Source organism: Rattus norvegicus (assembly GCF_036323735.1).
Source record: "Rattus norvegicus strain BN/NHsdMcwi chromosome Y unlocalized genomic scaffold, GRCr8 chrY_unlocalized_43, whole genome shotgun sequence".
In the NCBI taxonomy this organism is placed as follows: Eukaryota; Metazoa; Chordata; class Mammalia; order Rodentia; family Muridae; genus Rattus; species Rattus norvegicus.
In genome coordinates this window covers 3,045-66,926 of record NW_026947404.1, presented here as the reverse complement: position 1 = coordinate 66,926, position 63,882 = coordinate 3,045, and the positions used below count along the sequence as shown (strand labels likewise).

Below are 63,882 nucleotides of genomic sequence, written 5' to 3'. Positions count from 1 at the left end.
TTTCTCCACATCCTCGCCAGCATCTGCTGTCACCTGAGTTTTTGATCTTAGCCATTCTCACTGGTGTGAGGTGAAATCTCAGGGTTGTTTTGATTTGCATTTCCCTTATGACTAAAGATGTTGAACATTTCTTTAGGTGTTTCTCAGCCATTCGGCATTCCTCAGCTGTGAATTCTTTGTTTAGCTCTGAATCCCATTTTTTAGTAGGGTTATTTGTTTCCCTGCGGTCTAACTTCTTCAGTTCTTTGTATATTTTGGATATAAGGACTCTATCTGTTGTAGGATTGGTAAAGATCTTTTCCCAATCTGTTGGTTGCCGTTTTGTCCTAACCACAGTGTCCTTTGCCTTACAGAAGCTTTGCCGTTTTATTAGATCCTATTTGTCGATTCTTGATCTTAGAGCATAAGCCATTGGTGTTTTGTTCAGGAAATTTTTTCCAGTGCTCATGTGTTCCAGATGCTTCCCTATTTTTTCTTCTATTAGTTTGAGTGTGTCTGGTTTGATGTGGAGGTCCTTCATCCACTTGGGCTTAAGCTTTGTACAGGGTGATAAGGATGGTTCGATCTGCATTCTTCTACATGTTGCTCTCCAGTTGAACCAGCACCATTTGCTGAAAATGCTATCTTTTTCCATTGGATGGTTTTGGCTCCTTTGTCAAAAATCAAGTGACCATAGGTGTGTGGGTTCATTTCTGGGTCTTCAATTCTATTCCATTGGCCTATCTGTCTGTCTCTGTACCAATACCATGCAGTTTTTATCACTATTGCTCTGTAATACTGCTTGAGTTCAGGGATAGTGATTCCCCCTGAAGTCCTTTTATTGTTGAGAATAGCTTTAGCTATCCTGGGTTTTTTGTTATTCCAGATGAATTTGCAAATTGTTCTGTCTAACTCTTTGAAGAATTGGATTGGTATTTTGATGGGGATTGCATTGAATCTGTAGATTGCTTTTGGTAAAATGGCCATTTTTACTAAATTAATCCTGCCAATCCATGAGCATGGGAGATCTTTCCATCTTCTGAGGTCTTCTTCAATTTCTTTCTTCAGTGTCTTGAAGTTCTTATTGTACAGATCTTTTACTTGCTTGGTTAAAGTCACACCGAGGTACTTTATATTATTTGGGTCTATTATGAAGGGTGTCATTTCCCTAATTACTTTCTCGGCTTGTTTCTCTTTTGTATAGAGGAAGGCAACTGATTTATTTGAGTTAATTTTATAACCAGCCACTTTGCTGAAGTTGTTTATCAGCTTTAGTAGTTCTCTGGTGGAACTTTTGGGATCACTTAAATATACTATCATGTCATCTGCAAATAGTGATATTTTGACCTCTTCTTTTCCGATCTGTATCCCCTTGATCTCCTTTTGTTGTCTGATTGCTCTGGCTAGAACTTCAAGAATTATATTGAATAAGTAGGGAGAGAGTGGGCAGCCTTGTCTAGTCCCTGATTTTAATTGGATTGCTTCAAGTTTCTCTCCATTTAGTTTAATGTTAGCAACTGGTTTGCTGTATATGGCTTTTACTATGTTTAGGTATGGGCCTTGAATTCCTATTCTTTCCAGGACTTTTATCATGAAGGGGTGTTGAATTTTGTCAAATGCTTTCTCAGCATCTAATGAAATGATCATGTGTTTCTGTTCTTTCATTTTGTTTATATAATGGATCACATTGATGGTTTTCCGTATATTAAACCATCCCTGCATGCCTGGGATGAAGCCTACTTGATCATGGTGGATGATTGTTTTGATGTGCTCTTGAATTCGCTTTGCCAGAATTTTATTGAATATTTTTGCATCGATATTCATAAGGGAAATTGGTCTGAAGTTCTCTTTCTTTGTTGTGTCTTTGTGTGGTTTAGGTATAAGAGTAATTGTGGCTTCGTAGAAGGAATTCGGTAGTGCTCCATCTGTTTCAATTTTGTGCAATAGTTTGGATAATATTGGTATGAGGTCTTCTATGAAGGTTTGATAGAATTCTGCACTAAACCCATCTGGACCTGGGCTCTTTTTGGTTGGGAGACCTTTAATGACTGCTTCTATTCCCTTAGGAGTTATGGGGTTGTTTAACTGGTTTATCTGTTCCTGATTTAAGTTCGATACCTGGTATCTGTCTAGGAAATTGTCCATTTCCTGAAGATTTTCAAGTTTTGTTGAATATAGGTTTTTAATAGTAAGATCTCATGATTTTTTGAATTTCCTCTGAATCTGTAGTTATGTCTCCCTTTTCATTTCTGATTTTGTTAATTTGGACGCACTCTCTGTGTCCTCTTGTTAGTCTGGCTAAGGGTTTATCTATCTTGTTGATTTTCTCAAAGAACCAACTTTTGGTTCTGTTGATTCTTTCTATGGTCCTTTTTGTTTCTACTTGGTTGATTAAAGCTCTGAGTTTGATTATTTCCTGCCTTCTACTCCTCCTGGGTTTATTTGCTTCTTTTTGTTCTGCTTTTAGGTGTGCTGTAAAGCTGCTGACATATGCTCTTTCCTGTTTCTTTCTGCAGGCACTCAGCCCTATGAGTTTTCCTCTTCGCACAGCTTTCATTGTGTCCCATAAGTTTGGGTATGTTGTACCTTCATTTTCATTAAATTCTAAAAAGTTTTTAATTTCTTTCTTTATTTCTTCCTTGACCAGGTTATCATTGAGTAGAGCATTGTTCAATTTCCACGTATATGTGGGCATTCTTCCCTTATTGTTTTTGAACACCAGTTTTAGGCCGTGGTGGTCCGATAGCACGCATGGGATTATTTCTATCTTTCTGTACCTGTTGAGGCCCGTTTTTTGACCAATTATATGGTCAATTTTGGAGAAAGTACCATGAGGAGCTGAGAAGAAGGTATATCCTTTTGCTTTAGGATAGAATGTTCTATAAATATCCGTTAAGTCCATTTGGCTCATGACTTCTCTTAGTCTGTCGACATCACTGTTTAATTTCTGTTTACATGATCTGTCCATTGATAAGAGTGGGGTGTTGAAATCTCCCACTATTATTGTGTGAGGTGCAATGTGTGTTTTGAGCTTTAGTAAGGTTTCTTTTACGTATGTAGGTGCCCTTGTATTTGGGGCATAGATATTTAGGATTGAGAGTTCATCTTGGTGGATTTTTCCTTTGATGAATATGAAGTGTCCTTCCTTATCTTTTTTGATGACTTTTAGTTGGAAATTGATTTTATTTGATATTAGAATGGCTACTCCAGCTTGCTTCTTCTGACCATTTCCTTGGAAAGTTGTTTTCCAGCCTTTCACTATGAGGTAGTGTCTGTCTTTGTCTCTGAGGTGTGTTTCCTGTAGGCAGCAGAATGCAGGGTCCTCGTTGTGTATCCAGTTTGTTAATCTATGTCTTTTTATTGGGGAGCTGAGGCCATTGATATTGAGAGATATTAAGGAATAGTGATTATTGCTTCCCGTTATATTCATATTTGGATGAGAGGTTATGTTTGTGTGCTTTCATTCTCTTTGTGTTGTTGCCAAGACGATTAGTTTCTTGCTTCTTCTAGGGTATAGCTTGCCTCCTTATGTTGGGCTTTACCATTTATTATCCTTTGTAGTGCTGGATTTGTGGAAAGATATTGTGTAAATTTGGTTTTGTCATGGAATATCTTGGTTTCTCCATCAATGTTAATTGAGAGTTTTGCTGGATACAGTAACATGGGCTGGGATTTGTGTTCTCTTAGGGTATGTATAAAATCAGTCCAGGATCTTCTGGCCTTCATAGTTTCTGTCGAGAAGTCTGGTGTGATTCTGATAGGTCTCCCTTTATATGTTACTTGACCTTTTTCCCTTACTGCTTTTAATATTCTTTCTTTATTTTGTGCGTTTGGTGTTTTGACAATTATGTGACAGGAGGTGTTTCTTTTCTGGTCCAATCTATTTGGAGTTCTGTAGGCTTCCTTTATGTCTATGGGTATCTCTTTTTTTAGGTTAGGGAAGTTTTCTTCTATAATTTTGTTGAAGATATTTACTGGTCCTTTGAGCTGGGAGTCTTCACTCTCTTCTATACCTATTATCCTTAGGTTTGATCTTCTCATTGAGTCCTGGATTTCCTGTATGTTTTGGACCAGTAGCTTTTTCCGCTTTACATTATCTTTGACAGTTGAGGCAATGACTTCTATGGAATCTTCTGCTCCTGATATTCTCTCTTCCATCTCTTGTATTCTGTTGGTGAAGCTTGTATCTACAGCTCCTTGTCTCTTCTTTTGTTTTTCTATATCCAGGGTTGTTTCCATGTGTTCTTTCTTGATTGCTTCTATTTCCATTTTTAATTCCTTCAACTGTTTGATTGTGTTTTCCTGGAATTCTTTCAGGGATTTTTGTGTCTCCTCTCTATGGGCTTCTACTTGTTTATTTATGTTTTCCTGGAATTCTTTCAGGGATTTTTGTGTCTCCTCTCTATGGGCTTCTACTTGTTTATTTATGTTTTCCTGGAATTCTTTCAGGGATTTTTGCGATTCTTTCAGGCATTTTTGTGATTCCTCTCTGTAGGCTTCTACTTGTTCTCTAAGGGAGTTCTTCATGTCTTTCTTGAAGTCCTCCAGCATCATGATCATAAATGATTTTGGAACTAGATCTTGCTTTTCTGGTGTGTTTGGATATTCCATTTTTGTTTTGATGGGAGAATTGGGCTCCGATGGTGCCATGTAGTCTTGGTTTCTGTTGCTTGGGTTCCTGCGCTTGCCTCTCGCCATCAGATTATCTCTAGTGTTACTTTGTTCTGCTATTTCTGACAGTGGCTAGACTGTCCTATAAGCCTGTGTGTCAGGAGTGCTGTAGACCTGTTTTCCTCTCTTTCAGTCAGTTATGGGGACAGAGTGTTCTTCCTTCGGGCGTGTAGTTTTTCCTCTCTACAGGTCTTCAGCTGTTCCTGTGGGCCTGTGTCTTGAGTTCACCAGGCAGCTTTCTTGCAGCAGAAAATTTGGTCTTACCTGTGGTCCTGAGGCTCAAGTTCACTCATGGGGTGCTGCCCACGGGCTCTCTGCAGCGGCAGCAATCAGGAAGACCTGTGCCGCCCCTTCCGGGAGCTTCAGTGCACCAGGGTTCCAGATGGTCTTTGGCTTTTTCCTCTGGCGTCCGAGATGTGTGTGCAGGGAGCAGTCTCTTCTGGTTTCCCAGGCTTGTCTGCCTCTCTGAAGGTTTAGCTCTCCCTCCCACGGGATTTGGGTGCAGAAAACTGTTTATCCGGTCTGTTTCTTTCAGGTTCCGGCGGTGTCTCAGGCGCAGGGGTTCTGCCGCTCCTGGGCCCTCCCCCACGGGAGCCCAGAGGCCTTATACAGTTTCCTCTTGGGCCAGGGATGTGGGCAGGGGTGAGCAGTGTTGGTGGTCTCTTCCGCTCTGCAGCCTCAGGAGTGCCCACCTGACCAGGCGGTTGGGTCTCTCTCTCACCCGGTCTGGGAGCAGAGAGCTGCTGCTGGCCGGGATCCGCGGGTGTGGTTTTCCGTATATTAAACCGTCCCTGAATGCCTGGGATGAAGCCAACTTGATCATGGTGGATGATTGTTTTGATGTGCTCTTGGATTTGGTTTGCCAGAATTTTATTGAGTATTTTTGCATCGATATTCATAAGGGAAATTGGTCTGAAGTTCTCTTTCTTTGTTGGGTCTTTGTGTGGTTTAGGTATAAGAGTGATTGTGGCTTCACAGAAGGAATTCGGGAGTGATCCATCTGTTTCAATTTTGTGGAATAAATTGGATAATATTGGTATGAGGTCTTCTATGAAGGTTTGATAGAATTCTGCACTAAACCCATCTGGACCTGGGCTCTTTTTGGTTGGGAGACCTTTAACTTTATCTATTTCCTTAGGAGTTAGGGGTTGTTTAACTGGTTTATCTGTTCCTGATTTAACTTCCGTACCTGATATTTGTCTAGGAAATTGTCCATTTCCTGAAGATTTTCAAGTTTTGTTGAATATAGGCTTTTATAGTAAGATTTGATGATTTTTTGAATTTCCTCAGAATCTGTAGTTATGTCTCCCTTTTCATTTCTGATTTTGTTAATTTGGGCACACTCTCTGGGTCCTCTCATTAGTCTGGATAAGGGTTTATCTATCTTGTTGATTTTCTCAAAGAACCAACTTTTGGTTCTGTTGATTCTTTCTATGGTCCTTTTTGTTTCTACTTGGTTGATTTCAGCTCTGAGTTTGATGATTTCCTGCCTTATACTCCTTGTGGGTGTATTTGCTTCTTTTTGCTCTAGAGCTTTTAGGTGTGCTGTCAAGCTGCTGACATATGCTCTTTCCTGTTTCTTTCTGCAGGCACTCAGCGCTATGAGTTTTCCTCTTAGCACAGCTTTCATTGTGTCCCATAAGTTTGGGTATGTTGTACCTTCATTTTCATTAAATTCTAAAAAGTTTTTAATTTCTTTCTTTATTTCTTCCTTGACTAGGTTATCATTGAGTATAGCATTGTTCAATTTCCACGTATATGTGGGCATTCTTCCCTTATTGCTATTGAAGGCCAGTTTTAGGCCGTGGTGGTCTGATAGCACGCATGGGCTTATTTCAATCTTTCTTTACCTGTTGAGACCCGTTTTTTGACCAACTATATTGTCAATTTTGGAGAAAGTACCCTGAGGAGCTGAGAAGAAGTTATATCCTTTTTCTTTAGGATAGAATGTTCTATAATTATCTGTTAAGTCCATTTGGCTCATGACTTCTCTTAGTCTGTCTACGTCTCTGTGTAATTTCTGTTTCCATGATCTGTCTGTTGATGAGAGTGGGGTGTTGAAATCTCCCACTATTATTGTGTGAGGTGCAATGTGTGTTTTGAGCTTTAGTAAGGTTTCTTTTACGTATGTAGGTGCCCTTGTATTTGGGGCATAGATATTTAGGATTGAGAGTTCATCTTGGTGGATTTTTCCATTGATAAATATGAAGTGTCCTTCCTTATCTTTTTTGATGACTTTTAATTAAAAATTGATTTTATTTGATATTAGAATGGCTACTCCAGCTTGCTTCTTCTGACCATTTGCTTGGAAAGTTGTTTTCCAGCCTTTCACTCTGAGGTAGTTTCTGTCTTTGTCTCTGAGGTGTGTTTCCAGTAGGCAGCAGAATGCAGGGTCTTTGTTGGGTATCCAGTTTGTTAATCTATGTTTTTTTATTGGGGAGTTGAGGCCATTGATGTTGAGAGATATTAAGGAATAGTGATTATTGCTTCCTGTTATATTCATATTTGGATGTGAGGTTATGTTTGTGTGCTTTTCTTCTCTTTGTTTTGTTGCCAAGACGATTAGTTTCTTGCTTCTTCTAGGGTATAGCCTGCCTCCTTATGTTGGGCTTTACCCTTTATTATTCTTTCTAGTGCTGGATTTGGAGAAAGATATTGTGTAAATTTGGTTTTGTCATGGAATATCTTGGTTTCTCCATATATGTTAATTGAGAGTTTTGCAGGATACAGTAATCTGGGCTTGCACCTGTGTTCTCTTAGGGTCTGTATGACATCAGTCCAGGATCTTCTGGCCTTCATAGTTTCTGGCAAAAAGTCTGGTGTGATTCTGATAGGTCTGCCTTTATATGTTACTTGACCTTTTTCCCTTACTGCTTTTAATATTCTTTCTTTATTTTGTGCGTTTGGTGTTTTGAATATTATGTGACGGGAGGTGTTTCTTTTCTGGTCCAATCTATTTTGAGTTCTGTAGTCTTCTTGTATGCCTATGGGTATCTCGTTTTTTAGGTTAGGGAAGTTTTCTTCTATGATTTTGTTGAAGATATTTATTTGTCCTTTGAGCTGGGAGTCTTCACTCTCTTCTATACCTATTATCCTTAGGTTTGATCTTCTCATTGAGTCCTGGATTTCCTGTATGTTTTGGACCAGTAGCTTTTTCCGCTTTACATTATCTTTGACAGTTGAGTCATTGATTTCTATGGAATCTTCTGCTCCTGAGATTCTCTCTTCCATCTCTTGTATTCTGTTGGTGAAGCTTGTATCTACAGCTCCTTGTCTCTTCTTTTGATTTTCTATATCCAGGGTTGTTTCCATGTGTTCTTTCTTGATTGCTTCTATTTCCATTTTTAATTCCTTTAACTGTTTGATTGTGGTTTCCTGGAATTCTTTCAGGGATTTTTGCGATTTCTCTCTGTAGGCTTCTACTTGTTATCTAAGGGAGTTCTTCACGTCTTTCTTGAAGTCCTCTAGCATCATGATCAAATATGATTTTGAAACGAGATCTTGCTTTTCTGGTGTGTTTGGATATTCCATGTTTGTTTTGGTGGGAGGATTGGGCTCCGATAATGCCATGTAGTCTTGGTTTCTGTTGCTTGGGTTCCTGCGCTTGCCTCCCGCCACGAGATTATCTCTAGTGTTACTTTGTTCTGCTATTTCTGACAGTGGCTAGACTGTCCTATAAGCCTGTGTGTCAGGAGTGCTGTAGACCTGTTTTCCTGTTTTCTTTCAGCCAGTTATGGGGACAGAGTGTTCTGCTTTCGGGCGTGTAGTTTTTCCTCTCTACATGTCTTCAGCTGTTCCTGTGGGCCTGTGTCTGGAGTTCACCAGGCAGCTCACTTGCAGCATTAAAGTTGGTCTTACCTGTGGTCCCGAGGCTCAAGTTTGCTCGTGGGGCACTGCCTAAGACCTCTCCTAGGCGGCAACAAATGAGAAGATCTGCGCTGCTCTTTCTGTGAGCCTTCGTGCACCAGGGTTCCAGATGGTGTTTGGTGATTTCGTCTGGCGTCTGGATGTGCACAGAGTGCAGTTTCTTCTGGTTTCCCACGTGTGTCTGCCTCTCTGTAGTTGTAGCTCTTCCTCACACGGGATTTGGGTGCAGAGAACTGTTTATCCGGTTTGTTTCCTTCAGGTTCCGAAGGTGTCTCAGGCGCAGGGGTCCTGCCGCTCCTGGGCCCTCCCCTACAGGAACCCAGAGGCCTTATACAGTTTCCTCTTGGGCCAGGGATGTGGGCAGGGGTGGGTAGTGATGGTGGTCTCCTCCGCTCTGCAGCCGCAGGAGTGCCCACCTGACCAGGCGGTGAGGTCTCTCTCCCACAGGGTTTGTGTGTGTGTGTGTGTTTTTTTTTTGTTTATTTTTTTGTTTTTTATTATTAACTTGAGTATTTCTTATATACATTTCGAGTGTTATTCCCTTTCCCAGTTTCCGGGCAAACATCCCCCTCCCCCCTCCATTTCTTATCGGTGTTCCCCTCCCCACACTCCCCCCATTGTCCCCCTCCCCCCAACAGTCTAGTTCACTGGGGGTTCAGTCTTAGCAGGACCCAGAACTTACCCTTCCACTGGTGCTCTTACTAGGATATTCATTGCTACCTATGAGGTCAGAGTCCAGGGTCAGTCCATGTATAGTCTTTAGGTAGTGGCTTAGTCCCTGGAAGCTCTGGTTGCTTGGCATTGTTGTACATATGGGGTCTCGAGCCCCTTCAAGCTCTTCCACTTCTTTCTCTGATTCCTTAAACGGGGGTCCTGTTCTCAGTTCAGTGGTTTGCTGCTGGCATTCGCCTCTGTATTTGCTGTATTCTGGCTGTGTCTCTCAGGAGCGATCTACATCCGGCTCCTGTCGGTCTGCACTTCTTTGCTTCACCCATCTTGTCTAATTGGATGGCTATATATGCATGGGCCACATGGGGGCAGACTCTGAATGGGTGTTCCTTCAGTCTCTCTTTTAATCTTTGCCTCTCTCTTCCCTGCCAAGTGTATTCTAGTTCCCCTTTTAAAGAAGGAGTGAACCATTCACATTTTGTTCATCTGTCTTGAGTTTCATTTGTTCTAGGCATTTAGGGTAATTCAAGCATTTGGGCTAATAGCCACTTATCAGTGAGTGCATACCATGTATGTCTTTCTGTGATTGTGTTAGCTCACTCAGGATGATATTTTCCAGTTCCAGCCATTTGCCTACGAATTTCATAAAGTCGTTTTTGATAGCTGAGTAATATTCCATTGTGTAGATGTACCACATTTTCTGTATCCATTCCTCTGTTGAAGGTCATCTGGGTTCTTTCCAGCTTCTGGCTATTATAAATAAGGCTGCAATGAACATAGTGGAGCACGTGTCTTTTTTATATGTTGGGGCATCTTTTGGGTATATGCCCAAGAGAGGTATAGCTGGATCCTCAGGCAGTTCAATATCCAATTTTCTGAGGATCCTCCAGACTGATTTCGAGAATGGTTGTAGCAGTTTGCAATCCCACCAACAATGGAGGAGTGTTCCTCTTTCTCCACATCCTCGCCAGCATCTGCTGTCACCTGAGTTTTTGATCTTAGCCATTCTCACTGGTGTGAGGTGAAATCTCAGGGTTGTTTTGATTTGGATTACCCTTATAACTAAAGATGTTGAACATTTCTTTAGGTGTTTCTCAGCCATTCGGCATTCCTCAGCTGTGAATTCTTTGTTTTGCTCTGAACCCCATTTTTAATAGGGTTATTTGTCTCCCTGCCGTCTAACTTCATGAGTTCTTTGTATATTTTGGATATAAGGCCTCTATCTGTTGTAGGATTGGTAAAGATCTTTTCCCAATCTGTTGGTTGCCGATTTGTCCTAACCACAGTGTCCTTTGCCTTACAGAAGCTTTGCAGTTTTATGAGATCCCATTTGTCGATTCTTGATCTTAGAGCATAAGCCACTGGTGTTTTGTCCAGGAATTTTTTTCCAGTGCCCATGTGTTCCAGATGCTTCCCTATTTTTTTTTCTTTTAGTTTGAGTGTATCTGGTTTGAAGTGGAGGTCCTTGATCCACTTGGAGTTATCCTTTGTCCAGGGTGATAAAGATGGATAGATATGCATTCTTCTACATGTTGACCTCCAGGTGAACCAGCACCATTTGCTGAAAATGCTATCTTTTTTGCATTTGATGGTTTTGTCTCATTTTTCAAAAATCAAGTGCCCAGAGGTGTGTAGGTTCATTTCTGGGTCATCAATTCTGTTCCATTGGTCTATTTTTCTGTCTCTGTACCAATACCATGCAGTTTTTATCACTATTACTCTGTAATACTGCTTGAGTTCAGGGATCGTGATTCCCCCTGAAGTCCTTTTATTGTTGAGAATAGTTTTAGCTATCCTGGGTTTTTTTGTTATTCCAGATGAATTTGCAAATTGTTCTGTCTAACTCTTTGAAGAATTGGATTGGAATTTTGATGGGGATTGCATTGAATCTGTAGATTGCTTTTGGTAGAATGGCCATTTTTACTATATTAATCCTGCCAATCCATGAGCATGGAAGATCTTTCCATCTTCTGAGGTCTTCTTCAATTTCTTTCTTCAGAGTCTTGAAGTTCTTATTGTACAGATCTTTTACTTGCTTGGTTAAAGTCACACCGAGGTACCTTATATTATTTGGGTCTATTATGAAGGGTGTCGTTTCCCTAATTTCTTTCTCAGCTTTTTTCTCTTTTGTGTAGAGGAAGGCTACTGATTTATTTGAGTAAATTTCATACCCAGCCACTTTGCTGAAGTTGTCTATCAGCTTTAGTAGTTCTCTGGTGGAAATTTTGGGATCACTTAAATATACTATCATATCTTCTGCAAATAGTTATATTTTGACTTCTTTTTTCCAAACTGTATCCCCTTGACCTCCTTTTGTTGTCTGATTGCTCTGGATAGAACTTTGAGAACTATATTGAATAAGTAGGGAGAGAGTGGGCAGCCTTGTCTAGTCCCTGATTTTAGTGGGATTGCTTCAAGTTTTTTCCATTTAGTATAATTTTTAGCAACTGGTTTGCTGTATATGACTTTTACCATGTTTAGGTATGGGCCTTGAATTCCTATTCTTTCCAGGACTTTTATCATGAAGGGGTGTTGAATTGTGTCAAATGCGTTCTCAGCACCTAATGAAATGATCATGTGGTTCTGTTCTTTCAGTTTCTTTATATAATGATCACGTCGATGGTTTTCCGTATATTAAACCATCCCTGCATGCCTGGGATGAAGCCTACTTGATCATGGTGGATGATTGTTTTTATGTGCTCTTGGATTCCGTTTGCCAGTATTTTATTGAGTATTTTTGCGTCGATATTCATAAGGGAATTTGGTCTGAAGTTCTCTTTCTTTGTTGGGTCCTTGTGTGGTTTAGGTATGAGAGTAATTGTGGCTTCATAGAAAGAATTCGGTAGTGCTCCATCTTTTTCAATTTTGTGGAATAGTTTGGATAATAGTGATATGAGTCTTCTATGAAGGTCTAATAGAATTCTGCACTAAACCCGTCTGGACCTGGGTTCTTTTTGGTTGGAAGACCTTTAATGACTGCTTCTATTTCCATAGTAGTTATGGGGTTGTTTAACTAGTTTATCTGTTCCTGATTTACCTTCGTTACCTATATCTGTCTAGTAAATTGTCCATTTCCTGCAGATTTTCAAGTTTTGTTGAATATAGACTTTTATAGAAAGATCTTATGATTTTTTGAATTTCCTCTGAATCTGTAGTTATGTCTCCCTTTTCATTTCTGATTTTATTAATTTGGACACACACTCTGTGTCCTCTCATTCGTCTGGCTAAGGGTTTATCTATGTTGTTGATTTTCTCAAAGAATCAACTTTTTGTTCTTTTGATTCTTTCTATGGTCCTTTTTGTTTCTATTTGGTTGATTTCAGCTCTGACTTTTATTATTTCCTGCCTTCTACTCCTCCTGGTTGTATTTTGTTCTTTTTGTTCTAGAGTTTTAGGTGTGTTGTCAAGCAGGTGACATATGCTCTTTCCTCTTTCGTTCTGCAGGCACTTAGCACTATGAGTCATTCTACTCTTACTGAAGGATGTATTTATTAAATGCAATATTAGTTTTAAAAGAACTTAAAAGGAAAGTTTTGTTTTATTTTTTTAACTGTCCTATAGGAAATAAACTGTAGTTTGGTCATTTTGCTTATTAATGTACCAAGGAGTAATAATATAAGGATATAATTCTTTGACATAGAAATTTTGCATACACAATAGCCATCCCATCAAATTATTCTTGTTATATTTGATTTTGCATTCCATTGCAATTCAAAATAAGTATCTTATATTTTCTGGCGCTTTAGCAATAGGATATTCTCATTTCTCAAATAACATATTTTTACATTTTTATCTCAAAATATTTAGAAACAAATTAGGAAAAATAAATGTACTACAGAGTTTCCTTTATGCCTGTACTTAATATCAAAATATATCCTGTAAATTTTAGCTATTTTCGCAATTCCATTCACCATGATACATCAGATTTATTCTGGCTCTACATGTTTGACAGATTCAGCCGCACAAAAATGGTTGTCGTTATCACAGAACAGACAAAAATGTTGGCAACTAAGAAGGTTGCAATAAAAACCAGTCAATTAGAATTAAAGGGGTAAATAATGAAGAAGATCAATGCATGCTAGCTGGCAAACAGTACGGACCAACAAAACTGCACACGTATGAGCTTTAAATTTTAAGTAAAATATATTTTATGGAAATATGAACCCGTTCTAAAATGATAATCCTTATATCCTATTAGAATATCTAAAATATTTATATTATTCTTTTAGTGTATAAGGTTATTTTAAGTTTTATAGTGAGTCTTTTCTTAGAGGCACTTGTCTCTTTACATTCTTGTTTGCTTTATGATTAGAGAGTGGAGAGCCTGGATTCCATCCCTCCACTATACCACAGCACGTTTAACAATTTTTAAATGAATTCATTTCCTAATTTTATACTAAGTGTGAAAGTCATACACACAGATAGTACTGCTTCATATAAAGAATTATATTCATAATATTGCATTCAATCAATTAATAACTTTATATTTTCACAGTTTAAAAGGATGTTTGTATGTGTCTGAAAATACATGGAAGATACCTGTATCCCAACACTGACCCAATACTCTCTATTGCTGTCTTATCCCATAAAAACCTTTTTGAGAGTATATCAAGCTATGTTGAAAAATATGCCAATGATTCTTCAACCAATAAATCTAATAAAAACAGCTGTCTATTTTTCTTTCCAATGATTCTGTGTGTTCATATAAGAAAATGGAACTATTATTTCAATTGCATTTCTTTAAAAACATGAAATACTACAGTCTGCTGACCCTTGCCTTTCATATATAACAAAGATTCTTGAATCTTTTAAGTTAAACCAGCATCTAGAAGCTCTCTCATTTCTTTGAGGTAAGCCTCCTGCTCCTTTCTCACTCATTTCCTTCTTTTCTTATTGGAAATTGTTTGTATTTACATTTCAAATGTTATACCCTTTCCTGTTTCCCCTCTCTCCCATCGACCCTTTCCATGTTTCTGTGAGTTTTCTACGATTACTGCCTGCCCACTCACACCTCAACACTCTGGCATTCCCTACACTAGAGAAACCAGACTTCATAGGACCAAGTCCTTTCATCCTATTCATTCCAGAAAATGCCATGCTCTTCTATATATGAGGCTGAAGCCATGGATACCTCCATGTGTACTCTTTGATTGGTATTTAATCCCTCACTTCCTTCTTCATTCACTGGACAAAAGCTTATTATGATTCACTGCTGTCAGTGCTGTCCTTGCAGTAGGGAAAACAATGGTCAGTGATCCTGGACCTCAGTAAGCTGAATGTTCAGACAAATGCATGAACACATGTAACCAGAGCTTGGTTCCCACTAAAAAAAAGCATGCAAATATTTTCCAAATGTTGTGTAATGAACACTTGCCGTGGGGTTCAATGCTGTTTCAAAATACTATTGCCAGTATTACTTGGTGGCCATCTCCATGAGTGAGTGGGTCATCATTTATTTGAGATTATTTATTTAGTGTTGACTATTGAGAGCCTCAGACAAATTTCTTCCAGCAGATCTTTACACACACGCATGGTTCTTTATTTGTTTTTTGTTTTCTTTGGTTTGGTTTTGTATCAATATATATAGAGCACAAAACTTAGCACTCTATCATTTTTGTACAGTACTCAGCATCTCTGGTGTGTGCCTGTCACACCCTCTCTGACCCAGATCTTTTTGAATTTATGGAGCTGAGATGCCATGCATTTTACACATAGTAACCATCTTCCTTCTCTCTCCTCCCAGACCCCAAATCTCCTGCTTCTTACCACTGTTGATAAATACTTTATATACACTGATATATGCAGGACCAGAAAATACCTGTTTTTTTTGCTATTAACTTGGCATCCTCAGGCTCCTTCCATGCAGCATATGTCAAATGCCTGAGTGATATTACACCCCAAGGAGAGCCTAAAGCTGATAACTCTACAAACTAAAACTTTATTTTTTTCCAAATATCACTATTTGTTGATGACTCTTAAAATCTTTAACCTCCCTCTAGCCCTCCAGGCACTAGCGGTAAAAGAAAGGATGGGGGCATTGTGGAGTGGGGGTGGTGTCCCTCTTTAGAAAGGTTCATTGGAGCAACTCCCATCTGTGTTCTCTGGAAACCAGAATTTCAGTTCTCAAGTTGGAATAGGCAGCTTGTTCCATTAGCATACATTTCATGAATACACTAGTAGTTCTGGTCTGTAGACTTGTCATAACAAACAGGAAAGAGCAGCAGTGGCACAATCTAGTATAACAGCCAGGCTTCTGTCAGTAACCTGGACAGAGAGACATTCTATGTTGTGGTTCTCTCAGGGAATTGAAGATCAACAGAGACTCAAGATGCAAAACATTGTTCCTGCTGCTTTATTTGTTTGTCATAGTCTGTATTGCCAGATTTCCCTTGGAAATATATAAGGTGTTTGAAACGTTTGCTGCTACAAATATATTACTGTTGCTGAGTAATCCTGTACAACATTTTCTCCTCAGAGGGATAGAGACTATTCCAATCCTTTAGAGCTATTGCCGCTAATGGTGAAATGGGTAATCCAATATGTGATCAGAGGAGATGCTTTGACCATGTTTCCAAAATAAGAAGTTTAAAAACCTGTGAGCTTTAATGGTACTGCAAACTCTTAAAACCACCTCAATAGCAGTTACTTATTCTTACCCTTGTATGTAATAAAATAAAGTTAGTTAAAAAAGGTGAAAACAAGGTGTTTTTGAATGTGTAAGCCTGATGGTGCCTTTGATCAAAATGATAATTATCAAAACTATGATTTCAAGCAAGTTTATAAACTAATGTTTGCAAGATGTGAAGCTCCTATTTTATTATTCCTATTATGTTTGGCTAAAGGCACATGGCATCTAGTTGTAGGGATAAGGAATCACTTATTTTTGGAGAAAGTGTATGAGTGAGTTAGAGAAGTAAAGGACATCATTTCAATCCCCAAGTACATAGAAGTCGGATTGGTAGAACCATCATCATGTTAAACAAGCAGAAATGAGTACTAAGACAGAGCCATTTAGCAATAACATCATTTTTCTCTTATTTGGCTAAACCATATACATCATGCCTAGGGAAATTCTTTTAAAGCAAGGATTTTGCTTTTTAAAAGCATGTATGTATGTATGTATGCATGCATGCATGTATGTATGTATGTATGTATGTATGTATGTGTATGTCTATATGTGTATGAGTACATAAGGACATATGTTTATATATTGTACATATATTTATATTTGTATATGTATATATGTATATATTTGTATATATGTGTATGTGGCCACATGTATATGTGTGTGTGTGTGTGTGTGTGTGTATATATATATATGTTTATAAATGTGTGTACAAATATATATATATGTGTCTGTACGTGTATATATGTAACATACAAATGCACTCTATTTTCTAATTTTATGAAACAATTCTGATGTATACATTAGTACTCAAGAATTTTAAAAGCTGCTTTATAAATTTTGATTCAGGTTAAATTTCAGTTCAGAAAACAGATTCAATAAAGATAATTAATATTTATGCTATCAAATTTCTCAACTATTTCATAAAAACACAAATATTTACTTTAGTTATGTGACTGTATACGTTTTAGCATGAAACATAACTAATTAGCTTTTCCAGCATGTGATATAATTAGAGGATAATACTAGACCTATGTGAGGGAGAAAATATATCAAAGTACTGCAATATGTGATAGATCAGAGTGATAGATAGATACATACATACATACATACATTCATACATACATACATACATACATACATGCATATTTACACTGATTAAAGATAACAGATGATATTGTCTACTTTCCTGTCCATCACCGCTAACCTCTACCCCTCACCTTTTATAGTGATTGTCCCCTCCACATTGATATCCCCTTACTTAATGTCCCAGACAAATAAATATCCTAACTTTTAAAATTGGTTAGAGTGCTAAACCAAGAATTCTCAACTGAGGTACCTCAATAGCTGAGAAAAACATCAAGAAATGTTCAGCATCCATACTTATCTGAAAAAGGCAAATCAAAATGAACCAGAGATTCTACATTACACCAATCTCAATGACTAAGATAAAAAACTGATGCAGTAGCAGAGTAAGCTAGGATGTAGACAAATGGAACACTCCCTCACTGCTGGTGTTATTAGTACCTGTAGAGCCACTTTGGATAGCAATATGGACGTTCAGAGAAAATTGCAAATAGCTTTACCTGAAGACCCAGCTTTACCACTCACTTCAACACATATACTCAACCTTGATCCACATACAAAAAGGACATGAGGTTGAACAGGTTCACAACAGCCTTACTTACAATAGTCGAATGCTGGGTGCAAGCGTGATTTACCTCAACTCCACTGAGGAATAAATAGAGAAAGTGTGCTATATTTAAACAAAGGAACACTACTAAGGTATTAAAAATGAGGACACCAAGAACTTTGTAGGCAAAGGGATGGTGCTGGAAATTAGTGAAGTAACAGAGATCAAAAAGGACATAACATGGGATGAACTTAGTGACAAATGGATGTTAGCCATAAAGCTCAGAACTCCCATTATTGAGAGCATTTATCACATGAAAGGTAACATGTTAGGAGGCCAGATTGCGAATCCTTGCAAACAACTTAGAAGGGAGAACAAAATAATCATGGAAGGCAGAGGGACGGAGGGACTTATTTAGAGGTAGAGAATGATGGACAAAGTGGGGGGAGTTGCAACAATGAAAAGAGACAGGAGAGAATTCCAGAGGAAAAGTGTAATAAATGACAATAAACATCAGTGGTTGGTGGTGAACTTGGGTTTCCCCAGGAAAGTCCCAGGTGCCAGGGATGCAAGAGGTTCTGATAAACCTAATGGGATGATGGTAGTTGAAATACCAAGCAGCAAAGAGATAGAACCATTAGAGACTGCCTCCTGTAGCTAGACGTGCCCACCAGTGAAGGAATGGTGCTTCCCACACAATTCAAAATCTTTATCCTATATACATCCAAGGTCTAAAAAAAGACAAATACAAAAACAGAGCAAAAACTGAAGGAAAGGCCCTTCAGAAACACACCACCATAAGAAACATTTCTTCCACAGACTCTAAATCCTGGCCCTATTCCTGATTTCAAATGTGCTTACAGATAAGACCCTAATATGTTTGCCCTCTGAGGGGCTCTGCCATCACCTGACTGTGACAGATGCAGAAACACCTAAGCATTTGAGAGCACCTGACAGCCACAAAAGAAGAGTTAGGGGAATGCCTTAAGTATCTGGAGGGGATTGCAACCCAATTTGAAGAATAACAGTATCAACTAAATATAACCTTCAGAGCCTCAGGAAATTTTCCACATCCTAGAGTATGCTTTGCCCAGTCGAAGACTTCTGCTACACAAATAGCAGAGTATATGGTGAAGACAACTGCCTCATCTGCCATATGTGTGAAGGGAGGCAATTGGTCCTGTGGAGACTTCATATCCCAGAGAAGGGGGATGTTAGAGGACTAAAGCGGAAGTGCGCATGTAGATGGGGAGCACCATATTAGAAAAATGAGGAACAGAATAGCTTAGGGGATTCAAGAAAGAAAGACCAGTTTGGGAAATGACATTTGAAATGTAAGCAAATAAATAGATTATTTTACATATATAATGTATATAATTAATATTTTTTAACAGCAGAGATATTCCCATCTGTCTCCTTAAGGACTGTATATTGCATTATCTGTACTATAGCTTTATTGATAGTTGAAATCCATAAGTACTGTGAGTTTCTTATTATTGAAATTTCACATAGAAACACCCAATCAATGTTTTATCTTCTGTCCTTATAGCTTTAAATCTTTAGTTTGACAAAAAACATAATTAAATAAAAAAATAGTTTTTATTTCTGTTGCATATGGTTTTCATTCAATGCCTCAAACGTCTCCCAATTTAACTGTACATCTCTGCATTCCCTCCATTGTCATACTCTTCCCACTCTTTTCACATTTGACATTCCTGTACCTGACAGTGTTCCTCTGCAATCCATAAGTACATTTGTACATCACAAAGTGAGGATAGTCTGGACCACATCCCTTGACTTTTACACTAAACTAATCAAACTGATACAGTGTGGAGAATTAATATTCAGATTACAGTGAAAATATATCCCATTTTTCTCTTAGGTCCGGATTATCTCATCTATGATGACTTTCACATGATCCATTCATTATCCTGAAAATTACATGCTTTCCTTTTCCAATCTGTAAAAGCACCACATTTTCTTTATGCATTCATTTGTTAAAAAACAACGTGAATATTTCTAAATATTCAAGAGTCTCTATACTAGCATGAATCAACACTTGGATATATTTTCCTCGCGTTATATCTTTAGGTGCATACATTTCCATGTTCCTGAAGAAACATCATACTGATTTCCAAAGTTGCTGTTGAAGTTTGCATTCCCACCAGAAGAATATCATTGTTCCCCTCTCCCCATAACACAGCAAACATAAGTTGACTCATGTGTTATAAAACTAAAATTTCTGAAAGGGAGGAAAAAAATATCAGAATAATTTTGTTTTGCATTTCTGTATTGTATAAGGATGATAAATATTTCACTTTCGATTCTTAGTCACTTGAGTTTCTTCACTTTTGAATATTTTGCTTAGACATGTAGCCAAATTTAATTATGTTTTCTTGATATATAGTGTTTTAGTTTTTTCTATTATTATTATTTATAGAAGCCCGTTTTTGAACATGTACATGGAAATAATGCTTACTATTTTTGAAAATAGCCACTTTAAACTTATTAAGATCAAATTACATAATGCACATATTCAACTCACAGAATTGGCAGATCTGTTTTAACCAAGCGAAATCATAAGGTCGCTTCATGAAGTATCCCTATATAATAAAATATTTTCTATGTACATAATGTTGAGGAATAGAGTTCATATATTTTATTCTTTGAGAATTTTCGCCAATGAATTTTGATGATAATCTTTCAATTTATTTTACCCACTCACTCTATTTCTTTGAATCCTAAATTTGTATATCTTCTACATTAAAGTACTGTTTAATAACTCTATATAAACCCTTACAAATAATTTTTTATGTACAGCAGTTTTTAGGCCTTTTCACTGCATTCGTGACTGTTGACTGGCTTGAAGCTTTGCAGGAAACCACAGCTGCTATGTGACATGAGGGCAGCACCTCTTGTATCAAGAAGACGCTTTATGTCTGATCCCATCCACAATTTTGGGGACCTATAGTCTCTTTGCATCTTGTTTCAGGATGGCTTTTTAGCCTTGGGGAAGGGGTATAGCATGTATATCCAACTCATCATGGCTGAAATCAATAAAATGTAGACAAATGTAGACAATATAATGAATGAAAGGAAGGGGTCACTTTTGGAAAGTATTAACAGGATCGTCATAACCTTTGGCCATGTTAGGTAATGAAAGGTTTGAATTAATAAAATAAAAGAGAAAATCGGAAACATGGAGAAAACACAGATTATTTATATTTACAGTCCAAAATCTAGAATTTTTTAAAAGCATTCGGATTTACTGTGGGGAGCGGGTATAGCGGCAATCCCAAAATGGAGCCCGGGACTGCTGCCACGTCTCATGAATAACACCTGAAATTAAGCCATTCCCCATCGTGAGAGCTGCGCAGGCGCACCATGACGATATATCAGGCCATGTGACGTGGACCTATGAATGGAGGTCACGCAGACTGGACGGTTGAGGTGGTTGAGGGAGGATATAAGGGAGTGGGCTCGGGGGCTGGATGGAGGCATTGTTCCTGCTTGCAGACAAAAGGGTTCCTGAAAAAACTGCTTTGAGAAGAATGTGTGGTGTCTCTCCTTTCCTGCTGGTCGGGGTTGGAAGTGACAGTAAATACTAGATGTATTTATATACCAATATTAAATCAGCTCATTTTGCATAATTTAAAAAGCTCTATACTAAACAATTACAAAGAATCAGGTTTTTAATTTCTCCCACCTGAAATATCATAGGACCACATGTATTCAGTTGAAAAGAAATGAATATACATTTAAATAGCATTTAAAGTGTCTAAGACTATTCAATAAAGTAGACAAAAGGATTGAATACATTAAAATTGTATTTTGAATCTGGTATTATCTAACAATGACAGACAAAATAAGGAGAGAGAGAATGAGACATGGGGACAATGAGGCAAAAGGGAAGGTAATGAGAGAGGGAGAAAGAGTTACAAACGACTGACACAAAGAGAGGAAGAGAGAGAATTACACACTAATTTACACATATACACACATATTCTCAATAAAATACTTGTGAACAGATTCAAGTCAACATTAAAAATAATCTTCTACCAGATAAGCTTTCTTCAAATCCCAACATAAAAGTTTGATTCGTCCTGGGGAAGCTGTAGATATGGAGGATATAGTTCAACATAATAAAGGCAAGGTACAAGAAGCCCAGCACAAGCATCGTGCTAAAGAGAGAAAAATTCAAAGCAGTTCCACTACAAGCAGGAAGAAGACAAGAATATACACTGGTTTCACAACTATGTATTACAGTATGTGTAATTTTAGCTAGAGCAATATGACAACCGAAGAAGATCCAGGGAATACAAATGAAAAATGAAGAAATGAAAGTGTTCTCATTTGCAGATGTCATGATACCATTTTAAAAACTCTAAAAATATGTCAGTCTCTTAAGACTGAAAAATACAGTCATAATAGCAGAATATCATACGAACACACAACATTCCTTAGCCTCCTTTATGCCAATCCAAACCATACTGTGAGGAAATATGGGTGAAATTTCCCTCACAATACTCTGAAAATACAAAACAAAATATTGTGGACGAAAGTATTTAAAATGCAAAGAGCACTATGAATTAGCTAGATGTGATCCTGAATAGAGACAATTTTTCTTTAAAAGATTAAGTTTCTTAAAGCTGAAAATGCATTCATGAAATAGTAGAATTCAAAGTGAACACTCAAAACACGTTATCTTTTTGTTTTCCAATTTCAAACTATGGGCGAGTCATCAGGGAAATATTCCACTTAAACACTCTTAAAATATATATCAAATACCCTGAATTCGCATTGTTAGAAAGAACACAGTGAGTTAGAAGACATATGAAGTAACCATGATACATCCAGATTATACATAAGAACGTTCCAGCTGATGTTCTGAAGGACCTTAAAGCCTTGAATGAATCAAATCTTTTATAGTTTTAAGGATAACTAGATAGTATAATAATGTCAATTTTTGATTAATTAATAAAGTTAATGCAATAAATATTGATTAGAATATTTTACTACTACAAATCACCCACTTTTATGAAAATCAAAAATTTGACTATACTATTTCTATGGGACATAAGATAACTTAAAACGACAAAGTGCTAACATGTTTAGGGAGATAATTTTAAAGAGAAAAATGTGGGAGGAAAAATATGAGATTAAAAAAGTAAGTTACATACACAGTGTGATTTTGTTGGCAGAGTGAATATGTCAAAAGTTTGGAGTGACTTGGATTTATTTATTAATTTAAAAGGGTAGGTTACATGCCAGCAGGAGGATGGACTATCAGATCAGATCTCAAGAAAATGCCAAATGTTCCAGTTAGTATGACTATGTTATAGTAAACATAAAAATGCCAGTGTGGGAAATTGAAGGTTTAATTCACCTCACAAGTTCCAGTTCATAATCAATGGAATCCAAGAAAAGAACACAAGGCAGCAGCATGAAAATAAAGAGGAACTCTGCTTACTAATCTGCTCAGCTACCTTTTCTCTGTAACCTCCTCAGCTTACTAGTGCTGTTACCATCCACAGTGGGCTAAGTCACCTTACATAAACTAACCATCAAGAAAATGCAAAATACTGATGCCCGCAAGCCATTCTTATGGAGTCAGTTGCTCAATAATGCATTATTTAGACAGTCACAATAAGCAATCACAGCAAGCCATAAAAGCAAAATAGAAAACTTAGCCAACGAAAGATAAGAGTACCCCTTCATGAATGGAATTTGAGGTCAAAGTGAAGTTCTATGTGAGGAAGAAATTAGAAGGAATTATGCCAGATATCACACTTTATTTAAAATAAAAAGTGAAAAAAAGACAAAGCCACAATTAAAATATTGTTATGTTTGACACTTTGAAACCTCTTCTGGATTGCAGGGTAGAGTCAGGACTTGGTTTTTGGCTGGCAGCTCAATTGATAGTCCAATATTTTGGTGGAGGATTTTGCATCAGAAGCCTTAGCTTTACCACAGAGGCTAGATCCAAGTTAAAAATCATAGTCAGTCAACAGTTTGCCACATCTTGTGCTCCAAAGAAAGGAGCAGTTCATTTAGTGATGATTTGGTGATGACTCTAATTCATTTCAGAGTCATAGATATTGCCAGCATATAGAAAACCACAAGACCCATTGTCAAACACCAATATTCTCTGCATTGCCCACAGTCACCATAGTAATATCAGTGTTGAGCTCTACAGTATGATTTTTTTTCTCTTTCCTGATGTTGCAGCTTATAAACCTTGTTTCTTTGACCCACAGAGAACTTTCAAATAAAATAATGACAAACTTTTGCATTGAAAGCTATTGGTGACTTGTAGTTGTAGTTAAAAATGAGGACCTCAAGCAATCTTCACTCAGTCCTCTTCTTTTAGGATTGGGTTGATTAGCTATTGCTTTTGCTTTTGGTTTCATTTTGGTGATTTTTTGTTTTATTTTGTTTTCTTTTTCTTTTTGTTCTTTTCTACATGCAGAGATCAAGAGTGGTTAGAAGAATTTCAAGTACAAATTCAGATGGCTGGAAAGAGACCAGTTTTTCTAACAGGTCCACATTGTTTGCTGTACTAGGGATTTTTCTCTTGCCTTTAATGTTGCCCATTTCCACTTTTTGGATCCTTTTATCCTGGCATAATTAATACTACATATATATTATAATTATTTAAATTTCAACTCTGAATCTAAGTGCTCTATCTCCCTCCCAAAACCAGAGACATGGATTGAGTCTTGTTTGCTATCGTTTTGATTCTTAGATCGGGAATCATCCTGCGAACACTGAAGGTCCTGTTCCCAAATTGATTCTGTATAGTTCAATAAAGATGCTCTTGGCCAATCAGTTGTGTGGATTTCTACCAACAGGCTAGTAGACACAAGGATGGAGAAAGGATTTAGGGTGGAGCAAGAGTTACCAGTCATGTGAGATCTAGTATGGAGTGGCCATTGGTGTAGCAGGCAGGATGTTAGAAACACAGTAAGATGAGTGCATATTTGGGGTGCTGAGCTATGACTAATGTCAATTGACAAATTGAGTTAGGGCAGATTTAGAGGTGTTGAGAAGGGGGTAAAAAGGACAGCTTGCTATTTGGTAGAGGCTTAAAAAAACCTGACAATAGAGCTAAAGCACATCAAAAGTTCCTAAGCATATGTGGCTTTCAAGTGCATTGTAAGGGAACTTGAACAGCTCTGGTAGCTTGGAATTCCTGGAGCTTAAAGTGAGGCAGTAGGAACAACCTTCTGCAGAGTATTATGAGAGCAATCCATGACCATAAGGAGCATGTGCAAAGTCATCTTGACCATGAGAGTTAGACTGTCCCACATGTATCTTTTGATTATAACCATTTCTTCTTTGTGATCTTTTAGTGTTCCATTTGCTTAAAACTATTACTTAAAAGGGTAAAATGATTCTAAAGGCTACTCTTCATTGTCAACTATTCATTGGAGATTAATTAAACCCCAACGATAGAGGGAATATGTGAAGAATTTCTGCATAATATAAGGTCAATGTCAAATGAACTTCTTATATGTATCTTTGTGGTAAGATGTTTAAACTTTAACCTAGATCTTTATCAAGAAATATTCTTTCTATTATTTTTTCAGGCATCTGCAGATACATCCTTTTGAGGAATGAATTCTTCTTACTGGAGACTATAGAGGGGACCTGCATTTCAGTGATAATTAAACGTCACTTCAAGACACCAAAGCAAAATATCAAAGTGAGAATGGAATAAATTTATTAAGACAGTGTTTTGCAAACAACTTCTTTCACAAACATCTTTGGCAGGAGAATTCTGAAATTTTGCATTTCCTATTTGACTTTGCTGGTACTCTGACAGAATCAACTCTCAATTGTTTGGGACTTTACGGGGAATTAAACACTACAAACAGAGATGAATGCATCATATGCTCTGCCGTCTGTGTTAATATGGCTTCAGTGAAGAACAACTATGCTACAGCTATTCTTCTGTTTTTTCAAATATTATCCTCATACAAAGTGTGGAATCTAAGGGTTGCTGGATGGATAGGTCGAGAACACTGGCTGAGAGCTACAAATGCAGAAGTGGGATGGTACATGCTTGGGGCGTAAAAAGCCTGTGTGTAGATCATAAACAACTTCAAAATATTCATTGCTTTAATAATTACTTGGAAGTGGACTTCTGTAAAATGACTTCAGCAGACCAGCATGGTAGAGAAACAGTAACTGATTCCCTGGAGATTTAAATGCACTGGATTGTGAAACATGGACTTAGAGGTAGAGACAAGTCAGTGAATGAAGACTGGATTATCAATCCTCTGTTGTCTCTTAAGTTTCCCTGCCCCATGGTTTGAGGCCTACAGCAAAAGATTTTTTGGAATGAGGAATAGAATGAAAGCCAATTTGTTGAAAATCCCAGTCATAAGAAAATACAGACATCATCTGTGACAAACATCAAGTCTCAGCATGGCTTCAGCATGTCTGAATGTCTGCTGTCAGCATGGGCTTTTACTGCCATCCCTTTAATAAATGCAGAGCTCCAATCTGCTTCAGCCACATCATCATCTCTTCATTCTGTTGCAGGTAGATTAGATCACTGTGTCTGCCTATGCAGTCTTTCTCTACATATAAGGACCCAAGGAACAATTCTTACTCCAGGGAGCTGTTGAAAGTAATCTTGAATTGCATTGGTGTTGTTAGTAGATGTAATGTCTTCAAATCCCAGAAGACCATGTTTGCAAAGGAGTTGATTGAGGAAGTCTTGGGTATTTCAGTATTAGGGGCAGGTTGAATCGATGAACAGGACCGCCTTCCCAGACTAGATCTTGCAGTTCACATACACGTGAGCCATGCTGACAGGGTGCAGCTTCCAAGAAAAGAATGTTCAGTTGAAGATATTGGTCTGTTTGAGAATGGCAAACCCAATGTATTCTAAACCATGCATTCTATTTGAATTCCCGTAGAAAACATGGAAGAAAGAAGCCTTTACTTTTTCATTTTTGCACTCACAGTGATACCAAATCCTCATAGACATTAGAACCTGCATACTGAATATTTATCCATATGTCAATGACCAGATAAGACATCTTGCCTTTTGGACTAATAAACTAATGGATTCTAGGACTTTAAAAATAGTCAGTCATTGTTAAATTATGTGTTCCATAGTCTGTGATCATTGTGACTAGTCCGATTTCTCTGTACAGAGAGATTCATCCTTTACTGTCTGTTGGGGAACACCAACTACTGCACCAGATATCTAGAGAAGACCTTTTATGGCATTTTGTCTCTAGTAAGAGTTTCAGGTCAGTTACAAATTTCCAATGGCCACATTACCTTAGTCGGATTTTCATATGATGATTTGATACAGTCCTTCTTTTTTTCTATAGTTCTTGGCAACATAATTAAAATAGCAATTGTAACCTATTAAAGAAATGCACAGTAATCTATTTGCATGAATGCAGCAGAGAGGATTATAGGATAAATAAGAATTGGAAAGCAAGATATCCTTCCTTCCTAGGACCAAGACCAGGAAATCTTAACTACATAAAAATCTGAGACAAGTTGTCTGTAGTTTGTTCTTTTCTTCAATCATGGGGATCCTAGTGAAGGAGCTCAAGTCTGAAGAGTTGGCAAAAATTACCTTCATTTCTGATCCAGGTCAACTGCTGAATACCTCATTCATGGACCTGAAGAAACTCTGTATCCATCCTTCTATAATGTGTATATATCAATGTATCATTCATAGAATGGACACTTTACTGTTGGTTTGAAAGCAACAATTTGTCCCTGGAGAGACACAGATTTCTTCTTTCGCACATTATTTGACAGGCTGATGGTGGGTCTCATAAGTTCATTCCGGGATTTGCTTTACAATAATCATTCAGTTATCTGGAAGAAACACTTTTTAATGTAGTGAGATCTACTAGAACAATATCAACCATCATCTTCCATTCCCAGTTTAATGCTGAATCATTCTCCACTAATTGTCTGTGGTCTCTGATGACAGCAGCATCTCCACAGACTAGTCTGAATATTGCTCTTAGCACTGCATTTAGGATACATCAATGTGATTTCCTTACCACTTTCATTCCCAGGAGAGTTTTTCAATTCATTTCATCTGATGCGTCTAATCTACATTGTCAGCCAGGATGAGTTTTGAGAGTTTTTCTAAAAAAATAAAGAAAAAATGGAAGAAATGAAAGAAAGGAATCCGGCAAGTATATCTCACCAATTGACTCAGAAATCTAAAGTGTTAGTCAGTGGAAATACTAGTGGAAAGTCTGAGATCATGAAGTCTCAACTAGAAGCACTTCTCTCTCCAAGATATTAGTGTAAGAGAGAAACTGCACTATTGGTATCCAAAGCATGGAGAAGTTTACTCTGAGCAGAGGACACAATACTTGCCTTTTATTTCTTACTTAGGACCTTTTTATAATTGACAAAAAGAATAAATGCAATGAGCTCTCAGTAAAACATCTGTTACCTTCAAAATTCTTGGCATTTGGAATAAAGAAATGAATGATATAAAAACTCTGACTTCCAGGAGCCATAAGAACTGCGAAGTCCAGATGTTTCTGAGAGGCTCGCAGCTCTAGATTCCCATATGCAGAAGGCTCAGAACAAGTCTATCTCTTCAGTGATCCTACTCAACTCCTACAAGGACTCACTGAGCTTTCGGAAGTACCATGTATTTCATCCTTTTTTTATAACAAGACAGAAGACCACCTTCCTTCTTCCCATCTCTGATCTCATCATCCTCTTCCTTCTCACTCCACAATGACTGTTTACTCTCGATTAGAGTTAAATTAGTAAACACTAGAGGTACTGAAGGGATATCTGAAGGGAGTTGCAGTCACGACAACACTTGTGACATCACAGAAGAAGCTAGTCCTCTCCAGGTTTCAATAGATGTTTCAGGGAGGGCCTACTGATTATGTCATTGTGATGTGCCATGGCTTACCTGTTAAACATCTTTCCTTACATTGACCAGATTCAAGGGTGCCCATTCCACGTATGTCTCATGTGACACAGTAGAAACCTTTATGTACTCCATCTCTCTAAAGCTAGAGACTTCTCTTTGCTTTATTAGCAGTTACAAACTTGGGTTGGAGAAAGGTAGTCAGTGGCTTGGCATGGGTAGAAAAGATTTTGGAACATCTAGTGTAGAAGATTCTTCTAGATAATATTTTTATTCTCAGGTTCATTCCTGAGGTATAGAGTTCAATTTTCTTTGTTATCTATGTATCACAAAGGCCAGTATTTTCCCTACAGACCTTTAATTAAATGAATATTGTATATTACTTTCTTATTGTACTTTCCTTGACAGGGGACTTCATAAATATTCCTGAATGTGTACTGAAAAATTATTTTTTCCTATTCCATTATCTGCAACAAAGTGATTTTGGCAACAAAGTGTGCCCAGCTATAGAGTGAGCATAACAGTGTGAGTACTGTGTACTCACTTCAATTAATAAACTCCTATAAGCTTCTTTTATGTAAAAATTACCAGGCATCAGAAAAGCAAAGGGCAACATGGACTACAGAATTCGGTTCTCTAGTCCCATTTGATATCAAACCTGCACTACCTATCTTCCTGTGTTCCCATGGCCAGAATTAAGGGTTTTGGATGTTTTATCATTATTTGTCCTTAAGTAGCAACCTTAGATACAGGAGGATAGGCAGGGAGAAGAATGATATGTTTATCAGTCAAACCTCAAACTCAATATGTTCATAATACAGGAGGGAGTCTATTTGACATTGTCATTTCTGAATTCTACATTCTTGACCTAGTTTGGCAGATTCTATGTTAATATTCCAACGAACCACCTAGCTGTAGGAGCCACCAAAAGTGTATATATATATATATATATATATATATATATATATATATATACACACACACACACACACATCTGGCACCAAAATGATATAAAATTGATGAACCTAAGAACTGCAATTGGCCAGGAATCATATATAGACATTTCCTGAGAGACACTGCTAGAGTATGTGAAATACAGAGGTAAATGATAGTGGCAAACCCATGAACTGAAAATGGACTTCTTGTTGGTAAATGTTGAGAAAGGATTACAAGATCTGAATGGGGCTTTAATCCCCACAAGGACAATGCCAATACACGAAACCTTTCTGGTACTAAATCAATATTCAAAGACTGCTCATGGGCAGACCAATGTCTCCAACTGCAAATGTAGCAGAAGATGGCCTTCGTGACACCAATGAAAAAAGAGGCCCTTGGTCCTCCCTAGATTTGATTCCCAGTTCAATGGACTGTCAAGAGGCAGTAAGGGGGGTTATTGAAAAAGGGGAGGGGGACAGGTTAGGGCTCTTATGGACAGGAAACTGAGAAAGGAAATTACATTTGAAATGTAAATATAGAAGTATCCAATTAGAAACGCAATAAAAATTCCTAAAGAAATGATAGAGTTAAAAGAAAAGAAAACTGTCAATGAATCACACATATTGATACAGAAATCTAAAGGGTAACTGTCAGGGAATGGTAATCAGAGAAATACTAGTGGAAAGACTGAGATGATGATGTCTGAACTAGATGCACATCTCTGTCCCAGATATCTGCGTCAGAAACAAAGTGCACTATAGGAATCCAAATCAAGGAGGAGTTTACCTTGAGATGACATGACGATACAATACTTGTTGTCCCTCCTTCCTCAGGACTATTTTTCCTGGGGAAAAAGAATGAAAGCCATTAGCTCTCAGAAAAACAACTGTAAACTTCCGAATACCTGACTTTTGGAATAAAGAAATTAATGATAAACAACTTCTGACTTCCAGGAACCATAACAAGCAATGAAATCCAGATGCTACCGAGAGGCTCCCACCTCCTGAATCCCATATGGGGAAGGCTCAGATCAAGGCTATGTGTTCAGTGAACCCTCACAACCCCTACACAGCACTCCTTGTGCTTTCCCATGTACCACATATTTCTTCGTTTTTTAAACTAAAACTTCCTAGGCCAACTTCCTTCTCCCCATCTCTGATATCTACATCTTCTTTGATCTTCCTCACAAATAGCTGTTTACACTGAAATAAAGGCCAATTAATAAACCCTAGAGGTACTGAATGAATGTCTGAGAGGCAGTTGCAGTCTGGAAAACACTGTGACATCACAGGAGAAGCTAGGGCTCTCCAGTATACAAGAGATTTTTCAGGGCCAGCCTAATGATGATGTCACTGAGAACTGCCATGGCCTACCTGCTAAAGAGCTTTCTTTATATTGACCAGATTCTAAGGTGACCTTTCCAGGTGTGTCTCCTTTGACACAGTGGACACATTTATGTAGAACATCGCTCTAAAGCTAGACAGTTCTCTTTGCTTTATTAGTGGTTACATGCTCTAAATGGAGAAAGTTATTACGGGTTTCGCATGTGTAGAAAAGATCTAGGAATATGGGATGTAGGACAATCTTCTGGATTATAATTTTATTCCCAGTTCCATTCCTGTGACAAACAGTTCAATTTCCTAAGTTCTATCTGTTTCCCAAAGGCCATTGTTTCCCTACAGATATTTAATTGAGTGGATTTTGTATTTCATTTTCTAATTGTTCATTCCTTGATAGGGCAAATTATAGATATTCCTGAATATGTACTCAAAAATTCTGTTTTGCAATTCTAGTTTTTTGCAATGATTTTCGCAACAAAGCTGCTCAAGCTAAAGAGTGAATGTAATAGTGTAAATATTGTGTTCCTACTTCAAGTGATAAACTCCCAAATTTTTATTTTATGCAAAAATTACCTGACATCAGTAAATCAAAGGACAGCATGGACTCTAGCATGCGGTTCTGTAGTCCCATTAGGTATCATTTCTGGAATATCTACCTTCCTGTGTACCAAGGGTGAGACTTCAGGCTTTTGGATATTTTACCATGATTCTTTATTCAGGCCATACAAAAGATACAGGATGAGGGGAAGGGAGAGGAATGCCTTGAGGCCCAGTAAAAGCTCAACTTCAATAGGCGCATAAGAACAGGAGGGAGTATATTTGGTATTGGCATTTGTGGATTCTCCATTCTTGACCTAGGACCTCAGAATCCATGTTAAAATTTCAACTAACTTCATAGATGTATAAGCCATCAAATATATGTACATATATATAAAAATAGATATAGATAAATAGATAAAGATATATAGAGATAGAGAAGAGATAGAGCTAGAGACAGAGGCAAAGATAGATAAATATATGCATAGATAGATAGATAGATAGATAGATAGATAGATAGATGGATAGATAGATAAATAGATCAGACACCAAAACTTGATACGATTCAGATTAATAAATCTAAGAAGTGCATGCTGCCAGTAACAGGTTATAGATCTTCCCTGAGAGACACAATTAGAGCATGTCAGTTACCGAATTGAATGCTAGTGGCAAACCAGAGAATTGTAAACGGACCTCTTGTTGATAAATTTTCAGAAAGGATTACAAGAGCTGAAGAGGCTATCAACCCCATCAGAACAATGAACAAGAACTTTCTGGTACTATACAGATAATCAAAGACTGTACATGGACAGACCTATTGCTCCAACTGCATATGTAGCAGAGGATGGCATTGGTGGACACCAAAGGAAGGAGAGGACCTTGGTCCTCCCTAGGTTTGACTCCCAGTTCAAGGATATGTCAAGGGAGAGTAAGGGTGGTTTAAATGTCAAGGAATGGAAACATTTAGGTCTCTTATGGAGAGGAAACTGGGAAAGGAAATAACATTTAAATGTAGATATAGAAATATCCAAAAAATATTAAAATTAGCTTAAATTAAAAAAAATTATGAAAGAGATAAAAGTAAATAAAACTGCAAGGTAATCAGACATATTGATTCAGAAATCTAGAGGGACACTGTTAGGGAATGGTAGTCAGCATAACACTAGTGGAAAGACTGATATGATTAAGTCTGAACTAGAAGCATTTCTCCCTCCCAGATATCAGTGTCAGACACAAACTACAGTGTAGAAATCATGTACACGAAGGAGTTTACTCTGAGCTGAGGATACAATACTTGTCTTTCCCTTCCTCCTCAGGACATTTTCCTTCTGGAAGAAAAAATAGAAGCCATGTGCTCTCAAAAAAAAAAAAAAAAAAAAAAAAGCTGTACCCATCCCAACACCTGACTTTTGGAATAATGAAATTAATGATAAAAAAAAAACCTCTGACTTTCAGGAACCATAACAAGCAAGGAAATCCAGTTGCTACTAAGAGGCTCCCACTTCCTGAATCCCATATGTGGAAGGCTCATGTGTTCAGTGAACCCTCACAAACCCTACACGGCACTCACTGCACTTTCCTATGTACCACATATTTTTTTTTTCATTTTTTTCAAACTAAAACAGAAAGCCAACTTTCTTCTACTCATTTTTGTTATATACATCCTCTTTGTTCTCTTTCCCAAATGGCTGTTTGAACTGAAATAGAGGCCACTTAGTAATCCCTAGAGGTACTGCAGGAATATATGTGATGCAGTTTTTTGTGACATCACAAAATTAGGGCTCTCCAGGGTACAAGAAATTTTTCAGGGAGGGTCAAATGATGATGTCAGTGAGAACTGCCATGGCCTACCTCCTAAATAGCTTTCCTTACATTGACCAGATTCGAGTTTGCCTTTTCCAGGAATGTCTACTGTGACACATTGGTAACATTTATGTACTTCATCTCTCTACAGCTGGAAACTTCTCTTTGCTTCATCAGTGGTTACAGGCTCTACATGGAGAAACTCAGTTAGGGGCTTGTATTGAGTAGAAAAGATCTAGGAACATGGGATGTAGGAGATTCTTTTGGATAATAATTCTATTCCCAGTTCCATTCCTCTGACAAACAGATCAATTTCCTATTTTTTCCCTGTTTCCCACAGGCCATTTTTTCTTTACAGATGTTTAATTGAGTGAATATTGTATTTCATTTTCTAATTGTTCATTCCTTGAAAGGGGTCTTTATAGATATTCCTGAATGTGTACTCAAGTATTCTGTTTTCAAATTCCAGTTTTTTGGCAATGATTTTGGCAACAAACGTGGCTAAGCTATGAAGTGAATTTAACAGTGTAAATATTGTGTACCTACTTAAAATGATAAACTCCCAAATTTTTATTTTGTGCAAAGAAATAACTGCCTGAGTAAATCAAAGGACAGCGTGGACTATGTAGTCCCATTAGATATGATCTCTGTAATATCAACCTTGTCGTGTTCCAAGGGTGAGATTTCAGGGTTTTGGATGTTTTAAAATGATTCTTTCTTCACGCCAAAGATAAGATACAGGAGGATTGGCAGGGAGGGAAGAACTAGAGGTCCAATGAAACCTCAACTTCATTAGGGTCATAAGAATAGGAGCGAGTCTATTTGGCATTGCCGTTTGTGGATTCTACCTTCTTGACATACCTGCTCAGAATCCATGTTAAAATTGCACGTAATCTCATAGTTGTAGGAACCACCGATATATATATATAATCAGCCACCAAAACTAGATAACTAGATAAGATTGATGAACCTAAGAAGCACATTCTGTCAGGAACCAGATATAGATCTTCCCTAAGTGACACAAAAAGAGCATGTCAAATACAGAAGTGAATGTGTTGTTGCAAAAATATAAAAATAAAAAAGTTGTCTTATATCCCGCTATCTCTGGCACTGTAGTTTCCCAAGTCTCTGCTAGATATCTTGGTTGAATACATCACCACTCCTCAGCTGCCCAGTGTCTCTTATTGCCACACATGTTTTTACACTCAAAACCTCACATGAAAGAACACACAACACAATAATCTTTGACCCAATTGATAAGATATAGTAGCCCACATAAGCATACAAAGCCTGGTACGATCCATACCTTAGGGACAATAATAACAACCAGTAAATACACAGAGCAGTATCTTAAATTCACTGCCATGGCTTCTCACCCTCTCCTCTTCCTGTCTCTCCTTTTTCCTCTAGTCTCTTCTACTTCCTTCAAACTTCATTCCTGCCCATACTTCCTTCTCTTCCAATGATAGGCCTGCTTCTATCCTGTACCTGCCCCTCACCTGTACTTCACAAATTTAATGTGAAAGCTGTTCTGTAGAATTCACCTGAGTTCTGAGTACAGGACAAGGCAGCTGTCCTTGGAGCAGTGGATTAGCATCAAAATACAGATAACTTTAGTGTAAACAACGTTTCCCCCTTTTTGTCCAGTTAAACAGACTTTTCATTTATATATATCAATTGAGTAAGATTATTACTATTCTACAATTTATAAAGCATTTGATATACTCAAAACCCAGTCTGTCACTATATCAGTTAGAAAGAGCATTTAGTTCTTCATTCCAGCTTCAGAAAGGCTTAAAATCTATATTATGTCTTGGCTAGCTTGTATACTATCTGATAACTATCCAGTAAAATATGTATATTCAGAGTTATACAGCCTGATAAGCAATGAGGCTATAATCAGTCTCCTACCCCGTCAGAAATCTGAGAGTGACCAAATATCTATACACATAGGATGTCTTAGAGGGCTTCTAGAACTGAGAGGTTGTAGAGACAAATCTCCAATAGCACAATCCCCTGTTAGCAACATGTGAGCTTAAGTCTTCAGCCTTCTGACACAAGATCAACTGACAGCCTATTGAAAGGCGGACTTGGAAGGGCTGATTACCCTGTATTGGCAGGGTTTATCCCTCAAATCCTCTGCATAATTTGTCCTTTTCTGGATAGTATTAATCTGCATATGAAACAGGCATTTTTTTCCAGTGACTGCCTAGCCACAAAGTATTGCCTCATTTGGAGGTAGAGATGTTCAAATTCTTCATTAAATTTGCCAAAGGGGAACAGTTAGGAGAAGATATGACTCAACAAAAGATAAGTAATAACTTTAAATCTCAAATTTTGTGGATTTCTTACATTTTTGAAAAGCATCTATCTATCTAAGACAATCTGGACTGTTGTCTTTATATCTTAATTTTTTCTTGATAGTACTCTTACAAAGTCAGATGCATGACTTTAATATTTCAATCTTAACTCACAGGTTTAATCAACTCAGAAGTGTGTAATGACAAAAATAATAGAACTGGCTCTTGTAATTTTAAAATTTTTTCAAATTATTTCTATACCCAAACAAAGATAAGATTAAGCTTAGTTACCAAATACGATTATGACTGTAACTAAATCTAGCTTATTCCTCCCTGCTAAATTTCAACCAATTTTCAATTCTTTATAAAAACATCTTTAGAATAACCACTTCCAGCCCCACCCCACAAATTCCAGGTAATTGAGACAACGGATCCACCATAACTTCTTCAAGTTGTACATGGGCGTAGAGATATCCTTACGTGTAGGGGGTAGGAAAAATGAAACAAATGCGATAGCCGATATGTCCTGACTGGACCCAGCTGAAATTCACTGAAACCAGGATTCCAAGTAGGTACACTCTACAAAATACAACTCTCAGGAAAAAGGTTAAGAATCGATATATCTTTTGTTTGATTCTCCCGAATATATATTTGATAGCCGTCTACTGATATCAAACCTGATCAGTATGACTCTGTGAGGTTTCCAGAATCCTAATCACAATTTTTAAAAACACAAGGACAAAATCTTTCTTCCAAAATACTCTGTTTCTTAATCTGAAACCAGAGAAGCTTGTATCTTGCACTCTCTCCCAGAGTAATAATATAAGCATAAAACTCAAAGTCACACCCATCCTGAAGATTAAACATTTTTTAAAAAAGGAATTTATGTATAAAATGAGCCTGATATAACTCAGTACTTGGTGATATCAGGAAATAAACCCAAAGTTCCCATGGAGCCCATGTTAAGAGAATTTGAACTTGCTATTGTCGTAAATATCAAAAGTAACCACAAATCATCGCTAAGCGTCATCAACGAGCCATATAGTGGGATAATTCATAAAACTAATCAAATACCTTCTATCAATTCTAATATCAATAAGAAAACTTCAAACCAGGACTTTTGCCCAAAATATCTCAGTCTGTTAAGCTCTCTACCTGAAGCCACAGATTTTTCTTTATCGTTAATAACTTCTACAATATATGTCTGCATTCACTTTCCCTGTTGTTACAGATTTCATCAAAACTCTCTACTTGGTAGTGCCTAATTTTTCCCTAAGTTCTGAGCAGTAGATGAAAATCCCCACCTGATTCAGGTAATCTCTCTACTCTCTTCTTTCTTAAATAAAACTTAATCACTTGTTAAAAATACCTTAATAGAAGAAGTATCTTGTGTAACTAGGATTCCCACACAAAATTCCCCTGTGGAGCCCATGTTAAAAAGAAAATGTGTATCCTGAAAGACTTACTAAACAACTCTCATTAAAAAGCAGCTTTAATCTCTTAACTCTCTGAACTGCCATTACTTATCACACAGCAGGGGACCAACAGCCTGTCAGCCCTTGCTGCTTCCCCATTTTTGTTTTATATTCTGCTCTTAAGTTATCAAGAATTAATATGGCACAGGTGTCCTCTTACTTAGAAAATAAAAAGGTTCTCTCAACTTTTTGATTACTAGTGGATTCTTGCCCATCACCTTGTTTTGCCATCTGTTGTTGTAAAAAAAAAAAAAGAAAACTTGTCTTTTACCATGCTATCACTAGCACCGTAGTGTCCTAATATAATAGGTAGATATCTTGGTGAAAACACATCCCTACTCCCTGTCAGCCCAGTGTCCCTTGCCGCCACACACTTTCCTATACTCAATCCCTCACATAGAAAACACACATCACAAAAATTTTGACCCAATTGCTAAGATATAATTGCGCACTTAAATATACAAAGCCCTTTACCATCCATCCCTTAGGAACATTAATATTAACCTGTAAATACACAGACCATAATCGTAACCTCACCTGCCATGACTTCTCACCCTCTCCTCTTCCTATCTCCCCTTTTTCCTCCAGTCTCCTCCTCTTTCTTCAAACATCTCTATCACCCATTCTTCCTTCTCCTCCAATGACCTCCTTCTTTACATGGTAAAGAAAAGTTCTTTACATAGTACAAGTAAAGAAAACAAATTACTCCCAAAGCCTCCTTCTATCATGTACCTGCCCCACACCTGTACTTTACAAATTCAATGGGGAGGTGGTTTTGGTGAAGTCACCTGAGTTCTGAGTACATGAGTAGGCAGCTGTCCTTGGGGCAGTGGAATTAGCATCAAAATACAGATAACTTCAGGGCAAACCACAGCAAATAACTTTGATATCCTAGTGAAATCTTTCAAGCCAAGTAAAACTGCAAATGTGATAATCTAGTTTCTTCTCATGCTTGATGCTGAAAAGAGTGATAGTGTATGAGAAGAAATATTACATAGTACACGTAAAATAAACAAATTACTCCCAAGGCCAACAAGGCTCATAAGTAAGCAATTTGTTATAGAGTAACAAAGAGTAAGCAAAGTAGTTTTCTCATTCGGTTTCCATTCACTGTAGGCAGCATTTTGAATTTACAGAGAAATGGTTGATATTGTATCATTTATCTTTAAAAGTACTCTAATAAGAATCTTTTAAAAAGCACAAATCTAAATATGTGTATAAAAATGTCATATCTACTTTAAATGATCAGAATGCACACCTGTGATTGTCAATCCTTATTAAATCCTATCAGGAACTGAGGCTAAACCTGGGACAGAAATCAGTCCTCAACAGTCCAGCATGTGTGACAGTCACACCATTAGCCTGTGCCACCATTGTTCTTGATCCCTGGCCTTAAAAAGTCCCTGTCTTTTCGAACTTCAAATTGTTCCCTAATTTTTTTTTTACATCAGAGGCAGTAGTTAAAACATGTTAGCCAGCTTAACAAACAATTTTATTTTTCCAAATGCTTTTTAAGGGTGCTGGTCGTCACTAATTATTCTACATTTCCTTTGGTGATGGTGGAAGCACTGGTCTTCCACAGAGGAAATTCCTAAAAGACCTCGACCACTATTATTGCAAATGCCAATGATGTTGCTCCCTGAGTGGTGGTAAGCTCCAGGAGGATTTTTATGTACTTCTTAGAATTAGAGAGATATGAGGGGAACAACCGAGCGAAACGCTGCATGAAGTTCTCAGTACAGTTGGTCCTTGGGGCTATGACTCACCAAAGAGCAATGAGGCTGTTCTAAAGAGTGGGCCATACCCCAGGATTTTTAAAATGTTGTGCCATTCCTCCTTCACAGCACTTGGCAATACTCCATGTCAGAACCAAATTTGAACCATGCTTTTACCCTGGATAGAATTTCAAATACTATACTGAATAGGGAGAGTGGGCAGCCTTACCTTGTCCTTCACTTTAATGAATTGTTTTAAGTTTCTTTATATTTAGCTTGATGGTCATTACAGGTTTCCTCTCCCTTGCTTTTACTATGCTTCTCCATAGGACTTGTCTCCCTTATCACTCACACTCTTTTATCATGAAGCGGGGCTGGAATTGCTTTTTCTGCATCTAATGAGATTATCATGTAATTTTTTCCTTCAGTTTCACTTATAGTGGATTATACTGATGGATTTTCAGAATTTGAACCATCCCAACCTCCGACTAGAAATTAAAAATTACCCAGCATAACCTACGGAAGTACTCGCCTGCATACTCTAACAACCCCCCCCCCGAAAAAAACAAAAACAACATGCAAACAAAAAAAAATCATTCACCCTACAGAACAGATTTTATACTAACATACACACTCAAACATCCCACCCCAAAAAAAAACCAAAAAACAAAAAACCAAAATACATGCAAGCAAGAAAACCCTGCACCCACAACATCAAAATAGCATGAAGTTAATATCACTGGTCATTAATACCGTTAAGCATTAGTGGCCTCTATTCAACAACAAAAGTACAGAGGTTAAAATAATGGATGTAAAAACAGGATCTGTCATTCTGTTGCATTCAAGAAGCACACTCCAGCAATTGAGATAGACATAACCTTAGACTAAGGTGTTGGAACATGTTTTCCAAGAAATAAAACAAGAAACAAGATGGTGTAGCCATTCTAACATCCAGCAATCAGACTTCCAAACAAAAGTAATCAAAAGAGAAGGGGAAGGACACTTCATATTTATTAGAGGAAAAACCCACCAAAATGGCATCTCAATTCTGGATGTCTATATCCCAAAGACAAAAGTAGCAACATTGGTGAGAGAAATATTGCTGAAGCTCAAATATCACATCGAACCTCACACATTAATAGTGGGGGGCATCAATGTCCCATCTCACCAAGGGCAGGACATTGAGACAGAAACTAAAAATAAAACAATAAAAATAGAATATATAACTGCCAGGGGTTTCAATTAATCTGACCTCACTCATATCTACAGAATATTTCACATGAACACAAAAGTACACACTTTCTTTTCTGTACCTCATGGAACATTATCCTGAACTGATCATGTTCACCCTCAATAAACAAGTCACAACAGACACAGAAAGACTGTGCTAACCATTGGATCTTCTCAGATCACCATGGATTTAAACTGGACTTCAACAATAACAAAAAGTCTATAAACTCATGGATATTCAATAGCTTGCAACTGAAGAACCACAAGTTCAGAGAAGACTTGAAAAAAAAAAGTTCCTAGAATTCAATGATAATGATGGCATATTGTCTCCAAACTTAAGGTACATAAGGAAAGCAGTGTAAGAGGAACGTGCACATGCAGCACAGAGCAATTTTATAAAGAAACTGGAGAGACCCCATACTAGCAGCTTCCCAGCACACATGAAATCTCTAGAATAAAAAGAAGCAAACACATATTAAAGGAGGGGATAGAAAGAAATGATCAGACTCAGGGTGAGAGTGATCCACCAGAAACAAAAAGAATACTAATATTAACAAAAACAAGAGCTAGTTCCTTGGGAAAATCAACCAGACAGACAAACCCTTAAATAGATAATGTAATACGAGGTAAGACAGCATCCAAATAACAAAATCAGAAATGAACATGGAGACACATCGATAGACAAAGATGAAAGTCACAGAATCCTTAGGTCTCCCTTCAAAAACCTGCTTTCTACAAAATTAGAATCTCTGAATTAAATGGATGTTTGTGTAGATGGATAACACTGACCACAGGTAAACTAAGGTAAGATAAACTATGTAAATAGCTGTACAACCCCTAAAAAGACACAAACAGTAATTGAAAGTTTAACCACTGAAAAATTCTCAGGGCCAGTTTCATTGAGCGCAGACTTCTACCAGATTTTCAAAGAATTCTCAACCTACTCCAAAACACAGAAACAGAAGGAAAATCACCAAACAGATTCCACGACACCACTGTCGCCCTGACACCGAAATCACAAAATGATTCAACAAAGAAAGAATTTCAGACGAATTTTCTTTACAGACAATGGTGGAAAAAATACTAGGTAAAATGCTCAAAAACAAAATGAAAAGCATTTCAAACTGCCATTCAGTGCAATCATGTAAGCTTTCTCCTGAGGATGCAGGAGTGGATCAATCTATGAAAACCCATTAAAGTGATCCACCATATTAACAAACTTAACTGAAAAAAAAATTGTGCCCTCTGCACTTCAAATTAACGTGGGAGCTCCCCTTGGATTTAACTTTTTGATAGTTGCATATCATAATATATATTTTTTAATAAAATACATATATATTTTAAAAAAGTAACATATTAAATTGTTATATCCTAACATCATAATATATAACTAATATTAATATACTATATTAATATTAACATGTATTTATACATTAAATTATTATATTAATAAGGTAAATATAATTAATATTAATATATTATGTTACTATATTAAATTAATATATTGATATAATAATGTAACGGATATATTACATTAATATATCAAAAATAATATATTAATTATTAACATATTTAATAGATTTATTAATATTATTAATATTCACTATTACTCAATGGTGTGAAGGAGCAGAATTAAAGAAAGAAGGAAAAAATGCAAGACTATCTCTTAAATGCTGAAAATGCTTTTGACAAAATCCATCGTCGTTCCATATTTAAGGTCTCAGGGAGACCAGGGATGTCAGGCACATACCTAATGTAATAAAATACTAAAATAAATACAAAAAATATTACATAAAATGCAATATAGCAAGCCAACAGTTAATATCTAAATAAGGGGTAGGGAAGCAAAAGGCAATTTTACTAAATTGGAGAATGAGAACAGACTGCACACCTCGCAGCATCCTTTCAGTAAAGTCCTTAAATTCCCATCTAGAGCAATAAGACAACCAAAGGAGGTCAAGGGGATGATATCGCAAAAGGAGAACTCAGTGTATCACCATTCACACATCATATAATAGTGAACATATGTGATCCAAAAGTTTTACCAGAAATGACCTACATATGAAAAACACCTTCAGCCAAGTGGATGGATGAAAAATTAAATGAAAATAATATGCCATGCAAATGACAGAGAGGCTGAGAAGAAATTATGGAAGACATGCCAATCACAATGGATATATATATATATATATTATGAAATATAAATTAACTCTAACCTAGCACATCAGAAGCATATCTGGTGTGAACTCCAAGTCTCTGAAAAGAGACACTGAGGAAGGTAGCAGAAGACAGAAAGACCTCCCATACTCACAGACGGGTAGGATTAAGAGAGTTAAAGAGGTCATCTTAATTTTGGGTGTAGATTCAAAGTTCCTATCTTGCAGTCAGGATGACATGGTTGCCAAGGTGCATGCAGGAGAAGAGGCAATCTTGCAGTCACATGTGGAGTCAAAGATGACATCATCTTGCTGTTTGGGTGTCACATGGTTGCTCATTGTGCACATGTGACATCATTGGCTGTGGAAGCAGGGTCAACCTGAAACATCTCTGGCTTTCTACCATGCAGATGGTGTTACAATTTCTAAATCACATCAATCACCAAAAATAACCAGGGTAAAAACCTGTGACAGAGGGATGGCAGCCATTACTGGAGAAGGAAATGGCTTTGATGTCCCTAAGAAAAAACTGCTCATGCCATGGCCATTCAGGCAAAGCAAGCATAATGGGATGAGGAGATCTAGATTTAGAGACTGAATGTTTAATGTTTTCTTGGGAAATTTTAGCCTACTCACGACGGTTCACTGTTATCAGAAAATTTTTAAAGTGGAATAATATGCAGGTATGAGCAATAAGGACATTGTGAAGCTGCAGTTAACTAAGTGGAACAAGTTGAGAAACCTGAAACTCCTCTGGGTGAGATCATTGAAAACCTTGAGAAAAAGGAACACTGGGCATGGATCACTGAAGAAACAGATATCCACAGAAAATACAAGAGACATGACTGAGGAAGAAACAGCTGTATCTACTGGACTATGGAGCAATGGTTAGAGCCCCTACAAGGGGTGATCTCTATTAACAGAAAATTTGATTCAGAAATACTGTTGAGGAAAGCTTGTTGGAATTTCCAAACCCAATGACCCATAAAGAAAACACACAATTTGGTTATTATAATTATAATCTATAAACGTGTATTGGGTAGATCTAATGTTATCATAACTTATACTCCAACCATAAAACCCCTGCTACATGTGCATTCTTCAGGCCACATGGATTGTTTCCATTATTACTTCCTCCTCTTTTTCTTCAGTCTTCTCCCTTCACCTCTTACCCTCTTCTGCCTCTCTACCTAACCCCACTGTCATACCTCCGGTACCAACTTTCCCCTCCGGCTATCAGTAATAGGCTCTAGCATTTACTGACCGGTTAAAATGGGAAGAAGTTTCATATGTGATCACCAGTGTCCATGATAGAGGGCTAGTTGGTGGGGGGAGACCTCCTTTGAGGAAGCAAATAAATATCAGGATACAAATTGCATTTGCTTGGGAAGAGCAAATCTGTATAATGCTATCAATATCTGTCCAGTGGATTGTGAGAAAATGGGGAATATTCTTCCTAAAGACCCAGCTATACTACACCTGGTCTTATATCTGAAAAGACCTCTGCCATGCAGAGAGTACATGTGCTCCATCATGTTCCTAGTGGATTTCTTCATAATGAACAGAAAATAGAAATAAGCCAGATGCCCCTCAACCAAACAGTGGCTACAGATAATTTAGTTCATTTACACTATGAAATACTATACACACATGAAAAATAAGGACCCCAGCTCTGAAAAAAAGAAAAAAAAAAGAAAGAAAAATAAGGACATTGAGAAGCTGCGGTCAAGAAGATGGAGTGAGAAAGTATTGTCCTGAATGAAGTAATTGAGACCCAAAATAACATGTATATATTCACTTAAAAGAGGGTATTAGCCATTAAGTACAGAATTCACACACTAAGTTCTATGGAACCAAAGAGGATAAACAATAAGAAAGGGCCAAGAAAAATGTTTGAATTTCACTCAGAAGGAGGAACAAAGTAATGAGAAGAGGCAGTTGGAAGGAAAGGATTGGGTGACTGAGGGGATGGTAAGGTAAATAGGGTTTGAGAATCATTTCTTGGGAGAGATGAGCAAGAGGGACAGAGCGCCAAGAGAATAAACTGAAATCAGTGACTGTCCAGGGTTGGTACTATCTCTATGATTTGCCAGCAATCTGGGATGGGTGAGGATACCCTGGCGTCCATGAGGGTGACTTTAGCTGAGACTCGTAACAGTGGGGAGACGGACACCGAAATGGTCAATTTCTGTAGCCACAGAGGACCCAAGGTGGAAGGATAAGGAACCAAACACATCCCCAAAATTTTGACCCAGAAATTGCCCCCTCTATAAGAGACACACGGAGAGAGATGGAAGAGGAAATGAGGAAATGGCCAAAGGAAAAGTGGCCGGATGTGAGACTTATCCTATGGGCAGACGGCAAACACTGACATTATTAATGGTCCTTTCTTATGTTTGCAGACGGCAGTGTAGCATTATTGTCCTCTGCAAGGCTCCAACGAGCAGCCGACTGATACAGATGCACAGGCACAGGGCTTGATATCAGACAGTGCTCAGTGAGTCTCACTAAAGAGCTGAGGGAAGGACTGAGAGAGGTAGAGGAGCACAATGGTTCTCACATGAGTTCAGTAAACCCGTCGCCTGTCTGTGGATCCTGTTCTCCTACCCGGGCTGCGTTTTCAGGACCTAGTGGGAGACGATGAGTCTAGTCCTGCAGAGACTTTATGTGCCAGGAGACGGGGTGTACCCAGAGGGGTCCTCTACTCAATAAGAGTAGAAGGGGAGAGGATAGGAGGAAGAACTGTAAATGGTGGGTGCCTGGAGGAGTCTGGTGACAGGGCAGAATTCAGAATGTTACCTGGTGAATATATACAACCATTCTAACAAGGGGCCAAGGCATGACATCATGGGGGTGGGGCATGACATCATAGGGGTGGGGGAATGACATCATAGTGGTCGAGGCATGATATCCTGAAGCCAAAGAGAAAATAGATGAAACTAGAAAAAAAAAAAATCAGCCCAAGAGGGAAATGAGACCTAGAGACAAAAACATGGCAGGCGTTTACCTATGCATGGTATCGGCTGTGAGATAAATCATATTCCATCTACAATCCACAAATGCAGAGAGGACAAAGGAAAGGAGAAGGCACCTTGAGAAGAAAAGCATCGACCTATCTGAAAGGAAAAACTGGAACAGGTTCTGTGAGTGAGTGAGTGCGACTGAGGACAGGAGCAGAAGTTCAGAGGGGAAGATGGAGGGATAGCGGGGTGTAGAGAGAACCGGCCAGAAATAGAGGACATACGGGTTAATGCAGAAACTCGATGGAAGCACTGGTTAATTCATGATGTCTAGAGGGCCACGTTCCTGAGGATTTATTCTGACAGAGAATGCAGAACATGAACCTGCAATCCTTTGAAATCGAGCAAGTAGGACCTCAGGGTTGGGTATGGGGCACATTTAGTGGAGTCGATTTCTGAGTAGGTAAAATGGAGATCACTGAACAACAGACCGATGCTGGGTCAGAGATTATAAAGATATAGCAATAGAGGACTTCCTGGTACCTTAAGCCTGCAACTGATGTAAGTGCACACAAAAATCCCTTCCTGCTCTCCAAGGTTCGTTTAGCCCTTTTGACCCTGAGTAAATTATATGCACACAACCATAGCGTGTCCCTGAATACCTTCTAACAGAGCTGTGACACTGAAATCCTTGGAAGACACCAAAATTCACTTGCACGCAGACCAATATTCTGCTGACTAACTGTTTCCTGGGTCCACTTCATCCTTTCACACGTTTTATGCACCTGGACACTCTAGGTAGGAGACAAGAGATGAGTGTGTGTGTGTGTGTGTGTGTGTGTGTGTGTATGTGTGTGTGTGTGTACATAAGTGTGTTTGTGTGTGTGTGTGTGTCTGTCTGTGTCTGTGTGTGTATCTGTATATTGGTTATCGTCTCTGTGTCTGTGCTTCTGTATATGTGTGTGTGTCTGTGTGTTTGTGTCTGTGTATGTGTGTCTGTGTCTGTGTGTTTGTCTGTTACTGTCAGTCTCTCTGTGTGAATGTCTGTTTGTCTAACTGTCTATGTCTCTTTCTGTGTGTCTCTGTGTATCTGTGTGTGTGTACATACATATGTGTCTGTGTGTGTTTGTGTGTTTGTGTATATGTTGTGTGTGTTAGCCATGCATAAGCTAACCATCCTCACACAGAATATCTGGATTGCTTTTCTTTATAGAATGTTGGCGAATCTTTCTCTTGTCCTAAAAGACCACTCTGGTTCTCAACTCTCTCTGTGAAGCCATGACAGTTTGAGTGATTTTCATGTGAGAGGAGTCTGTCCTATTGAAAATTGCTTTCCTGGATACAATATCACTTAAAAAACACATCTCAACATTTATTTTCCTTATAACGTGATCCCTCGAGGGGATTTTTCCATCATCATCATCATCATCATCATCATCATCATCATCATCATCATCACTAATATTATTATTACAGGATTATTCCATTATATTGTTATCTGTGTTGTTACCAGTGTGCTAAAGTTCATTGATGGCAGAAAGAAAGATTTTGTTTCATGTGGGTCATGGACAGCCACGATTTTGTTCTTGGAACTGAAAGATTTATTTGCATGCTCCCATGAGTAAATACATGCAAGTACAGAAAGTTCCTTGGTCTTCTACATGAGAGTGACATCCTCACATAGTCCTCAGATCTACATGAGAAACAGAGAATTTAGATGGGCAATGAAAAGTAGGGTGATCAAAAACCAAGTTGGGGAGAAATAAGACAGTTTTCCACAATGTTTCAGGCTTTGGGGATTGGTAGACATTACATAACCATCTTATTATTCATAGCAGTAATAGTCAAAATTAATAAAGGCAGAAATTTTAACAACATATTTATGCTGGCTAATTTAAATTCCCATATTAAATCTGTGGAACATTATATATTCTCTTTCAGGTTCTTCTTGAAATTATTTGAAGAAGTGAAAACTGGTATGTGTTTATCTATTCACATTCATAAAGCATCACCGTTGCTCTAGTGATGAACAGACTGCACAACTGTCAAGAGACAGACTGACTTTCTTGCCAAAGAAAAAAATCTTCACCTTCATGGAGGCAGTTTCCTTCTTAGGTGCAGAAGTTTAAAATCCCCTGAGAATGCTTCCTACAGGTACCATTTCCTGTATATTGTAATATCCTAGAAAATGGGTTTCTTTTTGCATTTTATTTCAAGTGTTAAGATCTACAAACAAGTTTTGAGTGCATGTACTATTTGTAGATGTTGTCTTTTTTCTTTCCTATAGATGGATTCTGGTTTGTGGACTCTCAGGCATTTTCTGATCCATCTCTCACAGCAGGGGCTGCAAATGAGATGAGTCTTAATCAGGAATAAAGGAAAGAAGAAAGGTAAGGTAATAGATGATGCCTTTATGTATTTAACCCCTCTGAGTCTGAGATGGCTGTTGTCATCAACCTGTATATCTAAACTTTAACTTTGAAACAAAGTACACTCACATGAGTTTAAGCCTTTGTACTTTTCATTGTGTAAATATATGCAATAAAGAGAGCTTTCAAAGTAATAAAGTTGTGTGATGTGTGTTACTCATTTAACAGATGCCCTTGTATAACTTAAAAGAATATATAAATGGTTTTCCTTCATGTTGAAGGTAATGAAGACAGTGTCTCTTCTAACAGTATATGTAGTAATTTTGACAACTATTAAATTAAATATGTTCATATCTTGACAAAACATCAACCACAATTGCTTATGGGATACTTCCTATACTTTCTCAGTGTTTTTTCCTAAATATTGACTTTAAAATGCAGTTAGCAGAATTGATATTGAGGAGGATGGCGGGAGAGAGGAAACTGAATGAGAGGGGAGGTTGGGAAGGGAGTGGCCTTTGCAGGAATTAGGTATAGGGAAAGCAGGGAAATGAGAATGGAAGATAACCTCATACTAATACTGTCCAAACTCTTCCACAAAATTGAAACAGATGGAGCACAACCACATTCCTTATATGAATCCACAATTACTCTTATACCTAGCCCACACAAAGACTCAGCACAGAAAGAGGACTTCAGACCAATTTCCCTTAGGGATATTGATGAAAAAATTCTCAATAAAATTCTTGCAATCCGAATATTACAACACATCAAAAAAATCATCCATCATGATCAAGTAGATTGAACCAAGGGATGGAAGGATGGTTTAATATAGGAAAATTCATAAATGTAATCCATCATGTAAACAAACTCAAAGATAAGGAGAGCAAGGTCATTTCATTAGATGGTGAGAAAGCATTTGACAAAATTCAACAACCCATGTGAATAAAAGTCCTGGCAAAATCACGAACTGAAGGCTCATATCAAAATATAGTGTAAGAAATATACAGGAAACCTGTAACTAACATCAAACTAAATGGAAAGAAACTTGAAGCAATCCCACTAAAATCAGGGACTAGACAAGGCTGCCCACTCTCTCCCTACTCATTCAAAACAGGACTCCATGTTATAGTCAGAGAAACCAGACCACAAGGGGGTCAAACTGACACAAATTGGAAGGGAAGATATCAAAATATCACCATTTGCAGATGATATGATAGTATATACTTAAGTGACCCAAAAGTACCACCAGAGAACTTCTTAACCTGATAAATAACTTCATCAAAGTGTCAGGGTATAAAATTATAACTCAAACATACCAGTAGCCTTCCTCTCCTCAATGGATAAACAGGCTGAGAAAGAAAATATTGAAATCACACACTTCACAATAGTCCCAAATAATATAAAATATCTTGGTTTAAGTTTATTCAAGCAAGTGAATGATCTGTATGACAAAAGATCAAGTATCTGAAGAAAGAAATTGAATACTATCTCAGAAGATAGAAAGAGCTTACATGCTCATGGATAGACAGGATTAATATAGTAAAGATGACCATTTTGCCAATCAATTTAATTTTACACATTCAATGCAATTTTCCATCAAAATTCCTACTCACTTCTTTAATAGAGATAAAAAGAGAAATTTCCAAATTTATTTAGAATAAGAAAAAACTAGAAGAGCTTAAACTATCCTCCACAAGAAAAGAACTTCTGGGGGAATCATCACCCTTGAACTCAAGCAGTATTACAGAGCAATAGTGATAAATACTGCATGGTATTGGTAAAGACACAGATGGATAGACCAGTGGAATAGAAGTGAAGACACAGAAATGAACCCACACACCTATCATTTTATATTTGGAAAAGTAGATAAAAACCATTCAAAGGCAGAAACATAGCATTTTCCAAAAATAATTCTGGTTCAACTGGAAATCAGCATGAAGAAGAATGCAAATTATCTCATTTTATGACCATGTACAAAGCCTAAGTCAAAGTGAATCAAGGACCTACACATCAAACCAGAGGGAGAGGAGAAGGAGAAGAAGAAGAAGAAGAAGAAGAAGAAGAAGAAGAAGAAGAAGAAGAAGAAGAAGAAGGAGGAGGAGGAGGAGGAGGAGGAGGAGGAGGAGGAGGAGAAGAAGAAGAAGAAGGAGAAGAGGAGGAGGAAGGAGAACCGGAAGAAGAAGAGATTGAGGAGGAGGAAGAAGAGCAGGAAGAAGCAGAAGAGGAAGAAGAAGAAGGAGGAACAGGAGGAAGACAAGGAGGAGGAGACGGAGGAAAAGGAGATGAAGATGAAGAAGAAGGAGGAGAAGAAGAAGAAGAAGAAGAAGAAGAAGAAGAAGAAGAAGAAGAAGAAGAAGAAGAAGAAGAAGAAGAAGAAGAAGAAGAAGAAGAAGAAGAGGAAGAAGGAATTTAAACAGAAAGAGAACTAAACTTCCATTCTTCCCCATTCCCTCTCTTCCTCAGCTGTTGTTTAGGCAGTTGTGTTAGTGAGACGTTAACAATGTAATTTCTGGTGTTACTTTGAGACACCAACTCATAGTAAATTTTAGTCTCTTAAAATCTTCTTTCATGAAGTAAGACACCCATGGCTACATCATTCTCTCTTCTCCAGCACTTCACTTAGTTCTTTTGAATAGGCAGTGTCAATATTATATAGGGTCTGTTCAGATAGATGTAAGTATTTTGAGTTCTGGAGGGCCACAATTGTATCATGCTCAGTGGACAGCACCTCACAGATCTCCTTACCTATTAATAAGCCCTTGAAAGAACCCAAGGCCTGCATATCACCTTATCTCTAATTTGGAAGTTATCTCCATTGGATAATCATGTGAAAATGAAAACTTAGTTTTCTCCAAGGGAATATCACTGGGTACACAAACTAATTTTAAGGGTAGACTGCGTATAAAGCACTAAGGGAACTGAACATCATCTTTGGAGGATCCTTGTCTCATAATGGGTCAGGACTTTTTCTTCAGAATGTCTTTTTCATTTTGTTTTATGTTTATTTATCTATTAATTTTTGCTCTGTATGTTTTGTGTATATATTTTTCCTGGTTTTATGTTTCCATGGAATTCCAGAGTGTGTGAATGGAAGTCTGGGTCTCCGTGTCTGTATCTGATTCTTGACCCTTGTTTTGGCTCTTTTCTATATGCTTGTTTTGTTCTACTCCAATTCATTAACTTTCATTTTATTTTTATCCCTTAGATGATGGTTTGTTTTGAGAGTCAGAAGGATGTAGATACAGATGATAGGAGAGGAATAGAAGGGGGGAATAGAGGGTAGAGTAATCATAATTCAAATATATTGCATGAAAAAGTCTAATTTTAAGAAAAGAATTTTAAAAACATACTTTCTGGGGCCTGTCTGCCCCCTTTTCTCAAAATCCTTACTAGTTTCATATAAAAAGTTAATGAAAATATTTTAAATCTTTTCCAAGGCAAAGAAAATTGTTTGTTTACATCTGATCTGGAACTGCCACTATGGGAGTGAAGCTTCTGTAGAGTTGCAATAATGCAGTAGGAGAGTCTATAAATGCTTTCAGATAAATCAATCCACTGAGGTTCAGCGGGAGTTTCACATGATTGATGTTACAAATTTTCAATGGGAAGATATACATTTTCGATACTTCAGTTTTCATGAAATTCTTCAAGATCAAATTACAAGTAGTATGGAATACAATCATAAAATAGGTTTGTTCCTTTGAAAATTTCAAAATTACCCCAAATAATACTTAAATATCATTAATAAATCAGAACTTATTGTATCCTAAACCCATATAAACATGACAATTATGAAATAGAAGTAGATGCGTATTTGTGGATAAAAGCTGTTTCTGGAGAGGCACTATTTTATGTCTGGGATAATTTCACTTCATTGGTAGATGGGTTAAATCAAAGTCTGATAATGAAGACCTTGCTGTAAAAGACCATTCTCTCACTAAGGGACTCTAAAACCCTGTTGTATAGAGTGCTAGCATTTCAATGTATCTCTTAATGACACTCCATTGGTTAGATGTGCCATATTTCCTGTATTCATTCCTCTGTGGAAGATCATCTGGGTTCTTTCAGCTTCTGGCTATTATAAATAAGGCTACTATGAACATAGTGGTGCTCATGTCTTTGTTATATATTGGGGCATCTTTTGGGTATATGCCCAAGATAGGTGTAGCTGTGTCTTCAGATAACTCAATGTCCAATTTTCTGAGGAACCTCTACACTGATTTCCAGAATGGTTATATCAGTCTGCAATCCCACCAACAATGGAGGAGTGTTCCTCTTTCTCCACATCCTTGCCAGCATCTGCTGTCACCTGAGTTTTTGATCTTACACATTCTCACTGGTGTGAGGTGGAATATCAGGGTTGTTTTGATTTGCATTTCCCTTATGACTATAGTTGTTGAATATTTCTTTAGGTATTTCTCTGCCAATTGATATTCTTCAGCTGTGAATTCTCTGTTTTGCTTTGAACCCCATTTTTCAAATGGTTATTTGTCTCCCTGTAGTCTCACTTCATGTGTTCTTTGTATATTTTGGATATAAGCTGTCTATCAGTTGTAGGATTGGTAAAGATCTTTTTCCAATCTATTGGTTTCCATTTTGTTCTAACAACAGTGTCCTGTACTTTACAGAAGTTTTTCAGTTTTTTTAAGATCACATTTGTTGATTCTTCATCTTAGAACATGAGCCTTTGGTGTTTTGTTCAGAAAATTTTCTCCAGTGCCCATGTGTTTGAGATGTTTCCACACTTTGTCTTCTATTTGTTGGAGTGTATCTGGTTTGAAGTGGAGGTCCTTGATCCAGTTGTACTTATACTTTCTACAGGGCAGTAAGAATGGATCGATCTGCATTCTTTTACATACTGACCCACAGTTGAACCAGCACCACATGCTGAAAATGCTGTCTTTTTTTCCATTGGATGGTTTTGACTTCTTTCTCAAAAATTAAGTGACCATGGTTGTAGGGGTTCATTTCTGGGTCTTCAATTCTATTCGACTGGTTTATTTGCCTGCCTCTGTCACAACACCATACAGTTTTTTTTTTTTTTTTTTTTATCACTGTTGCCCTGTAATACTGCTTGAGTTTAGGGATAGTGATTCCCATGGAAGTCCTTTTATTGTTGAGGACAGTTTTAGCTATTCTGTGTTTTTTTTTTATTCCAGATGAATTAATGAATGTTCTGTCTAAATCTTTGACGAATTGGATTGGAATTTTGATGGGGATTGGAATGAATATGTAGGTTGCGTTTGATATAATGGCCATTTTTACTGTATTAATCCTGCCAGTCCATGAACATGAGAGATCTTTCCATCTTCTGAAATCTCCTTCACTTTCTTCAGAGACTTGAGGTTCTGCTCATATGCTCATATTTTTTACTTACTTGGATAATGTCACCCCAAGACATTTTATATTATTTGGGGCTATTGTGAAGGGTGTCATATCCCTACTTTCTTTCTCTGCTTGTTTAGCTTTGTGCAGAGTTATTTTTATACTCAGCCACTTTGCTGAAATTGTTCATCAGGCTTAGTAATTCTCTTGTGGAATGTTTGAGGTCACTAAGTATACAATCCTATCAACTACAAACAGTGCTATTTTAACTTCTTCTTTTCCAATCTATATCCCTTTGACCTCCTTCAGTGTCTGCTTGCTCTGACTAAGATGTCTAGAACTATATTGAATAAGTTGTGAGAGAGTGGGCACCCTTGTTCAGTCCCTGATTTCAGTGTGATTGCTTTAAGTTTCTCTCCACTTAGTTTAATGTTAGTTACGGATTTGCTGTATATGTTTAGGTGTGGGCCTTAAATTCCTGTGCTTTCCAGGACTTTTTTCATGAAGTGATGTTGAATTTTGTCAAAATCTTTCTCAGCATCTAATGAAAGGATCATGTGGTTTTTATCTTGGAGTTTATATAGTGAATTATGTTGTTTATTTTCTGTATATTAAAGTATCCCTGCAAGCCTGGGATGAATCCTACTTAAACATAGTAGATGATTGTTTAATGTGTTGTATGAATATGTTTGCCAGAATTTTATTGAGTATTTTTGTGTTGATATTGATAAGATAAATTGGTCTGAGTTATCTTTCTTTGTTGAGTCTTTCTTTGTTTTAGTTATAAGAGAAATTGTGACTTCATGAAAGCAGTTTGGTAGTACTCCATCTGTTTCAATTTTATGGAATAGTTTGGACAGTATTGTTATGAATTTTTCAATGAATTTTGGATGGATTTCTGCACTAAACCCATCTGATCCTGGACTCTTTTTGGGTGGGAGAGTTTTGATGATTGCTTGTATTCCTTTGGGAGTTATGGGTTGTTTAAATGGTTTATCTTTTCCTGATTTAGGTTTGGTATCTTGTATTTGTCTGGAAAATTGTCTTTTTTTTCCAGATTTTCAAGTTTTTTGAACCTAGGCTTTTGTAGTACAGTAATTTTTTTAATTTCCTCTGATTCTGCTGTTCTGTCTCCCTTTTTAATATTTGATTTTGTTAATTTGGACACACTCTCTGTATCCTCTGCTTAGTCTAGCTATGGGTTAATATATCCTGTTGATTTTTTCAGAGAATCAGGTATTGGTTCTGTTGATTCTTTGTGTGGTCCCTTTTTTTCTACTTGGTTGATTACAGCCCTGAGTTTGATTATTTTCTGCCTTCTACTACTCCTGCATGTATTTGCTTCTTTTTGTTCTAGAGCTTTTAGGTGTGCTGTCAAGCTGCTGATGTATGCTCTCTCCTGTTTCTTTCTGCAGGCACTCAGAGCTATGAGTTTTCCTCTTAGCACAGCTTTCATTGTGTTCCAAGAGTTTGGGTGTGTTGTACCTTCATTTTCAGTGAATTCTAAGAAGTCTTTAATTTCTTCCTTTATTTCTTCCTTGACCAAGTTATCATTGAGTAAAAAAAAATTGTTCAACTTCCATGTATATGTGGGCGTTCTTTCCTAATTTTTATTGAAGAACAGCCTTAGCCCATGGTGGTCTGATAGGATGCGTTGGATTATTTCTATCTTTCTGTATGCTTTGAGGCCTGCTTTTTGACTGATTATATGATTAATGTTGGAGAAAGTGCCAGGAGGCTGTGAGAAGAAGGTTTATCTTTCTGTTTTAGGATAGAATGTTCTGTAAATATCTGTTAAGTCCATTTGGTTTATACCTTCTGCTAGTCTGTCTATATCTCTGTTTAATTTCTGATTGTGTGATCTGTCCAGTGATGAGAATGGGGTGTTGTAATCTTATACTATTATTTTTTGCAGTGCAATATGTGCTTTGATCTTTAGGAAGGTTTCTTATGTGTATGTAGGAGCCCTTGTAATTGGAGCATAGACATTTATGATTTTGAGTTCATCTTGGTGGATTTTTCCCTTGACGAATATGAAGTGTCCTTCCTTATGCTTTTTGATGACTTTTGGTTGAAAGTCGATTTTATATATTCTTCAGACCATTGCTTGGAAAATTGTTTTCCAGCCTTTTACTCTGAGGTAGTGTCTGTCTTTGTCTCTGAAGTGTGTTTCCTGTAGTGCAAAATGCTGGGTCCTCATTACATATTGTGTGTCAATCTGTGTATTTTTAGTGAGGAATGAGTCTATTGATGTTGGAGATATTAAGGAATAGTGATGGTCACATTCTGTTATTTTCATAATTGGAGGTTAGTTTATGTTTGTGTGCTTCTCTTCTCTATGTGTTGTTGTGAAAAGATTAATTTCTTGTTTTATCTATGGTTTTACTTGAATCCTTGTGTTCAGTCTTGTCAGTTAGTGTCCTTTGTAAGACTAGATATGTAGAAAGGTATTGTGTAAATTTCGTTTTGTCATGGGATATCTTGGATTCTCCGTCTTTGTTAATTGAGAGTTTTGATGGATACAGTACCCTGGGATGGTGTTTTTATTCTCTTAGTGTCTGTATGACATCTGTCTATGATCTTCTGACTTTCATAGTACCTGGAAAGAATTCTGATTTAATTATGATAGCTTTGTCTTTATATATTACTTGACCTTTTTCCTTACAGTTTTTAACATTTTTATTTGTTTTGTGCATTTGGTGTTTTGACTATTATGTGATGGGAGGATATCCTTTTCCGGTCCAATCTATTTGGAGTTCTGTAGGCTTTGTGTATGTTTATGGGCATCTCTTTCTTTAGATTAGGGAAGTTTTACTCTATAATTTTGTTGAAGATATTACTGTCCCTTGATGTTGACAGTCTTCACTTTCTTCTATACCTGTTAAGACTAGGTTTGATCTTCTCATTGTGTCCTGGATATCCTTTATGTTTTTAGCTAGGTCTTTTCTGTTTTACATTATGTTTGACAGTTGTGTGATTCTTCTGCTCCTTAGATTATGTCTTCTATGTCTTTTATCCTGTTGGTGATTCTCACTTCTATGACTCCTGGTCTCTGTCCTAGGTTTTCCATTTCCAGGGTTATCTTCCTTGTGCTTACTTTATTGTTTCTATTTCCATTTTTAACTCCTGGGTGGCTTTGTTTATTTCCTTCTCCTGTTATGTTGTTTTTCAAGTAGTTCTTTAAGGTAGTTTTGTGTTCCCTCTTTCTTGCATTATATTTGTTTACTTCAGTTTTTTCTATTGTCCTGCATTTTCTTAAGGGAGTTATTATTCTTAACATCCTCCATCGTCATGATAAATGTGAAATTAAATTTAGATCTTCCTTTTCTGGTGTGTTTAGATATCCAGTGTTTGTTTTGATGGGAGAATTGGTTTCTGTTGAGCCCAAGTAGTCTTGGTTTCTGTTGTTTGTGTTCCTGTGCTTTCTTGTGGCCATCAGGTGGTCTCTGGAATTAGCTTGTCTTGCTCTTTCTGACAGTGGCTTGACCGTCCTGTAGGCTCGTGTGTCAGGGCTGCTGTAGACCTGTTTTCCTGTTTTCTTTTACCCAGTTAAGGGAACAGAGTATTCTGCTCTCAGGCACGTAGTTGCTCCTGTCCACTTACTTTCAGCTGTCCCTGTGGGCGGGAACCAGAAGGAACTTCCCATACTTCTCCTAGGTCCCTCTGTGGGGGGAGGGGCACAGATGGTACAAGGTGTTTTCCTCTTGAGTCAGGAATCTGGGCAGAGAGTAGTCTCCTCTGATTTCCCAGGAGTGTCTGCTTCTCTGAGGCTCTAGTTACCCCACCATCATGATTTGGGTACAGGGAGCTGTTTGACAAGATCAGTTCCGATCCAGGCACAGTCTGGAACATGGTGCTCCAGTAGATTTACTCCTCCTCTATTCCAGAGTCACTATGCAATTTTGTCTTGGGCCAGAGATGTGGGCAATTGTGGGCAGAAGTGGTAGTCTGTGTGCATTGTATGCTCAGTATTGCCCACACTCCTGGGTGATCAGCTCTCTCTCCCACAGTTTCTAGGAGAAGGGAGCTTTGTGCTGGAATCAGCAAGGTTCAGGAGCCAGCTAGAAACTGGAAATGCCTGATCCCAGAGGAGTTCTGCCTTGGCATGTCCTGAGTCAACCAGTGAGCTCCCTTCAAGCAGAAAAGTTGGAATCACCTTTTGTCTCAGGCCTGAACTCACTTGTTGGGCTGACTTTCAGCTTTCCATAAGGGCTGCAACCAGAAGTGTCTTGACCCTACTGCTCCTACGTTCCTATGCACAGGAGGCCCAGATGGAGCTAGGTGTTTTTTTCTTGAGTCAGGAATTTGAGCAGAGTTCTCACGGGTTTCTGCCCCTCTGACAGTGTAATACTTCCCCACCCCTCATGACATTTGGGTGTAGAATACTGTTTGGACAAGTTCAGATTCAGCTGCAGTTTGGACTGCAGGGCTCCTGCAGATTGACTGCTCCTATATTCATGTGTCCAGTGGCACTATGCAGTTTCCTCTTGGGCTAGGGATATGAGCACATGTGGGAAGAAGTAGCAGGGTCTCCTCGCTGAGGTCTCAGTATTGCACACTCTTCTGGGTGTTCAGCTCTTGTACCACAGACTTTCCAAAGGATTTTAAATGTTCATTCCCTATCTTACAGGTCCTCAGTCTTTCCAGTTCTCCTCCATATTTTGTTGGAGAAGACGCCTCTGGTTAAGGGGAGGTACAACAGGCCCAATCAGAAAAAAAAGGGCTGGAAATCTTCTTCTCTTAAAGGTAATCTCAGTGATTTCTCATATTCCACAAGTGGAATAAGTCCTGCCCCTTCTCCAGAAGAGACTTTAATACCTTTGCTAGCTGCCAAAGCAGGGCAGAGAGCTCTGTCCATTCACAAAGACAGTCAAAGATGTGCCCTATCTCCACCAACGTGCTTATGAAATCTGCTTCGGGTAAAATGAGTTTGAAACCTGATTCTGCTGACAAAGCGGATTGCAGAACTACCCTATTAAGCCAAGAGGACATTCAAAGTCCTCCACTATTAAAAATGCGCTTAAATCATCACTTATGATCCAAGGCGTACAAAATACAGTTACAAATACCCAAGTGAACCTCATAACACACATACCAGCCCAAGAAGAGACAAAATTTTCTGCATGTACACCATTAGATCAAGGACCATTGACAGTTTCAGAAGGGGCTCTTGAGAGTTCCACACCCACACAAGATGTGGTAGAAATTTCTGAATCCACCGATGGAACTCCTGTGCCTTCTGCACATAAAAAATATGTTCTAGCAGCCTCACCATATCCCCCAGTACTTCAAATGTCCCTATATAATAGAGAATTATTCAAATATCCTCTACCACTGAAGGGACCCTCCTGACATCCCATTAGGCCCACAAAAGCCAAGTTTATCAAAACACACTGTCAATGAGCCATGCAGACTCCATATTTATACAATGTGCAGAGAAGATAAAATATCCCCTACCTCCTCAGGGGACTCTAAGTCGTTCTGTCCTGAAAGCAGAGGCTCCAACATATTCCACATATACATCAGAAATGCTAGAACTTCCCAAAACTGAGCAGTATTCTCTGAGTATTACTCTATCTCATAAAGAGACTGTGGGACAAGAAACTTCTACAAAAGGAGGTCTACCCATAGCCACATCTTTAGAAATGTCTTGTGGATGTGACACATATACAAAAGATATTCTAGGACAGATTCCATCTGTAGAGAAGGTTATGGACCCAAACATATGTGAACCATGAAATGCGAACACCAGAGTCTGTAGCATCCTCGACAACTGAGGAAAGGGATTCCTTGTATTCCATTAGTGTAAAAGAATGAATACGACCTCCACAAATTCCACAGTAGGCTATAGGAACTTCCTTATCTCCTCAAAATCAGCCATCTTCCCCGACTACAGAAGATGCTACACACTCTTCCAAATATTCAGAAAGGATTGCCATTCCTTCTTTATACCCACAAGCAGACCCAGAACATCTGCCAAATACCTCAAAAGCTCTGGATTTTACCTCATCTTCTGAAGGGGCTTTAGAGCCTGTTTTGCCTCTCAAGCAGGCTAGAGAACCTGTCACTTCTATAGGAAAGTTGGTTTCCACTTCTCCAGCAGAAGAAATTTCTCTTGGAACTTCCACAGTTACAAAACAATATCTAGAATATGTCTATGATGCTCAGGGAGAGGTCACATTTTCAGAGGTAGCTCTAATACATACTCTCCATTCTGATATCACAGTAAGGATTCTACATGTATACACGGTACATTAAGACCTTCCTCATCTGAGAAGGATGTCTTAGGATCTACTGCATCTGAACAGCATGTTTTAGAACTATCCCCATATACCTAAGTAGATTTATTTAACATGTCCACTCTGGGGATAAAGAGGCGACATTCTCCCTCTACCAAAGTGGACCACAGGCATCCAGTTTCTATAAAAAAAAAAAGGTTAAGATTTGATCCTTCTGATGTAGTCTTGAGAAATTTCCTCTAAAGAAGATAGTTTCAAACATCCCCCTTCTGCCAAAAGGGATCTTGTGCCATCTTCTGCAGCCAAAGAGACAGCAAAAGCTACATTTTCTCCTCAGGTGAGTCCTAACCTTCTCCATCTGTCCAAAGGGTCATGGAATTTCCAAAAAATATGAAGGAATTGTGCAAAGATGCCTTTCCTTGAAAGGACTTGCTGGACATTCTATATTGTCCCAAGATGCTCAAGTAACTCCTCCTTCTACAAAAAAGGCATGTTCACCGTCTACCCTAGGGTTTCAGAGAATTTCTTCACTCCTGTCTAGGGCTCCAGAAAGTGTTCTCCATGCTCAAAGTGGTTTGTCATTGTGCAAATTAGACTTCAAACATATAAAACGCTTTTTTTTATATTACCAAAGGTCTGAGGGAAAGTCCACATCGAAAAAAAAATCATTTAGACCTTGTGCCATTAGTCCAAGTATATCAGAAAAATTCCATGTCTTTTAAAGCACCTAAAAATCTATCTTGCTCTAGCACTCGTCCTAGAAAACAATTACCTTTAGTCATACAATCCCTAGGATCATTGAAATACAAAAAGGGGTGTCTAGAAACTTTACCATCTGCCAAAAGGTCTTTAGGATGTTCACCAACTTCTCCAAGAGCTCGGTTAACCCATAGAAGAACAAAAGAACTAAAGCCATCTGCTCAGGGTGTTTTCCAAAAACCACTTATTTCTTCTTTACTTTTATACCAAGACAAGAGGCCAGCTTCCTCATCCCCATCTCTGATCCCTTCTTCCTATTTGTTCTCTCTTCCAAATCGCTCTTTACTCTGAATTAGATGCCAATTACTAAACCATAGACATATGGAAGGAGGTAGTTGCTGTCAAAACAAAACTTGTGATATCACAGAAGAAGCTACGGCTCTCCAGGACACAATAGAATTTTCAAGGAGGGCCTAATGATGATGGAACTGCCATAGCCTACCTGCTCAAGAGCTTCCTTGCATTGACCAGATTTGGTTGTGCACTTTCCAGTAGTGTCTCCTGTGACACAGTAGAAACATTTACATGCTACATCTCTGTACAGCTAGAGCCTTCTCTCTGCTTTATTAGTGATTACATGCTCTGAATGAAGAAAGTTAGTCAGGGGCTTGTCATGGGTAGAAAAGATCTAGGACCACAGAAGGAAAGATATTCTTCTGGAGATTAATTTTATTCTCCGGTCAAATCCTGTGACATAAAGTTCAATTCCCTAGGTTTTCCCTGTTTTGCTGGTGCCAGTATTTTCCCTACAGAACTTTAATTGAGTGAATATTGTTTTATATTTTCTGATTGTAAATTCATTTACAGGGGACATTATATATGTTCCTGCATGTGTACTCAAAATTTCATTTTTCAAATTCCATTTTTTGCAATGAATTTGGTATCAAACGTGGCTCAGCTATAGAGTGAATATAAGAGTGGAAATATTGTGTACCTACTTCTAATGATCAACTCCCAAATCCATATTTTATCCATTAATTACAAGACATCAGTAAAGCAAAGGACAACATGGAGTATAGAATGTGGTTCTGAAGATCTATTAGATATCAGTCCTCTAATATCTACCTTCTTGTGTTCCCAGGGATAGGCTTGAGGGTTTTGGATGTTTTACCATGATTCTTTCTTCAGGCCACACATCAGTTTCTGAGTGATGGGCAGTGATAGGAATGGCTTGTGGTCCAATGAAACCTCAAATTCAATAGGTTATAAAAAACAGGAGGGAGTCTATTTGCAATTGTCACTTGTGGATCCTAGAGTCTTCACCTTGTTATGCAGAATCCATCCAAATATTAAACCAAAATTCCTAGTTGTAGGATCCACCAAAATTGTATATATATATATATATATATATATATATATATATATATATATATATATATGTATATAAATGTATATATATGTATATATGTATATATGTATATATATATGTATATATGTGTGTGTATGTATTCACTTATATATATATGTATGTATTCATATATATATGTATGTATGTATATATATATATGTGTATATATATACATATACATACATATATATATATATATATATATATATATATATATATATATATATATATCAGGCACAAAAACTAGATAAGATTGATGAAGATAAAATTGCATTCTTCCAATAAATGGTTTTAGATCTTTCATGAGAGACACAGCTAGAGCATGTCAAATACAGAAGAGATTGCTAGTGGCAAACCAGAGAACTGAATACAGACCCCTTGTTTGTAGATGTTGAGAAAGGATTACAAGAGCTGAATGGGCTTTCAACCCCCATAAGAACAACAAGTTCAATTAACCAGGGCTTTCTGGTATTAAACCAATATTCCATGACTGTTTATGTACAGACCTGTGGCTCCAATTGCATATGTGGCATAGTATGGCGATGTTGATCATCAATGGAAGGAGAAGCCCTTGGTTCTCCCTAGTTAAAGGGAATGTCAGAGCACAGTAAAGGTTATAGATAAGGATAAGGGGACCAGCTAGGAATATTAAGGACAGGAAACTGGGAAAGGAAATAACATTTGAAATGTAAATATAGAAATATCCAATTAAAAAAGGTATATACGGGGCTGGGGATTTAGCTCAGTGGTAGAGCGCTTACCTAGGAAGCGCAAGGCCCTGGGTTCGGTCCCCAGCTCCGAAAAAAAGAACCAAAAAAAAAAAGGTATAAAATTTGCTAAAAAAAAAGGAAAAAAAAACAAAAGATAATTAGCAGCTAATCAGACCTATTGAGTCAGTAATCCAAAGGGTTCCTGTCAGGGATTTATAGTCAGAATAATACTAGTGGAAAGATTGAGATGATGAAGATCAAATTTGGAGCACTTCTCTCTCCCAAATACCAGTATCAGACACTTACTGCTCTATAAGTATCCAAATAATTGAGGAGTTTACTCTGAGGTGAGGAAAGTATACTTATTTTTCACTTCTTCCTTAGGACCATTTTCTTCTGGGCAATAAGAACAAAAATCCATGAGCTCTAAGGAAAAGAACACTGTCCTTCCAAACACCTGGCTTTTGGGAGTAAGAAATTAATGATATAAACTCTCTGACTTCCAGGAACCATTAGAAGCAGGGAAGTCCAGATTCTTCTGAGAGGCTCCCAGCTCCTGATCCCATGTGTGGAAGGATCAGATCAATTCTATCTCTTCAACTTACATATTCCACTCCTACCAAGGCTTCAGTGAGATTTCTCAGGGATGATGTATTTCTTCCTTCTTTTATACCAAGACAGAAGACCAGCTTCGTTCTCCCCATCTCTGATTTCTTCATCGTCTTTGTTCTCCCTCCCTAATGACTGTTTCCCCTGAATTTGAGGCCAATTAGTAAAACCTATAGGTACTGAAGTAATATCTGAGAGGCATTTGCAGTCAGGACAACACTTATTACATCACAGAAGAAGCTAGTGCTCTCAAGGATACAAGAGATTTTTCAGGGAGAGCCTAATGATATTGTCACTGAGAACTGCCATGGCCTGACTCTAAACAGCTTTCCTTACATTAACCAGTTTTGAGGGTGCCAATTTAGGTATGTCTCCTGTGACACAGTGGAAACTTTCGTTCTCCATCTCTCTAAAGCTAGTGACTTCTGAATGGAGAAAATGAGTCAGGTTCCTGGCATGGATAGAAATTATTTAGGAACTTGGAGTGGAGGAGATTCTTCTGGATAATATTTTTATTCCCAGGTCAATTCCTGTGACATACAGTTCAATTTTCTAGGTTTTCTTAATTTTATAAAGGCCAGTACTTTACCTACACACCTTTCGTTGAATGAATATTGTATTTCACTTTCCTATTGTACATTCCTTCATAGGGGACATTATAAATATTCCTGAATATGTACTCAAAAATTCTGTTTTCAAATTCCATTCTCTGCTATGATTTTGGAAACAAAGTGGGCCCATCTATAGACTGAGAATAACAGTGTAAATATGGTGTACCTACTTCAATTATAAATTCCCAAATCCTTATGTTATTCAAAAATTACCATCATCAATAAAGCAAAGGACCACATGGAGTATACAATTCTTTTCTCTATTCACATTTGATATCTGTACTACACTATCTACTTCCTGTGTTCCCATGGCCAGACTTGAAGGTTTTAGATGTGTTGCCATGATTCTTCCTTAATGTCATATATAAGAAACAGGAGCATGGGCAGGGGGAAGAAAGACTTGAGGAACAGTGAAACCTCAACTCAATACCTTCATAAGTACAGGAGGGAGTCTCTTTGATATACTCATTTGCAAACTCTACATTCTTGACCTAGTTGTGCAGAATCCATGTAATCATTCCACCTAACCTAATAGGTGTAGGAAGCACCTAAAGTATATGTATATATATATATATATATATATATATATATATATATATATATATATATATATATATATATATATTCAACCACCAAAACTGGATAACATTGATGAAGCTAAGAAATGCATTCTGCCAGGAAACAGATATAGATATTTCCTGAGAGACAAAGCTAGAGCATGTCAAATACAAAAGTGAATGTCAATGGCAAACCAGTAAACTGGAAATGGAGTTCCAGTTGGTAGATTCTGAGAAAGGATAATAAGAGCTGAAAAGGGTTTCAACCCATAAGAACAAAAATGCCAATGAACCAGATCTTTCTGGTACGAGACCAATATTCAAAGGTGGAAAATGGAAAGACCTAAGGCTCCAACTGCATTTGTAGTAGAGGATGGCCTTGTTGGGCACCAAAGGAAGGTTAAGCCCTTGGTCCTCCCTTGGTTTGACTTGCATTTAAAGGGAATGTGAAGGGACAGTAATGGGATGGTTTATAGAAGAAGTGGAGAGGGACCTGTTAGGGATCTTACGGGAGGAAATTCTAAAAGGAAACAGTATTTTAAATATAAATATATAAATATACATTTTAAAAAAA

General features: G+C 37.7%; 1 long non-coding RNA gene across 4 annotated transcripts; it reads right to left on the bottom strand.

Annotated features, from left to right (window-relative positions):
• Positions 1–27,145: 27,145 nt before the first annotated feature.
• On the bottom strand, positions 27,146–63,283 carry LOC134484748 (uncharacterized). Of its 4 annotated transcripts, XR_010062491.1 has the most exons (3): positions 62,137–63,283; positions 30,049–30,106; positions 27,146–27,575 (listed from the first exon to the last, which is right to left on the bottom strand). It is a non-coding gene; the product is annotated as an uncharacterized LOC134484748 (long non-coding RNA). The 4 variants fall into 4 exon arrangements; XR_010062492.1 differs by lacking the exons at positions 30,049–30,106; positions 62,137–63,283 and adding an exon at positions 28,093–28,469; XR_010062494.1 differs by lacking the exons at positions 30,049–30,106; positions 62,137–63,283 and adding an exon at positions 28,134–28,469.
• Between the last annotated feature and the right edge of the window lie 599 nt (positions 63,284–63,882).